This window comes from Cyprinodon tularosa, unplaced genomic scaffold (assembly GCF_016077235.1).
Source record: "Cyprinodon tularosa strain WSP-4 unplaced genomic scaffold, ASM1607723v1 ctg894, whole genome shotgun sequence".
Lineage (NCBI taxonomy): Eukaryota > Metazoa > Chordata > Actinopteri > Cyprinodontiformes > Cyprinodontidae > Cyprinodon > Cyprinodon tularosa.
Genome location: NW_024039667.1, coordinates 170593 through 231522, shown reverse-complemented (window position 1 = coordinate 231522; position 60930 = coordinate 170593). Strand labels below are relative to the sequence as shown.

General features: G+C 42.6%; 2 protein-coding genes across 2 annotated transcripts; both read left to right on the top strand.

The window, feature by feature from the left end:
- Nucleotides 1-1228: 1228 nt before the first annotated feature.
- LOC119775787 (PR domain zinc finger protein 15-like) lies at nt 1229-20049 on the top strand (the record flags this gene model as incomplete). The annotated part of the gene is made up of 16 exons (XM_038273864.1): nt 1229-1438; nt 1530-1624; nt 1710-1797; nt 1894-2061; nt 3994-4088; nt 5397-5528; nt 5631-5762; nt 5897-6060; nt 7248-7327; nt 12026-12145; nt 12218-12349; nt 12468-12551; nt 14776-14951; nt 15026-15106; nt 17319-17540; nt 17951-20049. Coding segments are annotated over 16 exons (2492 nt in total), but the record flags the coding sequence as incomplete, so codon positions are not given.
- A 6338-nt stretch (nt 20050-26387) lies between these two features.
- ripk4 (receptor-interacting serine-threonine kinase 4) lies at nt 26388-41668 on the top strand. Its single transcript, XM_038273865.1, has 8 exons — nt 26388-26698; nt 32820-33111; nt 33576-33724; nt 35700-35749; nt 36419-36577; nt 36720-36838; nt 39653-39893; nt 39986-41668. The coding sequence occupies exons 1-8, from the start codon at nt 26511-26513 to the stop codon at nt 41236-41238; spliced, it is 2451 nt and encodes an 816-aa protein (XP_038129793.1). The 5' UTR covers nt 26388-26510; the 3' UTR covers nt 41239-41668.
- The last annotated feature ends 19262 nt before the right edge of the window (nt 41669-60930 follow it).

The following is a 60930-nucleotide window of genomic DNA, read 5'->3' as shown; positions in this document are numbered from 1 at the left end:
CGTTAGCTGCACTGTTTATATTGAGGAAAAAAGGCTTGAAATGAACTGAATTAGTAGTTTGCAGCTACTATTAAGCATTCTTTTTTGGTCCAGCATTGTGTTTTTTTTTTTTTTATTCTCAGTTGATGACAGAATGTTATAAAGTCAGAATTCAGGAGTAGAACAGTTATTATCCTGAAGATGCTTTGCTAACGTTACTAGCTACAACCAGGAAGGGAAAAAAGCTGTGCCCTAATGTACACTTCCAGGTATAATGGAGGATTTGCACAGAAACAGATCTAGACACGGGAAAGAGAGAATCCAGAGGAGCATAAAAAGCAAGAGAGGGCAGAAAAGGAGCATGAACTCACGCCTGCAATTGTTTATATATTGGATCTGCATGCAGAAAATGGTTACAATGCAAATGGAGACCAGTTCATATGAATATGTTTAAAATAAAACTGCTGGTATCCTGATTTATTACGTAATTGACCTTTTGGCAGAATTCTGACTTTATACAAATATTTCAGGATAAAACTTGTTTACACCTGTGGTTTAGATCCTTTTTAAATAGCGTTTTCTTTTCTAAGTGTTAATAAGGAGATGTCCTGCAGAGCACCGTTTGTACCCCATGGCTCGGTTACACTGGAAAAAATCGGAATCTAGAAAAGTCACTTTTTCTTAACATAAGTGAATTTGTTCTTGGATTGAGGACGTAAGAGAGACATTTTACCAACAGAGCAAGACAATTTACATTTAAAACAATTAAACACAATTACATTGTCTTACTTCAAGCGCATGTTATCAAATTATCTTATTTTAAGAGTAAAAATACTCATGTTATTGGCAAACTATCTCATTTACCTATTCAAATTACGGGTAAATACACTTAATTTAAGACATTTTTACTTTTTTCTAGAGAGAACGTTTTTTCCAGTGTAACCCCGAGGATGCTGCTCACACCACCGCTGCAAAAAGTTATCTTAAAATAGTATAAAACTTCTTGAAATAAGTGTAATTACCCTTTATTTGATCAATCTGCTCATGGAAGGAGGATTTTTGCCTCTAAAATTAGATCATTATATATAATAATAATTACTTTTTTATTTATTTAGCAGTTTTAGAGCAAACATCTTATTCCTCTAGCAGATTGTTTTTACTGACCGACTCAAGTTCAGTATAAATTCATAGAGGCTATAAGTTCATAGTCCATCTAACTCTCTTCACTCTGTGTTCCTGATGTGTGCAGATGTGAAGCCCGCGGTGATAAGCCTGCAGCCGGTGGCCTCAGAGGCAGCAACGGCAGCGTCGGAGAGCGGCGGCCTTCCCAGCTCCTCCAACAGTGTAGCCGTCCAAAAGAGGCACAAAGCCAGAGAGCATAAGAGGGTTTACCGCTGCTCCCTCTGCAGTAAGGTCTTCCAGAACAGCAGCAACTTGAACCGACACGTCCGATCCCACGGTGAGAGCCGGTTTGCTCGTTTAGCGCAGCCGCCTCCTCTCTCCCAAATGCAGTGACTGGATGCACGAGTAACTCTGGTGACTCTTCTCAGGTGATAAGCTGTTCAAATGCGAGGAATGCGATAAGTTATTCAGCCGTAAGGAGAGTCTGAAGCAGCACATTTCCTACAAGCACAGCAAGAATGTGGTGAGTGGCGCCTGGAACTTTTCCCTCCAGCCTCCCCTTCTTCCTGTTGGTTGATGTCTTTGCGTTTCCCCTCTGCTTCCAACAGCCCGACCAGGAGTACAAATATAAATGTAACACGTGTGAGAAATCCTTTCGCATGGAAAACGCCTTAAAGTTCCACAACTGCCGGACAGGTGATGCTTTTTGTTTGTTTCCTCTTTTTTTTCAGATGTTCAGAATTAAATTCTTGTCTCATTTAAATCTTGTAATTTTCTGTGTGTCGCCTGCAGATGACAAGACGTTCCAGTGCGACATCTGCTCTCGGTTCTTCTCCACCAACAGCAACCTCTCCAAGCATAAGAAGAAGCACGGCGAGAAGCTCTACTCCTGCGAGATCTGCAACAAAATGTTCTACCGCAAAGACGTGATGCAGGAGCACCACAGGAGGCACAGCGTGGGTGAGTCGCTGCTGTGATAGTCAGAGGAAGCCGGCAGGCTCAGAGTTACTCTGGAGGAGCTACAGAGTTATGAGAGAGGTGAACAGAAATTCCTCAACCTGCTGGAAGAGCTTCCCTGATCAAAGCCACTATCCAGCCTACAGGGACCAAGCCTCACATTAGTGACCCGGTGGTGGCAGCATCATGCTGTGGGGGAGATTCTCCTTTTTAGGGGGGTAAGATAAGCTGGTAAAGGCTTCAAAGAACTTTATTTTTAGAGAAGGTAGGGTTTTCCTGTGGAGAACGACCCGGCCTGTCCTGTGACGTCCCCTGCTGTGACTGAATGATTAGTTAATGTGGATGGATGGGTTATCCATGATGAGAGGTCACATTTAGGAGGCCTCCAGGTGGAAATGAGAGAATTTGACCTTATTAGAGTTATAGGCTTAGGTTACCTAGTCTAAGGTAAATAAAAATAATGTGCGCATAGGAAACTAAAACAGCTTTCCTTTAATTAGATGAAACCCAAATTGTAGTTAAATATATAAAGTGTTATTTAAAGAGTTTGTCCCGAGTGACCCGGAGAGAGAGCTTCAAGGTCCATACACAGAGCCATCTTCAACAGGTTCATCTTCTAATGATCCTAAGGGCTCCGCCAGAGCTGCAGTGGGATTGATCAGAGATGTTTATTGTATTATAGGGTGGAGCTATGGTTGAGTTTATTATTCCTTTATTATTATTACTATTAATTAATTTAGAGACGGCTCCAGACAAGCAGAGCGTGTGGTGACATCACGAGTAGGGTTGGGAATTTGTAAGATTTTTACGATTCTGATTCTCTTATAGATTCTGCGAAAAAATAAACTTGGTAAGTGCACGGTGACATCCGTCTACCTTCCCCTCGGACATTCTATTTCTGCCTGCCCCTGTGAAAACAGAAGGCAGTGAACAGGAGCTGCCAGCCTCTGAGCCAGCCAGGCTACCCGTCTCGTCACAGTCGTCTAAGTTTAATGGAGAAGGCATCCGTTTGATGAAAACGCATTATTGTACAATTTCAGGAAATAAACTCAGTACCCCCTGATTTAAATAAACAAGGTCTCTCGCTCCCTGAACTGCGGAGCAACTTCGTAGCATGTTTAATAGCCCCAAAGAGACTTACCACCAGAGTTGCCTTCCATGCTGGTCGTAACTTTAGCTTCTGCCTGGAAGGCATCAGAAACACGGCATTCGTTAAAATGTATGCCATGTTATGTGCTCAGGTGTTTCTGCATGTTGGATGTATTTCCTCTCGTGGATGTAATTGCCACTTTGCAATGATTGCAAAGCACCTTGTTGCCATCTTTCTGTTCCTTAAAATGAAGCTAAACTTTCGATCGGTTTACCTGATGGACAGCCATTTTTTTTGTTTTGCTTTTCTAGACTTACGCCTGGTCATGTTGTACTTGCTTACTAAATGCCGTGTGTGTAACTTCTGTAAAAAATGTGATGTAAGTCGTGCTGCCCGGCGCTAGGCTCTGGTGCTGCCTGGAAACGTTAAGAGAATTGTTAAGCGAGCTGCCAAATGGTGCCGTGGAATTCCCATCCCTAGTCAGGAGTACGCTTCTGTTCCAATTGACCCATATTTATGCTGCGTGCTCCCGTTCTCCCAGAGTCCACACTTTCCTGTGTTCTTTTCAAGAACATACCTAGCGAGGACACAAGTCAGTACTCGCGTTCTTGTGAATTGAGAAATGACCCAGGTGTCTAGAACCAGGGCACAGACAATACCTAACTACAGGAGGACTTGAAGCTGCTGCACTTTCACCCTCTGGGTTTTAGGCCTCATTTTTATGCCCCGTCGGCAATCACTGCCCTCTTCTAAGGCCCTCCATCCCAGATAATCAGAATCCAGCGACCCGGTTTCATTCCCCATCATCTCTAAATTGCTGACTAACCTGTTGTACTTATGAACAGGCCCCAAACAGATGAAGAAGGAGGAGCTAGAGGCTAACGGAGAAGAAGGGACCAAGTACAGGAAGGAGCCGTCTCCTTGTCCCATCTGTGGGAAGGTGAGTTTGGTGTTAATGGTGCTGCTGGAAGCCGCTCCAGTACTCAAGTGGACGTGCATGAAAATGCTACCTTCACACTGCAGGTTTTAATGCTTGTTTTCCCATCACCTTTAAAATGTGTCCTGTATCCGACCAATAAAGCCTTGTTACACACAGCAACATGGAGAAGTAGGTGTCATGTCATGTGTTTCAGGGAGATCTGACTGAATCTGTCTGATCATCACCTGCTCACTAACCTCTATTGCAGTTTAAAGTCCTCAGTTTAAAGGGTTGTTTACTAAAGCTAAAATGCTGTTTCCCTCATCCCAATGGTTCCTACTGTATAAGCGTTTTAACTAGGCCTGAATAACGTTTGTATTGTTTATTTACAAATGTTCGTTTCTTGATTTCTCTCCACTGAGCATCGCTCTTGAAAAAGGTGAAATTTTCCATTGTTTTAGGTGGTAATTAAGACAATTTGGTAATAGAATTGGACGATTTAGGCTTAAAATAAGAAGAAACCCCCTTGATTATCTAAATTTTATGTTTTAATATCTTATTATCTTACATTTTGGGCAAAAAACTCATTCTATTGTCAGATCATTTTATCTTCTTGCCTAAATCAATCGAAAATACAAAAATTTTTGGAGAATTTTCCACATTTTTGTGTTAGTTGTTGCAGTGTTACTATCCCAGCTTCTGTCTTTTTTTGCTGTCTGTTGTCGTTTCCCGCATGGCGGTATTCTGTCAGATGAGCACACTTCATCAGACCAGAATACCTGTAGTCAATACGCATGCACACGAGGTCAGATTTCCATTTTTCCTTTTAAATTGTACGAAAAATAGACTTTAAACTACCTTGATGGGTGTGTATCCATTTAGTCATGTACAAAAAAAACTATTTAAGATGAGATAAAAAAACAACTCAAAAACTAAGTAATAAATAGTTTTCTTTAACGCGACAAAAGGGATGCACACCTGTTGAGGTAGTTTTAAGTTTATTTTTCGTAAAAAAAAAAACTAAAGATAAACAGGTATTGACTATGGGTATGTTGTTCTGAGCGGGTATGCTCATCTGACAGAACAGCGGCACAAAAATATGACGAATTTCATGCAAAATGATGTCAAAGTCGCGTCTAATCTTCATCCTCCTGCTTGAGTCTTATTCCAAAAGATGAGATTCGAGTCAGATTCAGGAGCTAATGAAGGAGGTGAAAAGGTTTTAATTAGACCGGATCACTGGACTCCAATAGAGTCTGATTTTGGGCCTGCAGTGTGAACGGGAAGCGTTCTCAGGTGCTTTATCTGACGCTGCTGGTCTGTGTCCAGGTTTTCTCCTGCAGGAGTAACATGAACAAGCACCTGCTGACTCATGGGGATAAAAAGTACACCTGTGAGATCTGCGGACGCAAGTTCTTCCGTGTGGACGTCCTCCGGGACCACATCCACGTTCACTTCAAGGTGAAACTCCCTTATTAAGGTCATATCTGCGGTCAGGGAACAGAAAGGAACCCTTCCAGAATCTGCTGCGCCGCCATGTTCACAGCTCTGCTCCGCTTTCAGGACATCGCCTTAATGGACGAGCAGGAAAGAGAGGAATTCATCAAGAAGATCGGCATCTCGCCGGAAGACAGCGACGAAACGGACGAGGAGGACGATCCCGAGCATCACAAGTACAACTGCAAGAAATGTCAAGTAAGCTCTGCTTTGATAAAAAGCAAACAAATGAGCAGTTCTGGGAGGAAGAAGCTAGCTGAATGAAAAGCAGACGAGGAAGGCAGTTTAAAGCGTTCAGTGCTTGACTGGAGTCATCTGCTTTTTATGCCCAGCTGTCGTTTGCCAGAGGCAAAGATTACCTGAAACACATCATGGAGCAACACAAGGAGAAAGGCCACAGCTGTGGGATCTGCAACCGCCACTTTGCCCTTAAGGCAACGTACAACGCTCACCTGGTCATCCACCGAGAGCAGCTGCCTGACCCCGCCGTGCAGAAGTAAGGCGGCGCTGGCCGTTAAACACAGATAGCAAAAAGTCAAATCCAAGTTTGTTTGTCTTTTTTAAATAAGTCGATTTCTCCTTGATTTGAGCGGTTAAGCAAGACAATCTGCCAATGGAATAAGATTAATGTTTAAATAAGGAAAAAGCAAATCCATCATCTTATTTCAAAGGCTTAATATCTAAGTTATCTTAAGGTTGCTGGGAAGTCATATTTAAATGTCAAATCATTCTGGCCTAAACATGCATATAAATGTACTCTTTATCAGACCATGTTGTCCCAAAATTTGGAAAATTTCTATTTAAAAAATAAAATCTGTCTTAAAATCTTTTTTTTTTTCCGTTATTATCTACAGGCCAGTTAGTTATAAGTCAGCTTGTACAACTAAATTTGTCCAATCATATATCAAAGATCATCTGTCAATCACATTTTTTGGGTCATACCATCTTGATTCATATGTCGCAGCTAATATACGCAACGGTTGGAATAAGAATAATTTCCCCTCCCATTGAGTTCCGTCCCAGTGTTCACAGGGATGGACGTCTGTGTCTTCAGCAGGCGTAGAGCTAACAGAACTGGCAGTATTGCGAGGCGAGGGCTCAAACATGTACGGCTGGAAGCCTTCTACACCAAACCAAGCTTCTGCCGCCCTGGCGTCCTCTTCCACAACATCTTCCTCCCCGCTTTCCTCCTCTAAATAAAAAATGTATGACGGAGGAGACTCATCCACGACCTCTGACATTAAACTCTCCTCCTCTTGCATGTTTCCTCTGTCCATAGCGTTCCTTGACAGTGTCGTTTCTAAGTCACCAATTTAGTGCTTCTTGGTCCCAATGGAATTTCCCATTGGGAACCTACTAGCATTAAGTTGCTAACTGGTTAGAAAGAAGCTTCAAAGAAACCGGCCACAATCAAACTTGCTTGTGAATCTTCCACCACAACAATCCCGCCCCCTTAATAAACGACCAATCACATTCACTTTATTCACTCGGTTAAAGTCATGCACCAATCGGGAGAATTCGGAAATGCAACGTTGGAACAGCCGTTTTTCTACGACTTTAAGGCAAAAAAACTTTTTTTGTAGTTTGTCTTATCTACCTCTTTATAATAAGGGAAAATAAATTTGTTTTAAGGAAGCTTTATTTTCTGCCCAGTGTTTCAGTGTAAAGTCTCCTGCTCTCCAGGTACATCCATCCCTGTGAGATGTGTGGTCGGATCTTTAACAGCATCGGCAACCTGGAAAGACACAAGATTATCCACACAGGTGAGAGACGAGTTCTTCCTCGCTTTTAACATAAATGGCCAAACTTCCTCTGAGGTTATCTGGAACTCCTCTACTTGTAATCTGACATCCATTTGGAAGGTCATGAATGCAGCACCAGCCACAGCATTAAAATGTAACAGTGTTTAGAAATCAAAAGTTTGTGTCAGTAAACAGGCAGCTAATGGGTTTTTATTTGTTTGTTTGTCTTATAACAGCAGCGCTCGATGTTAACCATTGTCCGATCGCCCGGGGCAAGTAGTTTTTATTGTCGGGAGAGTACAAATTTCTTTGCATTTGCCCGCAGGGCAAGAAAAAATTATTTATCACTCAAAATGACTTTAAAATCCCCGACATTCGCTGAAAACGACCCACAAGCGTTGTCGGCGCCATCTTTGTTGTTTTGTACACATTCTCGCATGATTTGAAAAAAACGCGTTATTTTCCGCTAGATGGCGTGATTCAGCTCTTGGGGAGAGAGTTCTGCAGAGCAGCAGCTGGATGATTAATTTAATCTATACTATAATACACGCTAGATTAAAAATGATCAGTCAGGGATTAGGAAAATAATAATAATAACTGTATGCGATCAGTGTAAATATTTCTATCATATGGCAGTCTTCTGTACAGTGGTCATACATTAAAAAATGTTCATTAAACTTTTTTCTCTTAGACATTGGAGTGGTGCATTTAAATGTTAGAGAGCTAAACATGTTAAATTGGTGAGTAGTAGTAGTGTAAGTTTTTAAGCTGTCAAGTTTTCTTTAGATTTTTAACATTACAATTTATATTTTTCCAAGCACACAACAGTTTAAAGCAAAGTTTAGTTTGAAAAGAATGTGCAGGAAAGATTGAAAAGCATGTTAACACGGTAATGTAGGCTTGAGTTCATTATCTGACGCATGCAGATACACACCAGGAACCTGTAAACTTACTGAATTACAAAAAAACATTTAAAAAACAAACATGTTTCATTGATTTATATATGTACAAAAATGAATATTAGAAACTCGTACTCGTACTCGTCGTCTCCCGCTTTATCCGGAACCGGGTCGCGGGGGCAGCAGGCTAAGCAGAGACTCCCAGACTTCCCTCTCCGCAGACACCTCCTCCAGCTCTGTTGGGGGAAGCCCTAGGCGCTCCCAGGCCAGCCGAGAGACATAGTCTCTCCAGCGTGTCCTGGGTCGTCCCCTGGGCCTCCTCCCGGTGGGACATGCCTGGAACACCTCCCGAGGGAGGCGTCCAGGGGGCATCCGAAGAAGATGTCCGAGCCACCTCAACTGACTCCTCTCGATGTGGAGGAGAACCGGCTCTACACTGAGCCTCTCCCGAATGACCGAGCTCCTCACCCTATCTCTAAGGGAGAGCCCAGCCACCCTGCGGAGAAAGCTCATTTCAGCCGCTTGTATCCGGGATCTCGTTCTTTCGGTCATGATCCAAATTTCATGACCATAGGTGAGGGTAGGAACGTAGACCGACCGGTAAATTGAGAGCTTTGCCTTTTCGCTCAGCTCTCTCTTCACCAGGACAGACCGGTGCAGCGTCCGCATTATTGCAGCAGCCGCACCGATCCGTCTATTGATCTCCCGCTCCATTCTTCCCTCACCGTGAACAGGACCCCAAGATACTTGAACTCCTCCACTTGAGGCAAGGACTCCCCTCCAACCCGAAGGGGACAAGCCACCTTTTTCCGGTCGAGAACCATGGCCTCGGATTTGGAGGAGCTGATTCTCATCCCGGCCGCTTCACACTCGGCTGCGAACCGCCCCAGCGCACGCTGTAGGTCTTGGCAGGAGGGAGCCAGCAGAACTACGTCATCCGCAAAAAGCAGGGACGAGATCCGCTGTTCCCCAAATCAGACCCCCTCCGGTCCTTGGCTGCACCTAGAAATCCTGTCCATAAAAGTTATGAACAGGACCGGTGACAGAGGGCAGCCCTGTCGGAGTCCAACATGCACCGGGAACAGGTCCGACTTAATGCCGGCAATGCGAACCAGACTCCTGCTCCGCTTGTACAGAGAACGGATGGCCCCTAATAAAGGGCCCCTGACTCCATACTCCTGGAGCACCCCCCACAGGGCAGCACGAGGGACACGGTCGAATGCCTTCTCCAAGTCCACAAAACACATGTGGACTGGTTGGGCAAACTCCCATGAACCCTCAAGCACCCTGCAGAGGGTGTAGAGCTGGTCCACCGTTCCACGGCCAGGACGAAAACCACACTGCTCCTCCTGCAGCCGAGGTTCGACAATCAGCCGGACTCTCCTCTCCAGCACCCTGGCATAGGCCTTTCCGGGGAGGCTGAGAAGTGTGATTCCCCGATAGTTGGAACACACCCTCCGGTCCCCCTTCTTGTGGAGGGGAACCACCACCCCAGTCTGCCAATCCAGGGGAACTGTCCCCGACCTCCACGCGATGTTGAAGAGACGTGTCAACCATGACAGCCCGACAACATCCAGAGCTCTGAGATACTCAGGTCGGATCTCGTCCACCCCCGAAGCCTTGCCACCGTGGAGTTTTTTGACTACCTCGGTGACTTCAGCCTGGGTGATGGACGAACCCAGCCCCAAGCACCTCGTCTCTTCTTCCCCCACGGAAGGCATGTCTGTCGGGTTGAGGAGATCCTCAAAGTATTCCACCGCCCGACAATATCCTCCTTCAAGGTCAGCAGCTCCCCACACCCACTAAAAACAGTGTTAGTGAAGCACTGCTTTCCCCTCCGGAGGCGCCGGACGGTTTGCCAGAATCGCTTTGAGGCCAACCGATAGTCTTTTTCCATGGCCTCTCCAAACTCCTCCCAGGCCCGAGATTTTGCCTCTGCAACCGCCCGGGCCGCGACAAGCTTGGCCTCACGGTACCTGCTTGCTGCTTCAGAAGTCCCACAAGCCAGCCAGGCTTGATAGGACTCCTTCTTCAGCTTGACGGCATCCCTTACTATCGGTGTCCACCACCGGGTTCGGGGATTGCCACCACGACAGGCACCGCAAACCTTACGGCCACAGCTACGGGCAGCCGAATCGACAATAGAGGCAGAGAACACAGCCCATTCGGACTCCATGTCTCCAACCTCCCTCGGAACCTGAGAGAAGCTCTCCCGGAGGTGGGAGTTGAACACGTCTCTGACCGAGGGCTCCACCAGACGTTCCCAGCAGACCCTCACTACACGTTTGGGCCTGCCGAGTCTTTCAGGCTTCCTCCTCTTCCAGCGTATCCAACTCACCACCAGGTGGTGGTCGGTGGACAGCTCCGCCCCTCTCTTCACCCGAGTGTCCAAGACATGCGGCCGAAGATCAGAAGATACGACTACAAAGTCGATCATCGACCTTCGGCCTAGGGTCGAAGCTAGAAATAGTTGGGCTCTCCTCTACGCACAGCCAGGGCTCTGGAACCCAGCTCCTTGAGAGAGGCTGGACTCTCTTCTACTCTGGAGTTACCCTCGAGGAGAGGCGGAGGGCGGGGGTGGGGCTGCTTGTCTCCCCCCAGCTCAGCCGTCTCGTGTTGGAGTTCACCCCGGTAGACGAGAGGGTCGCCTCCCTTCGCCTTCGGGTTGGAGGGAGGACTCTGACAGTTGTTTCGGCCTATGGGCCGAACGGCAGTACGGAGTACCAGGCCTTCTTAGCATCCCTGGGGAGGGTGCTAGAAAGCGCCCCTCCCGGGGATTCCATCATTCTGCTGGGAGACTTCAACGCCCACGTGGGAAACGACAGTGACACCTGGAGGGGCGTGATCGGGAGGAACGGGCCCCCAGCTCTGAACCCGAGTGGTGTCTCATTATTGGACTTCTGTGCAAGTCACGGATTGTCCATAATGAACACCATGTTCAGGCATAAGGATGTCCATCGGTGCACTTGGCACCAGGACACCCTAGGCCGAAGGTCGATGATCGACTTTGTAGTCGTATCTTCTGATCTTCGGCCGCATGTCTTGGAAATTAGAAACTATATTTATCAAACATTATACTGGGCAAGTAAAAATTGTTTCTGGGCAAATGAAATGTGAAAGTCACTTCCCTAAATGGCAAGTGGTAAAAATCCTTAACGTCAACCCCTGAACAGGGTTTCCGAACATTGAAATTACATAACATTTTTAAACTCATAATTTTAAATATAATTGTAATTAATTAATGGGATATTCTTGCATATTAGACAATTTAATTGGATGTTTAATATCTGCATCATGTATTAAAGGTACTGAGGACGATCTATTATTTCTGGGTGGATCATCTAAATAAGTGGTCCTCCTAATTGTCAATCATTCTGTTGATATATTTACGTAAGGCTATCCGACATGCTTTTTTTGTTAGCTATCTTTTTCTGCACATGCGCACTTTCACCTGTATATCTGTGGTGAGCTGCGGTTTCAGACAGTCATTGAAGCTCACCTTTCTCACTGCGGTTCTTGGAAAATGGCTGAGGGTCGTTATAGAAAAGGTGTCTATGAATAGTATGAGAAGAAAAAAAAAGGCCTCAGAAGAGGCAGATATATCCCAGAATGCTTTGTGCCGAGAGCTTTTCCTTTTAAAATGATGGCGACAGATTAACCATATGGATCGCACCCTGTGCAAATGATGATTTTGAATTGAAAAAGCTTCCTGGATGGGAAGCGAAACGTCTTCAAACTTGGAAACAAAGTCCAGTGGATTGTTTTTAATTTTCTTTTTTTGGAATGTCTAACATGATGTTTCTGCTTTGTATGGATCCAGGGGTAAAGAGCCACGGCTGCGACAAATGTGGCAAATCATTCGCCAGGAAGGACATGCTGAAGGAACACCTCAGGGTTCACGACGACAACCGGGACTACCTGTGTGCCGAGTGTGGCAAAGGTTTGCTCCTTCCTGCTGCTCCACGCTAAGCTAACGATCCCTTCAGACTGTTTTAATCATGTCTGTTGATAGGAATGAAAACCAAACACGCTCTGAGGCACCACATGAAGCTGCACAAAGGCATCAAAGAGTACGAGTGTAAAGAATGTAACCGCAAGTTTGCCCAAAAGGTCAACATGCTGAAACACTACAAGAGACACACAGGTGGGCGGGGCTGTTTAAAGCTTTATTTACCATCAAATCTGGATAAAAAAAAAACTAATGAAGATAGGAAGGATGAGGATTCATCCCTGCGTTCATCTTTAAACTGCTTTGTTTGCAGGTGTTAAGGACTTCATGTGTGAATTATGTGGAAAGACGTTCAGTGAGAGGACGACCTTAGAGACACACAAGCTTATCCACACAGGTGAGGCAGGAACAGGTTTTATTCTCAGGATTTAAAGCTAAACTGGGGTTTTATTTCAAATTTTAGGCAACTAAAAACAACAAAGAAAGCAGATATTATTTGCATGACATTAACTAAATGTTTGCCTTGATGTTCTAACCATGTGGCAAATCAGCAATCTGCTTACAGAAGTCCCCAACCATACCGATTCACATTTTGACTGATACAAATATAATATTCAGTAGATCGCAACACCTTTAATGTTTTAATGCCCTTTTATTAAAAAACAAAACATGTTTTAACAGCATATGAGATGATGCTCTATATAAAAACAGTTTAGTTTGAAATAGGCTGATTTTCATCGGCTTAAATCAATCGACTGATCACTAATGAACTAAAGGTTCATCATCATCATGGCTCAGCATCTTGTGGACCATCCCCCTGATGTGGTCACATGACCCTCATTCATCTCAGGGAGGGGCGAAACCAGATTGCCACATGCTTGGTCCAACTAAACCGGTTCTGGTCCGATCCTCAGTAGAAAAACCGATGATCTAAAGTTTTTTTTTTTCTTATGAATTCCCTGCAGCCTGCCAGGCTCTTAAGGATTTCCCACTGCCGTTCTTAGATGCTGGAATTACATCTAAGCATTTTTTAGTTAAAAACATCCAATTACCAGAATATAAGATCAATAAAAATAATTAAATAATTGAACTTTGTTGATCTCACATTGGAGAAATCTACCTCTACAGGTCCTTCTCAAAATATGAGCATATTGTGATAAAGGAATTTTGGGTTTTCATGAGCTGTATCCCAAAATCCTCCGTATTAAGACAATAAAAGACATGAAATATTTCAACTAGTGTGCAATGAATCTAAAATATATGAATATTCAAGTTTTATAATTACATTATGGAAAATAATGAACTTTATCACATTATTTTGAGAAGGACCTGTACATTTAACCCATCCCTTGGAGAGCAATGGGCTGCCATTGTGGGGCGCCCAGGGAGCAGTGTGAGACCCAGAGAGGCAGTCTTTGGGAGTGGGGCTCAAACTCAGAACCTCAGGATTCCAAGCTCTATGCCCTCACCATTAGGTCACCACTCCCTCAATGATATTAAATCAGCAAGTTTTGATATTTGAAGTTTATGTTGCTATTTCTAAACTGTTTAACCACCGTCCAATGATTAAATATTTTAGTGCTGCAATCAGAGCAATTTAAATTGTATTTTTTATTAATCAGATCAGAATATGTCTATAGATGTTTATATTTTCAAACCCAAACCTGTTGGAGGCTTTTCCTCGTCCGTTTTCCTTGCTAGTTAAACTATCCTAGATTTGGTCTGCAGACAATCCAGACCAAACATAGCGGCGTTGATGCTAAAATGCAAACCTCGTAGGTGTGTCAGGCAGGAACTAACCGTAGCTGGATTCTGCTTTAGCTGGATTTCCCAGAGGTTCCTAAAAAGAATCTAAAAGACTTCGAGAAGCCAGATAAAGTTAGATGAACCAGTAATTGATGCTGCACTGGAAAAAAATCGAAATCTAGATTAGTAATTTTTTCTTTTCTTAAAATAAGTCAATTTTTCTTGAATTGAGGAGGTAAGTGAGACACTTTGCCAATTGAACCAGGCAATTTAAATTTAAAATAAGAAAATAGTCTTATTTCAAGTGAGTATTATCTATCTTATTTTAAGAGTAAAAATCTTCATTCCATTGGCAAAAAATCTTATTTACCTGCTCACATTAATGGTAGATACACCTAATTTAAGACATTTTGACTTATTTCTAGATCGTTTTTACATTGTGGATAAAGCTCCGAAAAAACCTCTTTTTAGCTTGATGCTACCTTTAGCTCTTTTTAAAAATCATAATCCTGATAAGAAATAATATAAAATGTTGATTTTATTAAATTACGCTGAATATTTTTCACTAGATAAAAAAAAAAAGGTTCTGAAATGATCTTTGATGCTGGTAACTATTTAATATCCAACAGAAAATAAAGGAGGCACATGATTATTTGCTTGTATCCATAGAGACGCCATCCTTTATCGGATTCCTTTATAAAATGTGCCGATTTGTTTATAGAACTGTGGTGGGAGTTAAAGAACATGGGAACAAAGGTTCCCAATCAATCCAACTGATTTTCATCGATTGCTTATTGATCGGTGCCTCTTCAAACCAGCTTAAAATGTCCGCTCCTTTAGTTTGTTTCATGTCTTGTTTTTTTCCCTCGCTTCAGTGGGAAAGACGTGGAAATGTGAACACTGCGATAAGAAATACCTGACAGAATACATGCTGCAGAAGCACATTCACCTGACCCACGAGAAGGTGGAGGCCCAGTCCTGTCAGTTGTGTGGGACCAAGGTGTCGACCCGCGCTTCCATGAACCGCCACCTGCGTCGCAAACACCCAGAGGTAAGCCTGGACCGCCGCGGCTCTCTAGCCTCTAACCACTCGCTGACGTTGTCCTTCTGCCCTTCGCCTTGCAGCTGGCTCCTGTGAGATTCGACGAGTTTGATGATCTTCAGGAAAACTCAGGCGTCAGTAATTCATCCATCAGTATCGAACAGGTTTGTACACCTTTTAGTTCGCAGTCAGAACCCTGCCAAAAGAGTCCTCAAGTAATAGATGCTGTTAGGAGCGGTTTGATTTAAAACACACACATAAACTGATCCCCACCTTCATTTTTAATGATTAAAGTCGTAGGGAAATGGCCGTTCCAAACGTTGCTGTTCCGAATTCTCCCGAGTGGTGCCCGTCTTTACACGAGTGAATAAAGTGAATGTGATTGGTCGTTTATCAAGTGGGTGGGATTGTTGTGGCGGAAGGTCAGCAAGCAAGTTTGATTGTGACCAGTTTGTCGGAAGCATCTTCGACAAACTTCGTCGGAAGCGTTCCTTGACAGTGTCATTTCTAAGTCACCAATTTAGTGCTACTTGGTCCCAATGGAATTTCCCATTGGGAACCTACTAGCACTAGGTTGCTAACTGGTTAGCAAGATGCTTCAGAGAGAATGGCCACAACCAAACTTCCTTCCGCCGCAACAATCCCGCCCCCTTGATAAACAACCAATCACATTCACTTTATTCACTTGTGTACAGTTGTGCACCACTCGGGAGAATTCAGAAATGCAAAGAAACGGACGCTTTCCTTCGACTTTAAGGCTGATTTATTAATCAGAAACCAGGTTGTCTTCGCGTGTGTCGCAGTGAATGCAAATATGCCCCCGCCCCTTCCGCAGAGACTCTGGTGCACCTCTTGCAAATTGTAGGTGACCGCAGTCAGGAGGCCTCTGATTGGTCAAATCTACATCCGTTCTACACTATGTGTATTTCCTGTTTGGTACCTTTCCAACTTGTTTTGTTTGTATGACCACCATTGTGGAAAACGACTTGTGAAGATGGACCAGCTAGAAGATCAAGGTGCGTGAGAACGCTGGGACCTTTTTCCACCTGGATCCCCGCTCTTTTTCACGGTCATGTCCCTCCGTTGTCGGACAAACTTGCCTCCACTTCCTCACGGCCCCGGCCGTATCTAGATCCACAGCTGGTCTCTGATTGTCCCTCTTGCGTTGTGGCGTGGAATAACATAGCGCAGACCGCGGTTCAATATTGGGCATAAATAAAAAATATCTGCGACAAGCTCACTGCGACACACTGCTGCGGGAGGATAACCAGCCCTTTACAGTTTACTGATCTCAGTTCTTCCCACCACCAGTTACAACTGAAAAAGCCTCTTGGCAAAATGTCTTCTAGAAAACTCCACGTCCAGTTGCCTAAACTTAACTTTTCAAGCCCAAAATGTCAACAAGTAAACTGTCTGTAATTGGCGGCTTTTCGAGCCTTTTGAGTTTCTACTTTTCTCCTCCCGTTTAGGGCCACTTTGGTTTCCCATATTTAGTGACTTTTCTGACCCCTCTGACAACTTGTTATTCTTAAAAAAGAGGCGTTCCTCTAAACACACTATAAATGTCATAAATCTAGTGTTGTACAAGGTTGTTGCAGTGAAGTAGAATGAATTGTGGGCGCGGTCAGACGGGTGATCAATAAAACATGTTTCTTTCCTGTGATAAACTGAGAACAGACTTTTAAACGGTCTTTAATTCATGATGTGCTTCTGCGCAGGAACATTAAGTAATTATTAAATCATGAAATAATCATTTTCACCTCTTAAAATAAAACCTATATTTAACTGAGGCCCATATAATTGTGTGTGTGTGTGTGTGTGTGTGCCTGTCTAGCCCTCATAGTGAGGACCATTTTTCCAATTTCACCATCAAATTGAGGACCAGTTGTTGTCATTTTGCTGGTCCTCACATGCTATTTTGCTAATGGTTAGATTTAGGGCTAAGGTGTCAATTGGTTAGGGTTAGGGGTGTGTATTGGTAATGGTTAGGTTTAGGGTTAGTTTTAGGGTTTAGGGCATAGAAAGGGTTGAAAATGACTGTAAATTAATGGAAGTCATTGGTAGTGAACAGATGGTCCTCACTACGGCAGAACGAGTAGGCGTGTGTGTACCTTGCATGCATGCATGTATGTATTAAATAAATTCTTTATTTATTTCCACATTTAATAAATGAATGACAGATTTAAATAATTATTGTATAAATCATTTATTTATGGTATTGTTGCACTCATCACCCTCTGTAGTTTATTTGTGTGTTTTAAATAAAATGTGGCCTTTTGGTAGAGTTCTGATGGTGTGTAATATCCTAACTGTTTTGATGGATGTGTGCGGCTTAAAGGCCCAGACTTAAAGCGTAACCTGTCCCTGTGATGCTAGCCCACCCTGTCCTTAGAGAAGGACAGCGTGCCCCCAGAGAAGCCGGTCCGACCCCCCCGGCACTCCAAGAAGAGGCAGAGAGTCGCGGTGGAGCCGGAGCTCTCGGAGTCCGACGACTACGCCGACTTCACAGAGCAGAGGCACACGGATATGTCTGAGTTTAACACCGTCATCGTTGGTGATGAAACGGAAACCAGCTCTGCTGTGCAGAGCATCCAGCAGGTAGGCCAGCTAATCCCTTCATTTCAACTGAAGGAGGAGCTCACTGCTCATTACTGCTGGTTGTTTCCATCCCGGAGAATAAAAACCTGGAGGATTGCTCCTCATTGGGATGTCGCCCCAAAATTATTAGTAAAATCCAGAATGTTTAACTGATTAAAAAAGGAATTCCAAACTGGTAACACTAGAGGTCAAATATTTGATTTCTATTAGAAATGCCTTGATTTTCCCGTGTGCCACCAGGGGGCGCATTATTTAAAAAATGGCTGGTCTAATTCCTGTCTCCAGTTTGGGATGGGGGGGTCCATTATGCAACTAAACAGATGTTTTTTTCCAGCGGAGCTGATGAATTAGACGCCAGCTCACCTGGACACTGGCGACGCTGCTCTAATGAATCTGACCTTTTGTTTCAGGTGGTGGTCCTGGCAGACCCCAACGCCCCATCAGTCCCCTCCGCCAGCAGCTCGGTCGGACTGACCAACATCACCGTCACCCCGATCACCAGCCAAGCCCAGTTCACCAGCCTGCAGCCGGTGGCCGTGGGCCACCTGACCGCCACCGACCGGCCGCTCACCTTGGACAACTCCATCCTCACCGTCACCTTTGACACGGTCAGCGGCTCCGCCATGCTCCACAACCGACCCACCGAACTCATCCCAGAGACGGTGGGCCCCAGCGGCGCCCCGGCGCCGCAGTCTGTGGCACATTTCATCAACCTCACCACTCTGGTTAACCCCATCAGCCACCAGCTGGAGGCGCCCGCTCTGGCCTGGAGGCAGGTACCGGTGCCTGAAGGCAGCCAGGTGACCCACATGGCTGGGGAGACTGAGGGGGGCCATAACCAGGGTCCAGATCCGGGCCAGAGCAGCCAGGCTGCCTCCCAGCAGCAGCAGAGCGGCTCGGCTCAGCAGATGTTCGGCTACTGAGCCCATCCTGGAGGTGCAGGTCGCCTCACACCCAAACTCTGCCGCACAGAAGATGGAAATCCTTCTTTTCTGTAACACACCGCTGTCCGTCAGATGCCTCTCCTGTCCGGTGGAAGTTCAAGCTTTTGGTTTCCTTTTATTCTGACAGAACCATGCAGCTGCTAATCAAGCATGCGGGAAACGGTACGACGGGCCAGAATCCCTGACAGTGGAAACCAAAGCTAACCCCTCAGACATCCAGCCTTATAAAGCATGCCTGTGGTTCACGTAAATGTATGAAAAGTGTTTCAAAAGAAAGAACTTTATGTTAAAGTTTACTGATGAAATCTTATTTTTCTGATCCATGTTAACTGTGGTCTTTGTTTATCTAAAAGAAAGTTGTTTTTCTGTTTTTCATTTCTGTTTCTCTGGAGCTGTCAAATTCACGAACTCTGCACCAAAGCTTTTCACTTTGCACCGATTTCACAGGAAATTTACATTTTATTTTAAATAAATAGGTGAAAACTAGGATTATATGGGACAGGTGTCCTCCCATTTGGCATAGAGAGGACATTATGTTCAACTTGATGACTGAAAACCAGAATCCTCATCACTCAATTCAGTTCATTTACATATCGCCGATGCACAGATCATCTTAGGGCACTTTACAGAGACCGTTCAATCACTTCGAACAATAAAAAGTTTTCTGTCTAAAGAAAACCAGCTGATTGTATCGACTCATTGACTGACAACAGTGTTTTCGTCAACGATGATGAAATTATTTCGTTGACGCCCCATTTTTTTCATGACGATAACGAAAACTGACAAGCTAAACGTCAATCTTTGATGAAAAAAACATGTTGAGTCATAGGTGTGAGATTTCGTTGTTGGGACATAACTATATAGAAATGTTAGGGGGTATTCTGTCACATTTAAAAAGCATCCTTGTGCTGTAATCTGCTTAGCAGTATCAGCAGAGCTGCGGCGTCCTGTTTGGTCACGCCGCCCGCCTGGCGTTCAGCGGTGCACATTCTGCGTGACCACAGATGGATCATGGCAGCAGCGGCTGGGATGAAATTAATCTGGAATGGTGCGGTGCTGTGCACTGAACTCTGACAAACCGTTTGTGCTTGTGCAAAAAATGCATCTTTGCACACGCTAGCTCAGAGTCCACTCTGATGGTTCGTTCTGAGCAGTATGGCTCTTCCTGCCCTCGCTACCTGATAAACTATATGTGGCTGATCATCCTCTGCTAAGCATAAAAAAACCCAGCTCACAAGATGTGATGCTAAACATTTCTACCAAAAGGAATTCCTAAATTATATACAAAGCAAATATTTCATTGCTTTCTGTTTATTTTTGGATAAAGACCCAAATGAAAAGGTACATCGTTAAATATTGTTTTTATTTCTATCTATTTTGATATTTCAACATTTTAGTTCACATATTGTTGACATGTAGGTCTGGATTGCCATGGCGTTACACGGCAATTATGTAGGTTCTCTTTTTTTATATCCAAACCCTGTGAATTTAAATCTACTTTGACCCCTTAGCAGCTGTAACCGAGGGGTACATTTTTCAAAATAAAACCAAATTGCCAAAGTAGATAGAAGAATGTTTTTTTACTTTGCTGTTTTGGAGCAATGAAGATTTTATTGATCTGTGTGTAATGCATAATTTATTGTAGATCAGGAAGTATTTGCTTTACGATGGAAAACTTATATGTCTAAAACCATTATTTCATTGTACATTTTGTTAGCTTGTCTGTCTGATATATTAACCAATATGATGTGTTGAACTAGATCTGTAGTTATGGTAGAATCAGAGTTATAAACAGCTATGTTAGTATCTAGGCAAGAGCTGTGAGTCTGCTAAAGAATCTGGTTGTTAATCGAAAATTGTAAAGTTAACTTTTTTATGAAGTGCAACATAAAACTGACTAAAACCGACTAAAACTATAACGTATAGTAATGTCTAAAATATGACTAAAACTGACTAAAAGAGTGTTGGTCTTCTGGACTTAGGAGCTGAAGACGAAGTTAGGATCCTAACTTCAGGATCTAAGATGGCGGTCAAAAACAACACTGCCTCACACCAAGCATGCTTGCAGAAACAGTGGAGGGAAAAAACTCCCTTTTAACGGTAAGAATCCTCCAGGAGAATCATGCTCTGCATGATTATTAATCTGCTGAGAATGACTGGGGTCGAAGGAGACAGACAGACAGACAGACAGACATGAAATCGAAGAGAGAAGCACTGATGTATAAATATCTTTTATGTTACAAAAAGTAATGGTAAAGAATAATTAAGCAGATGAGATCTGAGCCAGTTTTCATGAAAAAGAGCACATCTAGTTAGTCACAGTGAAAGCTGAGCCCATAGCTATGTCCAGGAGAGAATCTCTCATATAGAAGTGTTAATAGCAGCATATTAGTTCATATATTTCTCTCCCGGATGGAGTCACAACCAAACAAGAATAGACTAGATGAAGTTACTATGAAGAGAAAAAGCAGAGAGAGTGTAAAGGTGTGGGTTTAACTACAAAATACTACAGAATGCAAGAAGAGAGATAGAATGATGAAATAGGAGTCCCTATGTCCTCCAGCAGTCTACGCCTATAGCAGCATAGCTATAGAGATAGCTCAGGATAACCTGAGCCACCCTAACTATAAGCTTTATCAAAAAGGAAAGTTTTAAGCCTAGCCTTAAAAGTAGACAGGGTGTCTGCCTCACGGACTAAAACTGGTAGTTGGTTCCACAGGAGAGGAGCCTGGTAACTAAAAGATCTGCCTCCCATTCTATTTGTAGAGATTCTTGGAACCACTAGTAAACCTGCAGATTGAGAGCGAAGTGCTCTGTTAGAAACTACTGCTGGAAAGTAGATGTTTGTTTTATTTTCAGAAATTGCAGCTCATTTATTTGAGGTAGATTGAGTTTTGTATTAATTAATTTTTTTTTCTTTTAATTGGGGGGACACTCGCACAGATTGCATGAAAATCTGCCTGCAGTTGAAAAAAAAGAAATAGGTTCATCTTTTAGTAATCCAAAATTTTTACCTTTTTTATTTTACTGTAAATGGGACGACATTTATTAATTAACCTTTACTTTAACACCGACCTTTTGCACCAACATACACTATTAGATTATTTATTAAAAATTGGCTAAATGCAAAAAGCATTTTTAACAAAGGACTCACCCAAATTCTGTCCTTATTGTTTTAATATTTTTCCAATGTACCCCAGAACAATTGGCAAGCTCTATAAATCTTCCATATCCTACAGAAATATTCCATGCTCATATTTTGAAGAGCAGATGATAGATAGATAGATAGATAGATAGATAGATAGATAGATAGATAGATAGATAGATAGATAGATAGATAGATAGATAGATAGATAGATCTATTATATGGATTAAAAGTCATTTTAATAAAACTATGTTCTAAATGAATAAGAATGAATAACTGTTAAGTAATTCTATGTTCTTTATGGTGGTAGTCAGTCTTTTGCATGGTTATTTTTGGGAATAAAGGCTGAAAAGTTTGATCGATCGATAATAAACGCACACAATGTATTCTAAATGTCCGCTAGATGGCGGCAAACCCCAGCCTGAAATGCACACAAGGTTCAAACTAACTTTGAAAGGTGCATCTACACATTTGAATAAAGTTTAAAATCACAGAAGACATGAATTCAGTCCAGCTCAGACATTAAGAGGATCTCCCAGTGCCTTATTGGACATGGTTTAAAAGAATAAAAACTATGAGCTATTCATAAACAAGGCCTATTTAATATATTTATTTTTTTTGTATCCTAAAGTGACTGTATAAGTTTATCACAATAGAATAGAAGAATAGAATTGCATTTTATTTTCATTGAATTAAACTGTCACAAGTAAAGAGCAACGGAATTCACTCCCTCCATTTTAACCCATCCCCATGGGGAGTAGTGGGCTGCCATTGTGGGGCGCCTGGGGAGCAGTGTGGGGTTAAAGGTCTTGCTCAGGGACCCAGAGTGGCAGTCTGTGGGAGTGGGGCTCAGACCCAGAACCTAAGGAACCTAAGCACAGGTCCACAACAGGTGCCACCTGTTATATTAGTACTTGCAAATATCAATTTTATGCAGAATGATTATTGATACAAGTAGGTAAGTAATGACAATGGAAAAGATGTTCGCTGCAGAACTCAAACCTGAAAGAAACGTATCCACTATACCTTTTATCTAGAAAGCACAGATGTTTAAATATATGTGTCTATTTGACCACCCCTCAGTGTACATTGGTTATTGCCTGGCCACCCTTATAAAAATATTCTGGCTCTGCCTCTACAGACAGTATAACTGCTGGTGTCCCTTCCATATTCCAGACCATCCACGCATTATTTAAGTGAAAAAGTCGAGTCATCATCATGGTAAAGAAAGGTGTGGTGACTGAAACACGTAAAAGAAACCGGTTTATGTAAAAGTTAAACAAAAGTTCTTTTCTAACGTTAAATCAAGGGCTGAGAAGCTGTCTGCCACAATCACATTTCCATTCCCTGCAACCATCAGCCCTGAAAGGTCCTGGTTGCACTTTGAACTGCTGCCAGTAAAGGCCTGCAGAGCTTTAGGCTCCAGGGAAGAAAATGGAGGACAAAAAAAATTACACAATCACATTCATGCAGGATGAAGCCGTGCAATCAGCCCCAACAGCTATTGATGACATTTTTATTCCTCTGATCTGGTCCTTCCAGTTTGCTCATTATGTATGGAGGTGACATCATGTCACTGGGGGCAGGAGGTTTAAAACAAGCTGCAAATATTCAAGCATGTAGAGACTTTTCAAGTGGTTTGGTGGCCCCTGTGAGCAGGGACAGGTGTTAATGGGGCTCTTTCTCAGATAAAGAAACATATTCTACACTTTGTGTTAAATCCTGCTAAGATGCATGGCAGGAAAAAAATCCACCAGGATTTAGCTGTGTAGAGAAACCTATAAAACCATTTTAAAATCTTATCCCATTAAAACCACAGACTTTACTGTCTTTAAAAGATCTTCTTTTAACCTCTCCAAATTCTGCTGGAATAACACCAGCTTGTCTTAAGGGGTTTGTCTTCCCCAGCTTTGCTCATCTAGAGTAGGGGTTCCCAAAGAGGGGGTCGGGAGCCCTGGTGGGGTCACAAGACACAAAGCATGGGGGTTACAAGATGGTTTTACAATCTCTGATGTGACCATGAGGTATATGGAGGAAGTAAAGTGCTGGTTATCCTCCAGCAGCAGTGTGTCGCAGTGAGCTTGTTGCCTATATGTTTAATTAATGCCCAATATTGAACCGTGGTCTGCGCTATGCTATTCCACGCCACAACGCAAGATGGACAATCAGGAACTAGCTGTGGGTCTAGATACGAGGCGGTGAGGAAGTGGGGGCAAGTTTGTGCGACAATGGAGGGACATGAGGGCGAAAAAGAGCGGGGATCCAGGTGGAAAAAGGGTCCCAGCATGCACCTCGCTCTTCTAGCTGGTCCATCTTCAGGAGTCGTTTTCCACAATGGCGGTCATACAAACAAAACAAGCCAGTAAGATCCCAAACAGGAAATATGTATAGTGTAGAGAGATATAGATTTGACCAATCAGAGGCCTCCTGACTGTGGTCACCTACAATTTTGGAGAGGAGCAGCAGAGGGTCTGCGGAAGGGGGCGGGGCATATCTACGTTAACTGCGACACACACTCGGACGACCTGGTTTCTGAGTATAAATCAGCTTTTAGACAAAAATATGACCAATATAAATACATTAACCATGAATAACATCTATTTATATGTCTAATAATCATATAAATATTAAGTGTAACACTGAATTATCAAACTAAGGGTGAGACCTGTTTTTCGGTTCAATTCGCACATTTTCTAAGCCATAACAAGGCTGTTGTTTGGTTACTCTATTAGTCTAGAACTCAAAAGCTACTCTGGACATTTTGAATTAAAAACATCTTCAAACTTAGTAAACAAAGTTCAGTGGATTGTTGTTGTTTTTTTACTTTTTAAACATTTTTTAAATGACTATGACCTGATTGGTAACATTGTAACATTGTAAGCTGAACAATTAAATGTCCTATTAAATGATTAAAAATGCATTTAAGACAATTAATTAGATATTTAAAAGACATTTTATTAAAACTATTAATTTACTTGAATAAGAATGAATAAATGTTAAGTAATTCTATGTTCTTTATGGTGGTAGTCAGTCTTTTGCATGTTTATTTTTGGGGATAAAGCCTGAAAAGTTTGTACCTTCTTATTTGTGACAAAGTTAAGCTCATTCAGACTAGAAGGAGAGCATTTTTATTAATTTATTTTTCAAAATCTTACCTCAATTCCTAATTAGATCTGGTTTTGACTTGGCTATGTAACGCTTATGGGTATCATTTAATCTATCTGAGTTAAATATAAATGTTCTAACAGACTTAAAATTTGGGTTCTGTTAAAATCATAAATCAATTTCTAATAATTATATAAAATTGAGTCACCAATTTAAAAAATAAATGCATTTTCACTGTCTTTACAGCCTCCATTAACCACTAATATCCTATCAATTTGCAGATGAATGTTAATATAATACGAGTATTTTACATAACAATACTGTCGTGTAATTCATGGAACAGCTAAAATAAGGTTTTTAATGCCAGCAATCCAATTTGAGATTTAGATCAAATTAAATCTGAATCCTCAGAATCAGATCGATTAATGCAGCCCTAATTCATCTAAGAGCTTCTCTGTGGCTACAAATGAAAAAGGTAGGCTAATATTTTAGAAAATAAACGATATGAAGTTGCTTAAAATCACAAAGTTTATTCCTTTGTACATTTCAGGGTTTTTATTTTTTTTGTCAGTCAGAAGCTTTGTGATCGATCGATTGATTGATTGATTGATTGATTGATTGATTGATTGATTGATTGATTGATTGATTGATTGATCGATCAGTGGGTAGCACTGCTGCCTTACAGCAAGAAGGTTCCGGGTTTTATTCCTGGCTCGGCTCTTTCTGCATGGAGTTTGCATGTTCTCCCTGAGCATGAGTGGGTTCTCTCCGGGTACTCCAGCTTCCTCCCACAGTCCAAAAGCATGACTGTTAGGTTAATTGGCCTCACTAAATTCTCCTTAGGTGTGAGTGTGTGTGTGAGTGGTTGTGTGTCTCTGTGTTGCCCTGCGATGGACTGATGGACTGGCGACCTGTCCAGGGTGGACCCCGCCTCTCGCCCGTAGACAGCTGGAGATAGGCACCAGCCCCCCTCACGATCCCACTTGGGATAAGCGTGTCAGAAAACGGATGGATGAAAGACTGATTGATTCACTTTATTGATCTCACAGTGAGGAAATTTACACGTTACAAAATAATGCAAAAGTTTTTGGCATTTACATAATCATATTTAGTTACTTTAACACAATTGTTTCATGTTAGCAGGGTAGGACATAAAACAATTGTTTTAAAATAACTAAATATGTTTAAGTAAATGCCAAAAGAGGTTGCATTATATTTTTCAGTGAATAGTCAAAGGATGTGCCAAAGGAAGAAAAAGGTGCATGGGGGGTAAAAACAGTAGATACAGTGCGTCCACATATGACACCTCTTTTGTTTTGCATAATGAGGGGATTACATCATTTGTTCGTGGTTTTAAGTTACAAGTTTAGACAGCAAAATGACTCTGCCTCACACTGACTATATAGCTGAGGGGGTTCCAGGTGCATGCTGGGAATAAAATGGTTCCTACCACGACCCGGTTCTTTGTTTTTTAGGCCCTGGATGATCAAAGGTCCTTCTCTGATATCTGAGAGAACCAAAAACCTCCAGGCTTCCCTGAAAACAATCAACAGCTGGACTCAGCTGTCATTGCTCCAACTTCTCCATGTTTCAACCCCAGGATGTGACGTCGGGGCCATTAGCCCCGCCTCATCCATACACCTGTGGATGGGGGGGGGAGCTTACCGAGGCAGTAGAAGGAGGAAAAACACGGAAGAGCTCACAGGGTGTTCAGGTCTGCGTCTTTCCCCTCAGAGAAGAAGGATTACAGGAATATTGTCCCCCATCTGTCTCCACATGGACATGGATGTCCAGGAGTCCCCTCATGGGGACATGGGACTGTTAAAGACCTTTGACTCCTCTGAGTTCGGCTGCTGGGAGAAGATCGGCTCAGGTGGATTTGGACAGGTTTACAAAGTGCGGCATGTGAAGTGGAAAACATGGCTGGCCATCAAATGTCCTCCCTGCCTTCACCTGGATGAAAAGTAAGTATTAAAAACCACATTTAGGGTTTGGATCAAAGGAGGGGAACCGCTCCTGCTCCTCATCTCTAGACCTGATCCAGTCTGATCTCTGCTTTACGCGCAGAGGAGCAGGAGGAGAAGCTCCTGCTCAGTGAAAGCGGCTCCTCCAGCTGGAAGGTTTCCAGATGTTCCAGATGTTATCAGGCTCTGGGGCCCCGGGGAGCCGCCCATTTAAATACACGCGTGGGAGGAACGCGGGGGTCTTCTTTCCACTGACGCTCATGTAGGTTGCGCAAACATCTCCAGCATTTAGCGCGTCTCTGTCAAAATGTCATCATTGTTGCAAGGAAAGAAAACTTCTGTTCATTGGAAATTTGAGTGAAATTTTTTTAATCTAAAGGCTTTAAGTTTAGATTATAAAAAAAACAAAAGCTTTTTCTCTCTAGATTTCATTTTTTAAATACTTGTTTTTCCAGATTTATGTTTAATTAATTGAGCTTTATGGATTTCATTCTTTCAAAATTTTTAGTTTTTTTTTGTAAATATTTTTATCAATTTTTAAAGATAAATATTACCCAACAGAGACGAGAAATGTAGAGCCTGTGCTTATCCCCACTGCCTGCACTCTGGGTCCCTGAGCAAGACCCTTAACCTCACACTGCTCAATAGCACAATGGCAGCCCATTGCTCACCAAAGGGTTAAAATGTAGAGAGCTCATTTCTCCATTGTGAAATGGGGATTTACATTACATTTTACATGTTTCCTCAGTTGTCAGATTAATCTCTAGAACAGAGATTATTCACTGTATACACTGACACAGTGAATTCCCTTATCCTACCCACTTTAATAGGATTCTAGGCACATATGGCGACTGTTAAATTGGGTTTTCCAGATCCCATTCTGTTCACTGGGCAGACTTTCCTCTGGACGCTAGAAACAATAATTTGATTGGTCAAGAGTGAGGGATTGTGTAGGGCTTGACGTGAAAAGCATCTAATCTGTGAAATACATGAAAATGATGCATTTCGTCTGGGAAAAAAAAGAAATATGAAGAAAGTAACTGAAAATAACAAATTTTATAAATTTTAAAACAATGCGTTGACAAAAAAATTGAAACACAGTTGAAAAAATGAAATCAGAGAAAACAGTCGAATTACTCTCAAAACTTCTTCCAAAGTTTTATTTCTGGTTTGCCTTTTCTTATTTTTTTTTTTTTCATTTACAAAATATGTTCTTTGCTGCAACAATAATTGAACAAAAGTCCCTCCATATTGTTGCTGATCTTTCTCTGCACATGATAAAAAGGCAGTTGAGGCCTTTTAAATCTGAGTTTTTTTCCATCTGGAAGTGTTTGTCCACGCTGCTGTGAGCCAGGCTCCTGCTGGTTGTTGTGGAAAAGTTTTCCCATCACATGTCAGTGGAAGCTTCTGTCCTTTTAGTTACTTTGCACCAACAGATCCTGCAGCATGTTGTTTTTTTTCCTTTTTTAATATAGAAATATAATTTCTCAATTTTCTTTTTCTGGATAAGAATGGATAAGCATTTTCATTGTTTAAATATCTCATTCGTACGTATCTTTTGTTTGTTTCCTTCCTTCCTTTCGGATATATTTGCATGTTCCTCATCTAAATACTTACTTTAGGAATATGTTCCATAAATGTCCAGATCAGTTGCTTTTTTATGTTAATAGGAATTTTATGTTATTCAAAACATTATTGTTTACCTTGTGGTCCAGTTGGTAAACAATGTCTTAAAAATGGGGGAAAAGTAAATATTGTTCAGTTTATTATTATCATCAATTAAAAAAAATCAAAGTTTTCTTCTTTTTTTATTTGCACAAACGACAGACATTTTTTAACCTGCCAACTGATAACCTAAAATGACATCACATAGGTCAAATACATCAATATTCCAGTTGAGCCCATTAGACTGACAGTCGTCACTAAAACATCTCAAAGCTTGGCTTGTCGGCTCCCTTCAGGGTTTATGTATCATCTGCTCCCCCCCGCAGCCCCAGATGTTATCTCCTTCAACATCTGCCAAGTATAAACAGTTGTTGGTCGTGAGCGTTCAGGGAGCCTACATCCAGCAGCAGGTCCTGAAAGCCGCCTTTGTCTGGCTGCTCACTGTGTGGCACAGACGACATGAGAAGCCGTGGAACCGGTCTGTCCAGGAGACTCTGTGATTAAAAACAGAGGCTTTGTTTGGTCCGGAGGAGCTGCTGGGATTAGAGCATGAAGCAAACAAGTTCCTGCCCTGTTTTCTTTCTAAAGCTTGATTTTATTTTATTTGTTCTTGTTGCACTTACAGCCCAGTAAAGTGCTTCATCATCATCAACCAGAGATCTCATATGAGCCTCTGATTTCATTCCCTTCATGTCAGATAAGCGGCGTTCCTCTGATCGCAGCCATGACTGGGATTTACCCTCCCTTGATCGTCCTCATTAGGAGGCTAACGGCCTGCGCCTCAGAGATGTGAGCTGAGGTCACGCCTGACCTGCTCGGCTGTGTTTGAGGAATGGCAGCCGTCAGCGCGTTGAGAAAGCTGCTCTTTAAACCCCTCAGGACTGTTTGGATGCTGGAATGTTCTTAAGGTTTTAAAAAGGCGTCTGGTTAAGAAAGCGAAGCATAGAGGTTAGTAAGAATGAAGCCAGGCGTGCAGGAATTCAGGCTGGACTGAGAGGAATTCTAGATGTTGCAAATAAGCGAGTGAAGCATTACCTCAGAGTTAGCAGGTTAATTTTTAATAAGCAGGAACGTTGATTAAAAATAGTTGAACTTGGAATGAGGAAGTGTTGACGGTTTAAAAATAAGGTGGCTGCATACATTTCAGCTGCGGTTTGGTTGCATTTTCTCCATGAAGTCGACAGAGGAAACTTCCTGCCAACTTGGAGAACAATATGTTCTCCTTTTTGTTATGTACGGGATCCTGCAGGCAGGGATCGGCACACATGCATTAAAATGTATTACTAAATAAAATACCAAACACCCACTTTAAAAATAAATAAAATACTGTATTTTTGTATTTTCAAAGTACTACAAAATATTTCATTCTAAGTGCCTTTTTCTTCTATCCCTTTACTTGTACACTATCTGGAAAAACATCAAAGTAACCAAACAAGAAAAGTAACTTAATTTACTGATAATTGTACAGAGTAAAATATTACTGAAATTGTATTGGTAATGCCTCACATTACTGAATTACCTAACACTGATATTATGTAGGCTACATACAGTCATCAGTAATTATTTAGGTGCATTTCTAAGAAAAAGTAAATTAAAACAGCCAACAGTAGTATGAGCCAAAAGTAGCCTACTATAAGTGGCGGAGAAGGTCACCTGTGGTGCTGCAGCAGCACACTTATTCACAATGACATACAAAAGTCCAATGTAGGCTATAGGCTAATTAGATGAAACAAAAGGAAACTGTGTAACATAACAATAACGTGATTTTTTTTTAAAAGTTCATTGGTGAAATCAACGATGGTGAAACTAACACACAGAGTTAGTTAGCAACTAACATGGGTGGATGTGCAGGTGGCGCAGTGTTTAGCGCACACAACCCATTTACGGAGGCCTTAAGGGCAGATTAGACTTCTGCAACCGCACGCATCAAATGTCACTTGGTTCTGGTCGTGAACCAGTTCTGCTGGTATGCTTCTGCACCGTCGGTCTGGAATTTCTATGGACGCACAGCAGTTTCCCTCCAAAGCACAAGGGGGAGCCGTTTCGAGAACTTGCCAGAACTTAACCTATTTATCTCTCTGTCTCTTCCACCTTTGTAAACACTCCTTTGGATCCCGCTTAAGGACCTGGCTGATCTCCCTCCAGTTGTTGGCAGAGACCTTGGCATCTTTATATCATTTGTCTGCGGCATCGTATAAGCGGTTGTATTTCCAAACCCCCTCGATTAACCTTTCGTCATAGTTGTCCACTGTAGTTGTTCCTCGGTTTTTAAGTATGGCGCGCTCCGGCACACAGACAGCCGGAAAGGCATACCAAAGACCAATCACAGCTGCTTTTTGTCTGCGCGGGTTTCCGGCCGTCCAAAGTGTAGTCAGGGTTTTTTTGAGGTGCACGATGACGGAAGCAGAAGCTCTGCACGGGGGGCATGGGAGGGCACAGAGACAGATTTGATGGTTGCAGAGGCCATGTGTCAGGAGGATAAATTGGCCTTTAGTCCTCGACGTGGCCAACCTGTGTTGGAATCCGAACCTGTGGTCCTTTGCCGCATGTCTCTCTTCCTCTCTCCTACCCCCTTTCCTGTCAGCCTACTTTTGAAAAAAAAGAGCCACTAGTGCCGTAAAAACTCCAAAAAAAGAAGAAAGTTAAATAGCCTAGCATTACGAACACTGAATGTTACACTGAAGAGGAACATGTGAGTAATTCATGGTTAAAAATAAATGAGTTACTAAAATAAACACGTAAATTTGGTTGCTCACCTTGCTTTGACACAACTTCCTTGACTGGTCCAGACAAAGCACCAAGTAGAAAATACCTGACTCAATCTAATATGCACTACCGTGTGTTTTGTGTTGATCGTGCAATATGCGATAGCAAGGGTAAAAGAGTACCAAAATGCCCTAGTGGCCGAGAGTGGTATCACAGGGGCTTGACAGCGAAGGAGCCACAGACACTATTACATGCTTAATAGATAGCTAGATGTCATCCCAGACTGTGTCTCACAGAAAGTATTTTACAGTATTTTGAAAACACAAAAATACACAACACTGAAGTATTTTGAAACAAAATACGAATTTTGTATTTGAAATACGTATTTTAAATACTTGTATTAGAAATACTGGCCATCCCTGCACACAGGGTTCCGTGTTAGGCCCCCCTTTATTTAGCCTTTTTCTTTCTCCCTGACTTCATTTTGAATACCAATGTTGATTTGAAATGAGAATCGAGGCTCCACATATTTGGTCACTATAAAGCAGGTCATGGATTAGCAGACCGTGGTCCGGATCCAGACCCACCTGCTGGCTAATTTGGACCCAACCTGATTGAAAATATTTAGAAATTACGGCATGTTGTCCGTTAGCAGTGTCTAAATTCACTTGCATCGCTTCTCCTGTTAATATGGTAAAGCCCTCCAGAGCGTCGTGCACCAGGCTACTCGTGATCCAAATTATCCAATGAGCTGCTGTCAGTCTGGGTTGCTGCTGCTGCTACTTTTAGAGACAGCAGGCAAACCTGTGGCAAGCCGGGCGATGGGAAAGAAGGAGAAGATGATGAGAAAAAGAGAGCAGAGAAAGTGTGGACTGCTGGAAGAACTGTGGTGAACTGGTGAAAGAAAAGTGAAATGGTGCTCAAAGATGACCCTGCACATTTAGAGGATGTTTGGCTCAACCTGCTGCTGTGAAGCAGGATTCTCCACCATGAACAGAATCAAAAATAAATCTGGATCCAGGCTGAAAATGAGCTCCTTGATATGTGCTTTAGAATGGCTTTGTCTCCATTAAACCCAGGTTTAAAGCCTTGCAGGGCAGCATAAAGCCCACTGCCAACATTAAGACAGAAAAAAGAAAGAAAAATGGTCGGTTCAGGTGTTTTATTAAAAGAAGTGCCTAAGGAAATTGTCTTCGTACCAAACTGAGGATTGTTGTTCTCTACTTCAAAAGCAATTTAGATTTTAAAATGGAAAAATGTTCTATTTTTTTTATATTTTTTATATATAAATTCCATGTATAACATGGATGCATAAACGGCTCTTTTTATTTCAGTGTTAAATTCTGTTGAAAGTAACAGATTATAATTTTAAAAAGTCTCCGGACCTTTACTGGTTGATGATTTTCTTCATTCAGACCCCACTTATTTTTAATTTGTTACCCCTGCTATAAAGCATGCTTCGCTTGGGGTTTTGTCTTCTGTTATTTTAGCATTTCTACACACTTGAAATTCCTTTAAAACAATGCCTTCTCTTGTCTAATTCTATCTTTCTAATCTTCTGCACAATTTAATCAACTAATTTGGCCTCATTTTGTTAGATTGTTAGGTCCTACTTGTTTTTGGTTTTTTGCATCCTAATAATTTTGTTGGGTTTTTTTTGTTTTGTTTTTTGTTTTTTTACTGTTTTTGATGTGAAATTTGACTCAATTAAACTCTGTGATCTAAAAAACCACGGCTTTCTTTAACTTAGGGACCGCTCTGAGCTCCTGGAGGAGGCTAAGAAGATGGAGGTGGCCAAGTTTCGATACATCCTGCCGGTGTACGGGATCTGTGAGGACCCTCAGGGCCTGGTCATGGAGTACATGGAGACGGGCTCCCTGGAGAACCTGCTGGCCAATGAGCCGCTGCCCTGGGAGCTTCGCTTTCGCATCATCCACGAGACGGCTGTGGGCATGAACTTCCTCCATTGCATGAACCCGCCGCTCCTGCACCTGGATCTGAAGCCGGCTAACATCCTGCTGGACGCTCACTATCACGTCAAGGTGAGGAACACCATCGGGTTTAAAAATTGGACCCCGTTGATCTGTTTGAAGTTGGGGGGGGGGGGGGGGGGGGGGGGGGGGGCGGACAGGTGTCTTTTTCCAAGCAGTTCAGCCTTACAGGGTGTAAACTGGTGGGAACCATCATTTCTAGAGTTTAAAGCCTGGATGTAAACAGCTCAGCCGGGCCTGTCCCGACAGGATTAATTTGGCTTCCATTAACATCCCTCTCAGGCTGAGTGTGTGTGTGATGGGTTGAGCTCTTTCTGCACAAATATAAAGGGCCTCTCCTCTGCAGCAGGTTGGGACATGGCTACGTTGCCCTCATCATACCACGGAGAACACATACTAAAAACCTTAGCTGCCTGTCACACTCACTGGGAAAGTTAGTCATCGCTGCAGTGGCATTTCATGAGAAATCTAACGTCAGCCTTTTAATGAAAGCTGGATCCCATCTCCTGTTCCAGATATCCGATTTTGGCCTGGCTCGATGGAACGGCCTGTCGCAGACGGATGACATCAGCAGAGAGGGCTTCTGCGGCACCATCGCCTACCTGCCGCCTGAGAGGATTATAGAGAAGGACAGGGTGTCGGACACCAAGCACGACGTTTACAGGTGGGTTCACATGCTGCGCTGTTCTCATTGGAGGAGGGCGTTCCTGTTGGGATTTCTAATTCAACACCGTGCCTGATGTGATGCGGTGGATTCATTTGGTTTAAAACTAAACAATGATTCTAATTTATCAAGATTTAATTCTTTAATGAAGGTAATACAACAAAAAGAAAGCACACTATAAAAATCTATATCTAGGTAAGTCATTTTCTCTTCTTCTTAAATCTTAAATTCTTAAGTTCTTAAATTACTTATTTCTAGATCGTTTTTCCAGTGCAATTCTTAACTTTGTAGATGTGTTTCAACATTAAGAGAAATATGATTTGAAAAAAAATCATTAAAGTATAACGAGCGTAAATAAAGTGCAGAGTTTAAACTGCATTAAATGAACTGCTGTTCGGCTTTTTTCTCAGCCTTCGGTGGAAGCTGTGCAGCACGGCGGCAATTCTGCTTCCATATTGGCAGAAGAATAAAGCTTTTAAAGCAAATTATCAACACTTTATTTCACTGGAACCAAAATTTGTTGCATCCTTTGTTGTTCTACAATGGTTTTCCTTCCACTCAATTTTCCATCAACATTCTTACACTGGAAAATGATCTAGAAATAAGTAAAAATTTCTTAACCCCTTGAACCCTACGGACCCACCGGCGGGTCCAGCTGCTACATGACCTCGTAATTTTACCAAACCCCCAGTATTGATGTAAAAAACATATTTGGCACAGTTTGGTGACATTTATGGATAAATGTGCCAAAATGGCCTCTCCGCCTAAGAAATTTCTCACTAATACCATTCTAAAATAAATATGATTCATCTGATTGAGTCCATATTTTGTATATTTTTACACAACATTTAGATTTGAAAGTCTGTACTACTCTTTTGTGCTATAAATAATATTTTGGTAGTGTTTTGCAATGTTTATTTCAAAGAAAAGTTTGGCGAGGTTCAAAAAATGCAAAATATTTTGTATTTTGTCCCTAATATTTCAGGCAGGGTCAAAGCTACAATGGTGCTGACACCAGAAAACCATTCTATGACATCTTACCTTTACAGACGTACCAAAAGTTTCTTCTTAAATCTAATAGCTTTGAGGCTATAAGTTATTTACTTTTGTGTGTTTTTGTCAGGCAGAAATTTATTTATACCCCCTTAGGGTGTAAGAGGTTAAATTAAGTGTATTTACCCTCAATTTGAGTAGGTAAATGAGATTTGCCAATGGAATGGAATATTTTTACTCTTAGAATAAGATAATTAGATAATATGCACTTCAAATAAGACAATGCAATTGTGTTTTCTTATTGTAAGTGTAAATTGTCTTTTTCCATTGGCAAGATGTCTCTTTAACTCCTCAATCCAAGAACAAATGCACTTATTATCACTCGCCAACCACCTTCTTCAGCTGCTCAGAGGATCAGTGCTCTTTGTGTCAACTCATGGTTCATTACCCTCCTCTGCAGAGCTCAGTTCTTTTTTTTTATACATTTAGAGTATGATTACTATGTAGACTAAGATTTAACTTTATTTATCCCTTGGAAGTACTCCTTCTGGTTTCAGTAGCTTATATAGAGTGCAAAGAGTTAAAGTAAGATGCCATTAAAGTTAAAAATACAGCTGATATTATAAAAAGAGTATATAGTACAAAAAAGCATGTCCTGGAATGTGAATCCCTTAGATATCAATATGATCTGCAGAGTAGAGAGCTAAGATTAACACGATTCAGTCAAACAAAGATCTATATCTTTGAAGATGCATGATTTTATTGAGCAGCTGCTGTACTTTGTAACATAAAATATGATGCATAATAATCCCTGTTTTAACCTTCGGACAATCATTGAAGCTGCCGCCATGTGCCCTCTGATTTCTGCGGCAGAGCTTCAGATTTAAACTGCCTTACTGGCAGCGTGGTGGAGGGGGGGATTTTTTGGTTAATGTTTCTCAGAAAATGACACGTCTCGCTGTTGTTTTTGTCTCTCTTCCAGCTTCTCCATTGTGATCTGGGGCATTCTCACGCAGAAGAAACCCTACCAAGGTACGGCTCTGCAGCACAACACAAGTTTTGGTTTTATTTTAGTGGAAATCGTGCATCAAAAGAATGAAAGCTGCGGGTCGTTTTGATTAGCGTAGGTTCAACCTGAAGCAGATTTCTGGATCTCAGCTTTCCGTCTATTTTTAACTTTCCCATAAACATACAGGCAGCATTATTGAAGGTGTGTACCGCGCTGCTGGGAGCTTGTTTACTGTCTGGATTCCTTGGCAGGCAGGTGGAGTGGGCAACAGTGGAATCTTTTTTTTCTTTCATTTTTCCCAGGCGTATCATGTAGCCTCTATTTTAGACTGGTCTCTTACTAAGGCAGGGTTGGCACTGCAGATGATGACCCAGACAAAATGAAAAAATTGAGCCCGGCTTATTACCTGCCTGGCCTTCTTCTTCCCTCTTCGCCCAGAGAGTATTATCCTTACAATAGGCTCCGTAAGCCTCCGCCTGCTTGCTCTGAATCACCGTCTTTAGTGGATGGATCAGGGCAAGGCTCTTTAGTCTCCTGTGGGAAACTGGCCAATCCTATGTGGGCTTTAAGAAAGATGCAGGAATCAGTTGTTGGTTGACTAATCTGGGTTATAATGCAATAGCATGTTTTGCTTGTCATGGCGAATCCATGTATACACCAGGAGATAACCGAGCGCTGATGTTTACCCTCAGGAGAAAACAACATCCTGCAGTTAATGGTGAAAGTGGTCAAAGGGGTTCGTCCAGATCTGGGTTCTGTGCCACGAAATCGACCTTCGACCTGCGCTGGTTTCCTTAACCTCATGCAACGCTGCTGGACCACAAACCCTAAAGACAGACCCAGCTTCCAGGGTGAGTCTGGATTCTTCTCTCTGCACCAAATACATTTAGTCTTATATCTGTCAGACTCTATTTCTGCTGCTTGATGGCATTTGTTGTTCCTTTTGGTTTCTTGTATGTTAGGAACGGTTGATTTAATGCTCTGTTCTTTCAGAAATTACATCTGAAGCTGAGGAGCTTTGCTCCAAACCTCAAGAGGAGCCCAGGACCCCAAGATTATCGACATCATCAGAACCAGAGCCTTTGTCCCCTAAGCCAGTGGCTAATGATCAGGTAGGTGATGGCAGAACTGTGCCTACAGACCCTGAATCAAATCATCGTCTTCAGGATGTTATCGTCACTAAGTGGTTTAGGTTTCGGGGAGTGGCGGCCTAGTGGTTAGGGCATAGAGCTAGGAATCCAGAGGTTCTGAGTTTGAGCCCAAGACCCTTAACCCCCACACTGCTCTTTAAGGTCTAGTTTGACTTCTCTTTCTAAGTATTTGTGTAAAAGCGTAACAGTTGTAGCTGAATTTTTTTTTTTTAGTATACCGTATTTTTCAGACTAGAGTGCACCGCACTAAAAGCAGAACCCAAAAAGTATTTTTAAAACTGGAAGCGTACAGCTATAAGCCGCACTGGGCTATATGCTACTGATATCTACCAAACAGTCACACACCAAACCTGTAGGGGGAGCTTTATATGTATATCGGCCCAAAAACGCGCATGCTGCTTCATATTTGATGCTTGTACAAGTTTAGTTCTGACGAGCGGCTAATGCATCTTTGCTGCTCCAGCTGCGCGGTCAAAAAGTGGGTCTGATGCGCGTTGGGCGGAGCTACCCTGTCCTGTCTTTGCCTGTAACAATGGCAGCTATATTTGCTGTGATCAGTGGGTAAAAAGTAGTTTGAATGATTTTAAGTGAGAAAGTCCACCTGAAAACTTAATCTGTGAAGTCAGTTCATCAAGATTACCCTCCTTTCTTCAGACCCCCGTACACACGGAGTGCTCTACCACTGGGAATCCCTTTCAGCAGCAGCCTCTGGCCCGGTCGCCTCTTTGAGGTTTGCCGCTACTGTTGGCGGCGGCTGGAAGTAGATGTTAGTGTTTTTTAGGTTTGTAATCCAAACTACAGGCACCAGAATAATAAAAGTGAACATATTTTGCTGGCGGGTTTTCACATATTAAGTTAATAAACTGTTTCAGAGGACTGATCATAGCGCTCTGCATGAGCAGAGCTGTGTCTCTCTCCCTGCCAGCTCCCAGATCAGCTTCTCTGTTTGGTTGATGTGGCGCGTTGAGCAGCAGAAGTTCAATTTTTCCAACTCCAGCAGCTGCTGCTATTCTGGTGCCTGGAGTTTGAACAATATACATGAAAAACGCCTTCCAGACGCTGCGAACAATAGTGGAAAACAGCAAAGAGGCACCCGGGCCAGAGGCTGCTGTTGAATGGGGTTCCTAGTGACTGAGTGGTCTGAGCGGCTCTGACAGTTAAATAATATTTGAAGGCAGGATGGTAATCTGGATGAACGGACTGCACAGATGAAATTCTCAGGTGGACTTTCTCACTGATCTTTCTCACTGATTTCTCACTGATGATACCCACTGATCACAGCAATTATAGCTGCCATTGTTACAGACAAAGAAAGGATAGAGTAGCTCCGCCAACGCACATTAGAACCACTTTTTTTACCATGCAGCTAGTGCAGCAAAGAGGATTTGGCCGCGCATTAGAGCTAATCTTGTACAAGCATAAAAAAATAAAGCAGCACATTCATGTTTGCTTCCTGCGTTGTGAACGTAGCATTAGAAGCTCTTGACGCTCCTGCTGCTCAAAACGCGCTGCAGGACCTTTCGCTGCACCTTGATGCGCGTCAACCATTGACTTTGCATGTAAACTAGCTGCTTCTGCTACCTGAATGTAGCATTAGCTTGTTAAACTCGCTGCAATAAGAGCTTCTGATGGAAGATACGGCTTCCTCAGCTCTTCATTTCATCTCTGCAGGAGTTGTTCTCTTCATTGGTTTCATGGCTTTAATGCGGCACATAAATGTCCAAATGTGTTAATTTGCTCTCTGTCGTTCCTGCTGCTAGCATGTGCTAAATGAAGATTAGTGCTTTCTTCTTTTAGATGCCTCAGGGCACTGTGTGGGGTATCTTGCATATTATTAATTAAATCCTGTCACTTGACATTTGTTAGATAATTCAATATTATAATGTTTTTAAGAATTCCTGCATGGTTGACATTTGGCTGTTTAAACCATTATTAGCTGAGGTTAAGAAAATATTTTAAGAACGGTTAGCTTTTTTAACAGCTTTTTTATGAAAAGGGGCAGACATTTGTCTTGTTTTGCATAGCAGTAGGGCATTAGTCAGAGTTATGTTTGCTGTCTGCAGATGGTTAAAAATGATTGATGGAAAGGCAGTGATGAAATCCGCCCAGCGACATGTAACCTCTCTGCACTCTGTGTCTGTTCGATTTTATTTGGGACTGTAAAGTTGAACTCTCGACTTTCAAAGCTTTAAATTGGCTCGCACATAAACATGTCTCAGACCAGTTCTGGGACCCTGTTGTAGACGATGGACTGATCGGCTCTAGTCACAAACTGAGTACTGAGTTGAACCGATGAACCCAAACTGCTGATGAACTCTGTTCATTTTTTATTTTTGCCGGCATTTTCTCTTATACAGTCGTCCAGTTGGTGTTATTCTTTGTTCTTCATTAATATGTAACCAAGACGTTTATCTTTCAAGTGCATGGGATGCTGTTATGATTTTATAAATCAGATGTTTGGTCCAGAACAAGAGTTGCGTCACAGGAGAGGAATGTTGACCAACCTGTGTGTCGCTCTGTCATTTCCGGCCTTTCTCGGCTGTTTGTTTAACCTGACTAGAGCAAACATTAGGCTTCTTGGAAATGAAAGCTGATGGACAGGGATTGCTGTGCAGACAGCCAGAGGCCGGTTGTAACTTCCTGTTAACTTGCATTTCATTCCAAACGATGGCAGATTTTCCACTGACCTGCCATTGAAAGTGGAATTCGATGTGACATGACTGAGTGTGGACGTAATGGAATGTACAGAATGTTATAGAACTGTTTTTTCTACAGGATAATGCCAACAAACCGGTGCGTCCAAAGTCGGCCATGTTGCCGGAAAAAGACTACAGCCTGTCAGAGCTGCTGAGCCAGGTGGATTCTGGGATCTCGAGGAGCTTCGATCAAGTGAAGGAGGATAGCATCCACAGCAAAGAGAACACCTGTAAGAGACTGTCAGGCATTTCCTCTGCGGATTCTGCCTTCTCCTCTCAAGACTCCATCACCCTGTCTTTTGAGAAGGAAGCCACTTTTGGTAAGAGCTAATAAGTTACCTACAGGTGAAGATGTAGCCAACATGAGTAATCTATCTTTTAAGGACCTTTTTTGTCCTTTTATACTTCGCAGATTCTGCTGAAGTCCAGAAGCGGAAGCTCTGTGAAGCCATCAGGACCAAAGACACTGCTAAGCTAATGAAGATCCTCCAGCCTCAGGATGTTGACCTCCCCCTTGAAGGGGGAGATAGCCTGCTTCATTTCGCCATTACTTTGGGGAACGAGGAGGCCGTCAAGTTCCTCCTTTTGAACGACGCTAATCCCAATCTACCGAACGCACGTGGCTCCACACCCCTCCACCTGGCCACAGAGAAGCACCAGAAGCCGCTAGCTGAACTGCTGCTTGGTCGGCGCAGGACTAATGTGAACACTAAAGACGAGGACCAGTACACGCCTTTGCACTGGGCGGCCCAGAATGGAGACGAGGCCATGACACGGCTGCTGCTGGACCGGGGAGCGACCATCAACGAAACCGACGGCCAGGGACGTACCCCGGCCCACGTGGCGTGCCAGCACGGCCAGGAGAACGTGATCAGGGTTCTGCTGAGCCGCAATGCCGATGTTCAGATCAAGGGCAAGAACAACTGGACGGCGCTTCACTTCGCCGCCTGGCAGGGACACCTGGGCATTGTCAAGCTGCTGGTCAAGCAGGCCAGCGCCAACGTGGACAGCCAGACGACAGACGGCCGAACGGCGCTGCACCTGGCATCCCAAAGGGGGCAGTATAGAGTTGCGCGGATCCTGATCGAGCTGGGAGCGGACGTCAACATCACTTCATCTGAGTTAAACACACCGCTGCACGTGGCGGCGGAAACGGGCCACACAAGCACCTCCCGTCTGCTGATAAAGCACCAGGCGGATGCTAACCTCCAAAACGCTCAGGGACATACGCCTCTCCACCTAGCTACGCAGCGGGGCCACCTGGCCACTGTCAAGATGCTGATCGCAGAGGGGGCCGACCCTTATGTAACCAACCACGTGCAGCGCACCCCCTGCCACTTGGCGGCAGAGAATGGACACGGCGAAGTTCTGAAAGAGCTGCTCCATCACTGTCCGGATGGCAGCAGCCTGTCGGATCAGCAGGGACTCAGCCCGCTGCACCTGGCCGTGCAGGGCGGACACTCGAACGCCATTACCATGCTGCTGCCGCCGCAGGTATGCCAGGACTTGGTAGCTGAGAGCACAGTCCAGCCGTTAGCCGAGGAGCCTCCTACGCTGGAGGTTAAGCAGCTCCAGAGGAAGGTTGTCATTCTCAAACTGACTGAGCACAAAGACAAAGACTGCCCACAGCCCCCCAGCCCGCAGTGTGCTTCAGCACCATGCTAACAGCAACAAACACACTGCGGACACTGTATAGAACTGCCCCCCCTCCCCCATCGGCTGCCTCAGACTCTGTTAGGATTCCCAACAACTGGGCCAGTGGAAACATCTTTTGAAAAAAAAAGCTTGTTGTAATTTGTACACTGTAAATAGATTGTATAAAACTTTTTGTTTTACTTTTTTGGAGTCATTATGCTCTACTTTGCAGACACTATTTTAAGACTGGTAATGTGTTGGACTCAACCAGGGAATATGTCCTTTATTTAGTATTTGGAATCTCACAGCTCGGCCTGGACGTAACGCTTATCGGAATATAAACTGCTTACAGCACGTTAAATTAGCTTGTTTGTTTGGAAACACCTCTGTTGTTCTGGAGCTGGTACAGTCCAGTGCTGCTTTCTGTATTAAAATACTAATACATTTATCTTTTATTGAACTCTGCTTTATTTATTATTTTAATGGACTTAAATTTGGAAATTGATTGATAAGATTGTACGTCATAATTTGGCTATCTTTAATGATTATTGGGTCAAAGCCGAAATTTTTGAAAGTTTTTCATTTTGTGTTGTAATCGGGCTACTTATTTTCTAAAAGAGGATTTAAAATATATATATTTTTTGTTACAGCCTTAAGCGGTGGGGGCAAAAATGGCTGGTTAGACCTTGGAGAAAATGTTCATTACTTGATCTTAAACTTATTCTTCTCCTTTTTGATTTACAAATGTTTTGGGGGAAAAAATAAACACCCCATCATGTCGCTGCAAGCTCGGAGGAGAAAGTCTGTCTATTTGCCACTGCTCCACCTCCACGTGTGCGAGACCTTTAAGCCCCACTATTAACAGGAGTTGGCATGTCTGCAACTGCAGCCCCACCTGTAGTGTTATTATTATCGTTCTGCCTTTGCTCGGGAGCATGCTCAGGTTGGCACCGACCATGGGAACTGCCCCTGAGGGGGATCTCAGGCTGTAAGATGATGGATGAGTGAGAAGGGGCGCTGATGTACGACTTGCAACTTCAGCCTGTTGGCTAATTCCTCAGACCACTTTGAGGTTTTCATCACTTTAAAACCACCACACCAAACACCGCCACCCCCATCATCCCAAACGCCTCGAGGTTGAGCTTTTTGCAAACAGAGAAAGTTCATGGAGGGGGGCTGATGTGGGAGATTGGGTTGTTTTTACAGTTCGTGTTAATCTGACGCCTCTCTTGTGTACAATAGGCTCTTTTTCTGCCTGTTGCCTGGTGATGTGTCTCATCTCCAGCTAGGACGGGACAATGTGAACTTGTTGGCCAATCTCAGCTCTTATCTTGTTCCAGGGTCATTGTTATGCTGGTAAAACAAGTAAAGTGCCTATTGAAGGTAGTCTGACAGCTTCCTCTTTTTCACATGTCGCTTTAAACTACAGCTATTTGGAGGATTGACCAACAGAGAAGAAATGCATAGCTGGGAGACAGGAAGGAAAGTTAAGAATGGTTTACATGATCATGACTCAGTCAGCCTCCTCAATAAAACCCATTTCAGTTGCTTCAGAATGAATTAGTTCTTTCTTTTCTAGTTACTATATGTATATTTTTGGTTTATAACATTAAATATGTTGATTTTTCTGTTGGTTAAGTTACCAAAAATGTGTAAAAGTTTTTACAGAGGATCTGTGTGGGTGGATGTGATGCTGTTACATGTTCCTGGAAGATGCCATAGGCTTGGTTGCGAATACCTTTGTTTCCTTCATAGGGAGGATGAATCTGTCTCCGTCTTCCTTGTTTAACCCTTCTCTGTCCTAGATGAAGCAACTGGTGGAGCAATTAACACCACAGTCTATATGTCATGTTTTCACCTCCAAGATTTTGCCAATAACTCCAAGCATCCATGTTTAGCTCCATTTCTCTCCTAGGTTAAATTACTCAATGAGCTAATACTGCCAGTAGCTAGTTTATTTCTATAGAGCAAATTTACAGCACATCATATCAAAACACTTTATGGAGACAATTTAACCAGATTATCCAGTTAGATTGGTTAAAGGATTTGTCTAAAAGGAAAACCAGCTGATAGCATCCAGTTATTGACTTTGCAGGATTTCCTCCACCTTGATGTGCACCTGGCAAGTGGCAACAGTAGATATCAGCTTGCATTATATCATTAACTCTACAGCAATCCATTGCACCAAGCATGCATACAGTGACAGTAGAAAGGAAAACTCAGGCTCAGTTCAAGGAGAAACAGAGAAACGAAAGAACATAGAAGAACTGATGCATTTATCCATAAATACTTTCTACTTTGGAAAGGTAGGTGAATAATTGGCCTTGACAAGGAAAGAAATAGTTAAGCAGGTGAACTCTGAACCAGGTTTTATGTCAAATGGATAAAAGAGAGGACATACAGTTAGGGTTTGAACTGACAAATACTGATGAATTGCAGAATAGAGATGATGAATTGGGGTCCCTATGTCCTCCAGCAGTCTAAGCCTATAGCAGCATATCTATAGAGATAGCTCAGGATAACCTGAGCCACTTTAACAATAAGCTTTATCAAAAAGGAAAGTTTTAAGTCTAGCCTTAAAAGTAGACAGGGTGTCTGCCTCACGGACTAAAACTGGTAGCTGGTTCCACAGGAGAGGAGCCTGATAACTAAAAGATCTGCCTCCCATTCTATTTTTAGAAATTCTAGGAACCACTAGTAAACCTGCAGATTGAGAGTGAAGTGCTTTGTTAGGAACATAAGGTACAATCAGATCTTTAATAAATGTTTGGGCTGTTCCTGGTTTCGTTGGGTTTTCCTAGTTTAGTCAAGAGTTTAGATTGAAATATGTTTGACTAGTATTTGAATGCTTTTTGTTAATAAACTTTTTGAACGGAGGTTGTTGTGCATTTATTCTGTACGGGTGCAGTTGATGATGATGTAAGGTTGAATCACACTTTTTAGCTTTATGACATCAGACAGGGTGTGTGCTCACAGAACATATTACAGTTCAGAAGTTATTGGATGAACATAAAGTTACAGCAGCATTTAAATTGAAACTAAATCAGTGATCTGTAAAGAACATGATGTTGGGCTCACTGGATTGTGTGCTGAGCTGCGTTAGGGTTTTTTCTTACCTTTTCTTCCTTAGACTCCAGTCCTGACGAGCCTCCAGCTGGTTCCAATTGGACGCTATCAGGGAGCAGTATTTAGAGGAGTGGATTCCCTGGGACGGACGCCAGTCGGTTAAAGTTACACACAGTGGTAACCTACCTGCTAGCTCTCCTAAGACTGAACCGATAGTTTTGACTTAAGCTTACCTCCGTGTCCTCCTTCTCTCTCCTAGAAGCCTTGCTGTTTCCAAGCCGGTCCTCCTCTCAGTCCTCCTGGATCCTTCCCTCGACTGCTCCCCTGCCTGTCCACCCTCTGGAGCTCTCAAGTCGAAGCCCCCCATCTCTGTCTAAGACTCAATTCCAGTGGGCTCTTCCGACCTCCCCTCCAGCTGCACCGCTCTCCAAGAACTGTAAGAAATCAGCATCTTCTCTAAATAACTCAGATCCTCCTGCCAGCATCTAACTTATATCTCTCTCCGTGCAGTTCCTGAAGAAGCCGCTGTTATCCGAACCATCACGCCAGGCTGAACTCTATTCTGTAAAACTTTTCAATAAACAATCTAACTGCTCCACAACTCGCATTGTGTCTGCGCCAGAGTCAACTTTTGAATCATGTCAGAACCGACTGGCCAGCATGACTCTGCAGCACAACTACGAACCGCTTTATCCGAACAAGGAGTTCTCCTTGGCCGTCATGATTCGGCTATCTCAACAATAGCTCAACAACAAACCTCAATCATGCAGACTCTTAGCCAGCTGTCACTCCAAGTACAGGAACTTAGCTCCAAGTTGCCGTCTCCTCCTCCTCCTCCTAGACTTAACCTATCTGCTGGTTCTGCTGCCTCTTCCAGGTCTCCCATCTCCAGAGACGTTGTTTTGCCCACTCCTGAGCCATTCGCCGGCGACCTGAACAAAAGCAAGGGATTCTTGCTACAGTGCTCCCTAGTGTTCGGGCGGTCCCCGCAGTCATTTCCGGATGACGCCAGCAGGATCTCTTACGTCATTGGCTTGCTCAGAGACAAGGCTTTAAGGTGGGCTGAAGCAGTTATTGATGATTCAAACATTTATGAGTACACCTTTGGAGAATTTCTGGACTTATTTAAACAGACATTTTGCTTACATGTTGGAGAGGAAGATGCAGCAAAAAGATTGTGGACTCTAAAACAAGGAAACAAGTCAGCAGCAGAATTGGCAATTGAATTTCGTACTCTTGCAGCAGAATCCGGTTGGAACGAGACAGCCCTCAAGGGGGCGTTCCAACATTCTCTCAGTGAAAGGCTAAAAGATGAATTGGCCTGCCGAGAGGAACCAGAAACCCTGGACCAGTTAATTAATCTCACCATCCGGATTGACAATAGGCTCAGAGAAAGAAACCGTCAGCGAAATGTAGCAACTTCACACCATGCCTATGCTATGACGCCTGACCCTCAGCCTCGCCCCCTGTCTCCCGAACCCATGCAGATCGGTAGAGCTCGGCTCTCACCTGAGGAACGCCAACGGCGGTTGTCATCTGGCTGTTGTCTGTATTGTGGTCACCCTGGTCATTTGATTTCCACCTGTCCGGTTCGCCCAAAAGCCTTTGCCCGTCAGTAAATCTGGGGGTGCTGACGGGCAAAACCACGATTCAAGACAACCTCCGCCTAACTATTCATTCGTCCATCTGCTTTGATCGTAAAAACCTCCCTGTGCTCTCCCTGGTGGATTGTGGTTCTGAACAGAATCTTATAAGCCCGGATCTTGTTCACCAATACAAGATTCCAGTTCAAAGACTCCCTACTCCAATTTTTGTGTCTGCCTTAGATGGTAGCGCTCTTAAGACCATTACTCATCAGACTGTCCCCCTTCAGTTTGTGTCTCTAGGCAACCATAACGAACAAATATCATTTCTAGTTTTTCCCACCAAGAACTCCCCAGTGGTTTTGGGCTACCCCTGGTTAATTAAACACAACCCCCAAATTAACTGGTCTCTTTCCCGCATTGAGTCCTGGAGCCCTGAGTGCTCTAATTGCTGCCTCCGCTCAGCTCTCCCCCCTCAGAGCTCCATGTCCAATCCTCAGCAACCTCTAGCAGACCTCTCTAAGGTTCCACCTGATTATCACGATTTACAACGCGTCTTCAGTAAGGATTTAGCCCTCTCCTTGCCTCCTCATCGGCCCTATGATTGTCCCATCAATCTTCTTCCAGGCGCCCCACTTCCCTCTGGCCGATTATACAACTTATCTAGACCTGAACGTCTGGCCATGGAGAACTATATAAACAGTTCTCTCGAAGCAGGTATCATCCGCCCCTCCTCTTCTCCAGTTGGGGCCGGTTTCTTCTTTGTCGAGAAGAAGGACAAAACCCTCCGCCCATGTATAGATTATCGGGACCTAAATAAGATCACGGTCAAGAACAAATACTCTCTTCCGCTCATATCAGCTGCTTTTGAACCCGTCAGCCAGGCCACCGTTTTCTCCAAGCTCGACCTCCGAAACGCCTACCACCTGGTTCGTATTCGGGAGGGGGATGAGTGGAAAACTGCTTTCAAGACTCACATTGGTCATTTCGAATATCTGGTCATGCCTTTTGGCCTTTCTAATGCCCCAGCAGTTTTTCAGGCTCTCATAAACGATGTTCTGAGAGACTTTCTAAATGTCTTTGTTTTTGTTTACATTGACGATATCCTGATCTTTTCCAGAGATCTGGAGGAACATAAGGTCCACGTAAGAAAGGTGCTCCACCGTCTGCTAGAAAATCGCCTGTATGTCAAAGCTGAAAAGTGCGAATTTCATGTTTCTTCAATCACTTTCCTTGGTTTTGTTTTTGAGGGTGGACAGGTGAAGACGGACCCAGCCAAGATCAAGGCAGTGTTGGACTGGCCAACCCCAGAGACCAGGAAACAGCTCCAGCAGTTTCTTGGGTTTGCCAACTTCTACAGGAGGTTCATAAGAAACTTCAGTGTCATAGCTGCTCCTCTCTCTGCCTTAACATCCACCAAAAGACCTTTCATCTGGACCCCTGAAGCTCAGAAGGCCTTCTCCGAGCTGAAGACCCTATTCTCAAAGGCTCCCATCCTCATCCATCCTGATCCCACGGCTCAATTCATCATGGAGGTGGATGCGTCAGATACCGGTGTTGGGGCTGTACTCTCCCAGCGGTCCCCAGCAGACAGTAAGCTCCACCCATGTGCCTTCTTTTCAAAGAGGTTCTCTCCTTCTGAGAGAAATTATAACATTGGGGACAGAGAGCTCCTAGCCATCAAGCTCTCACTGGAAGAGTGGAGGCACTGGCTCGAGGGCTCAGAACTCCCAGTGGTGGTTTGGACTGACCATAAAAATCTGTCCTACCTCCAAAATGCCAAGAGACTGAACTCCCGGCAATCCAGCTGGACCTTGTTCTTCTCTAGATTTAATCTAAACATCACTTATCGTCCTGGCTCCCGTAACATTAAGCCGGATGCCTTGTCCAGACAGTTTGCCTCTGATGACATCTCCAAAACCCCTGAGCCGATCCTTCCGCCATCCTGTGTGGTTGGGGGGCTTTCCTGGAACTTGGAGAAGGCCATTGAAGCAGCCTCGAAGGCCGATCCCGATCCAGGGGGGGGACCTCCCAACCGCCTTTATGTTCCGGCTAAGACCCGTTCACAGGCCATTCAATGGGCACATTCTTCACGGTTCTCCTGCCACCCAGGGACAAGCCGTACTATTGGTTTGCTCCGCCGCTATTTCTGGTGGCCTTCTCTCAACAAAGATGTGTTGGAGTTTGTCTCAGCCTGCTCCACATGTGCTCGTGGAAAGAACCTTCACCGCCCTCCAGCTGGTCTCCTGCAACCTCTCTCTGTCCCTAGCCGGCCTTGGTCGCATATTGCCCTAGATTTTGTCACTGGCCTTCCTGTCTCTAAAAATAAGACGGCTATACTGACAATCATCGACAGGTTTTCCAAAGCCTGCCACTTAATCCCTCTTAGCAAGCTTCCATCTGCTGCTGCCACTGCTCGCCTCTTGTTTTCCCATGTTTTCAAACTTCACGGCATCCCCTTGGAAATTCTTTCAGACCGTGGTCCTCAATTTGTTTCTCGGGTCTGGAGAGACTTTTGCTCTATCTTGGGAGCCAAACCCCGCCTCACTTCAGGGTTTCATCCCCAGACCAATGGGCAATGTGAGAGACTGAACCAGGAACTGGAAAACGCACTTCGTTGCGTCTGTGCCAACCACCCCTCCTCCTGGTGTACACATTTACCGTGGGTTGAGTATGCCCATAATTCTCACATCTCTGCTGCCTCTGGGTTGTCCCCTTTTGAAGCCTCTCTTGGCTATCAGCCATCCCTCATCCCCTCTTCTTTTCCAGACGCCGTCATCCCCTCTGTGAAGGACCACATGGAGGCTTGCCGCCGGATCTGGGACCAGACCAGGGCAGCCCTGAACCGAACTGCTGCCCTCAACAAGAAGATCGCTGACCGCAAGCGTGTCCCTGCTCCAGTCTATTCCCCTGGACAACAGGTCTGGCTCTCATCAAAGAACTTCCCTCTTAAGGGGTGCTCCCGTAAACTGTCTCCTAGGTTTTTGGGCCCTTTCCCTGTCCAAGCTGTCATCAGTCCTACCACTTTCCGCCTGAGGCTCCCTTCTCACCTTCGGGTCCATCCCGTTTTTCATGTTTCCCAAGTCAAGCCTGTGTCTTTCAGCCCGTTGTGCCCTCCGTCCAGACCCCCTCCACCCGCCCGGATCGTTGACGGCCACCCCGCCTTCACTGTGCGCCGCATTGTGGATGTCCGCCCCCGGGGTCGGGGTTGCCAGTATCTGGTTGATTGGGAGGGTTATGGTCCGGAGCAGCGGTCCTGGGTTCCGCGCTCCTTCATTCTGGATCCCACGCTCATCTCTGACTTTGAGCGCCGTTCGGCGTCTTCTTCTACTCGTCCGCCAGGTGGCGTCCCTTGAGGGGGGGGTACTGTTGGGCTCACTGGATTGTGTGCTGAGCTGCGTTAGGGTTTTTTCTTACCTTTTCTTCCTTAGACTCCAGTCCTGACGAGCCTCCAGCTGGTTCCAATTGGACGCTATCAGGGAGCAGTATTTAGAGGAGTGGATTCCCTGGGACGGACGCCAGTCGGTTAAAGTTACACACAGTGGTAACCTACCTGCTAGCTCTCCTAAGACTGAACCGATAGTTTTGACTTAAGCTTACCTCCGTGTCCTCCTTCTCTCTCCTAGAAGCCTTGCTGTTTCCAAGCCGGTCCTCCTCTCAGTCCTCCTGGATCCTTCCCTCGACTGCTCACCTGCTTGTCCACCCTCTGGAGCTCTCGAGTCGAAGCCCCCCATCTCTGTCTAAGACTCAATTCCAGTGGGCTCTTCCGACCTCCCCTCCAGCTGCACCGCTCTCCAAGAACTGTAAGAAATCAGCATCTTCTCTAAATAACTCAGATCCTCCTGCCAGCATCTAACTTATATCTCTCTCCGTGCAGTTCCTGAAGAAGCCGCTGTTATCCGAACCATCACGCCAGGCTGAACTCTATTCTGTAAAACTTTTCAATAAACAATCTAACTGCTCCACAACTCGCATTGTGTCTGCGCCAGAGTCAACTTTTGAATCATGTCACATGATTGTCTCAAACCTCATCATTCCCACAACTTTCTTTGCTTTCTTGCTTGCTTGATCACACTCCTGGTTAGAAGAAACTGAAAATGAAATATTCTGTATTCCTTTATGGAAAAAAGTCAACTTAAAGGTGGTGATCTGTTTGTAGTTTTAGTACGGTCAAACGCACAGTTCCTTTGTTGCACCCGTCCTTTACACCTCAGAGAATGATAAATAAAGACTTCCTTCCTTGTTTGTCCCATTAGCGTGGCGTGGCCTCAGGGCTCACGCTGCATCGTAGTGTTATTGGACACTGGTTGTCATGGAAGGAACATGTTGTCCAAACGGTGTGCCACAAAGACATTCCATTCATGTCTCATTGTTGATGGACAACAAAGAACACTTTCTGTAGCAATTTCCTCAGGACAAACTCAAAGTTAGGCTAAACTTCTATGTAAAATGGGTTGTTTGTATGTTGAGAGTCAAGAAATGAAGAAACCAGAAGAGGTCTTGTTTAAAGGTTGCCATAAGATATATTAAACTGATAGAACCACAAAATAACTTGTTTTCAAACATGTTAAATTCCCTGCAAGGAGGAAAATTCACACTGTTCCTGAACGCACCACCTCCACCATGACACATGGTGGTGGCAGCATCATGTTGTGGGAATGCTCTTCTTCTTCATCAGGGGCAGGGTTGTGGTTAGAGTTGATATAAGATGTTAAAATCACAGCAGTTCTGGTAAGAAAGGCTGCAGTATGACATGAAGTCAACCCTTCAATGGGACAATGACCTTAATCAAAATGCCAAGAGCTGCCATGGAGGCAGGGGCGGATCCATAGGGAGGGAAAGGGGGGACAACTGCCCCAGCTGCCCCCTACTTTTATTTCATAAAAACAATTCTCATTACCAATATCTTGTTTGACTAAAAGTTCCCCAGAGCCATTAAAATGAATATCCTTTTACCAAATATAGATAATCTATACTATAATATATATTTTATATCACATACAATATAAAAATAATAGACTATATACCAGGAGAGCAACGTTTCTAAATAGAACAGCTTTTTTGACCTGTGAGAATGTGATAAATAATTTCTGGCTTCGTAGTGCCTTGACATGCAGACTTATCTTTCCAAATGATGCTGATTCAAAGGTGGAGACATTTTTTTTACTTTAAGTGATAAGAAGTCAGAAAAGAGTTCAGAGAAAGGAAAATAGGGAGACCAGGAGGGGTACCTGTGTTACATAATGATAGTTAGCATTAGTTATAATTGAGCTGTTAATTATAATTAATAAACGTTAATCACTTTAATGTAACTACAACTCGATTCATCAAAGCAACTTTTTTATATTTTTTAGGCAGGGATAAGGTGGGGGCTGCTCAGTGGGTAGCACTGCCGCCATACAGAAGAAGGTTCCTGGTACGATTCCCGCCCTGGGGTCTTTCTGTATGGAATTTACATTGTTCTCAGGGAGAACAGAAAGATGCGTGGGTTCTCTCCGGGTACTCCAGCTTCCTCCTACAGTCCAAAAACATGACTGTTGGGTTAATTGGCTTCTCTGAATTCTCCTTAGGTGTGAATTCGCGTGAATAGTTGTTTGTCCTGTTTGTCTCTGTGTTGCCCTGCGATGCACTGCTGACCTGTCAAGGCTGGACCTGTACCTGGCTTGGACCTGTCCAATAGTGACAGAAAAGGGATGGATATGGTGGGAGCTTCTTGAATGAGTCTGCAGCGTAGTTTTACTTCTTTTTATGACAAATTTCTTACATTTTTTTTTTATTCATTTTACAATAATTCCCCTTTGTCAGACATCAAATCAAAATAAAGTGGACTGAGGTTTGTTGTTGTAGTAGAACAGAGGGAATGTTTCAGCTCACCTTTCCAAGGCCTTTCCTGGGTTGTACCTGACTTTCCAAACAGGACTGTCTGTATGAGGCAGTGTCTTAAGAATTGTGTGGCTCTTTTTTTTTTTTTTTTGTATGAATTGTTTGTATGCCTCTTTGTTTAACAGTAACATGAACTTTTCCACTGCTGTGAGTCACGGCTCTTTCAGACAGAGCAGAGCCCTTATGAATCACAGTTCCTTCAATGCATGAACCAAGGCCCGTATTGGCTCACATTGGCGACATTAAGGAACGCTTCCTGCACTCATAATCATTTCTGATTTGACTCTTTTGGAGCTGAGTTTTCCTCCCTTTAGTTTTTTTTTTTTTTTCTCTTATTTTAATCTTCCAGAACTCGCTCAACTGGATCAGGAAACACGTCTCTGAGCGACGAGGCAAGCTGCAACCTGTGGATAAAGCCTCGGGGCTGTGAACTCACTCTGAGGCGATGAGTTATGAGATTTATGACCAAATCTAAACCACTCCAAGTTAAAGTTCAATGTTGTGTTTACTTCAGTTTGAGTCCAGGCAAAACAGAGTGTTTCACACTCGCTAATGTTCACAGTTTACCTCCTGATTGATGACAATAAATAAACAAGAAATATTTCTTGGAAAGTCTGATAATAACTAAGAAGGTTAAAGTCCGAGGCGTCTGTAAAGCAGGAAAAGGCCCCTATCATTACACAGTAACCAGCATTCTGCCACTCTGTCAACATGCTATTTGTTCATGGAGCAGCACAGGAACAAGTCAGGATTTGTTGTCTTCCTGACATCAGCTTTGGCATATTTGTCACAAGCTTTAAGGCAGACAGACTGGTTTGTGATCACAAAGTCTGATTTGGAGACCTGTTCTTAAAATATTAGTCTTCCATTCACGTGTGTCTGCAAATAACTCATAAATGCACCGGTGTGTGACTGTGCAGTAAATTTGGTTTTATTACTGTTGCAAGCAAAAAAAAACAAAAAAAAAAAAAAAAAAAAAATTTTTAAAATGAGAGTAGCTGCTGTTTTCTAAGATTTTTTTTATTTTTTCCATGTTTAATTCTGTATTTTGTTTTGTTTTTTTGTCTTGCAGATTTTATATATTTTTTTTAAAATGCTATATTTCAAAAAGGGAACAAAATATATATTTGATTTTTTTCTTTCTTTTTCAGATTGAGAGTTCTGATTTCTTATTCTTTTAAAATAGTGTTTTACAGATCAGACTCTTATAAAATAAAAATAATGGAAATCTTGTTGTGACATCCATTGTTGTGACTCTCGATAAAAAGCCTGCCTCCAGAAGTGAAAAAGTAAAATCTGAATTAATTTCAAAGAATAACATATGGGAAATCAGCAAAGTTATTCTCAAAAAAACATTTTGATGAAAATTATTTTTTTTAAACAATTGGTCTCGAGACCATTTTTTGATGGTCTCGGTCCCGTCTCAGACTTGACCGCATTTGATCTCGGTCTTGTCTCGGTCTCGGGTGCTGAGGACTCTACATTTTATTTCAAGACCGCTCAAGACCACAACTGTGGAAATAACACTAATCATCAGAATATTATCAGTTTCTTTAAGATCCTTCTTTTTATTGGATGCTTGGATTCAAATCAATAACCTGTCTCATTGGTAAATGCAGTGAAGGAGATCAATCTATTTTTTCAACAAATTATCTGTCTCATAATATATTTTCACAACTTGGTGACGGATATAGATTTATTTAAGAAAAGTTATATAATATAGCTTTAATCTGTATATGAGAGAGAAACAAGAGAAATGATTGGCTTTTTTCAGTTTTACACATTTTACAGAATTTTGCACATTGTTTTGAAATAGCACATTTAAAAACAACATAAATGTATGTACTGTTCATGAATGGCAGAGAAAATACAATTTTGATCAACTTTGATTAATTGTTTGAAATTCTGTGATTACTGCACAGAAGTACTAAATAAAGATGTTAATGTTTAGTCCAGTTCTGTGTGTTAAATATCTAGGTGTTTTTATGTTTTAATTTTTGTGATTTTGATGTTTCACATTTTATTGGCACATACTGGCTGGCGCTGGTCTTGGTCTTGACTTGGTCTCAGACCCTAAAAGTCTTGGTCTTGTCTCCGTCTCGATACACTCTGGTCTTGGTCTCGGGTTAGGTGGTCTTGAACACAACACTGGAGCAGGCAAACCTCGCTGCATAAACACATACAAAAAAATTAAATAAGTAATTCATTTAAATTAATTAAAATTTCAAAAAGTACGTACATAAAACAGTGACGATGATTACAATTACTAATAATAATGGAGAAGTAAAAGGGATAAATAAAAATATTACACTCAATAGCCTTACAAATAAATACAAACTCCTGTTGCTTAAGTATGTCCATTAAGGGTGTCCATACTTCTTCAAATCCTTGCAGTTTACCTCTGAGTACACAGGTTAACTTTCTAATGTGACACACAGATAAAAAGTATTTTTAAAGTACATTTTTTAGATAGCATTTTTACTTAATGCCCGTTTATAAACGCATTATTTGCTGACAACAACAATAATGGTAAAAAGATAACTCCATAACTGACTGACAGGGCCTTTGCTTTAGTGTTTTTATTGCTCTTATCTTTTTTTCTTTGTAATTTGCTTTGATTTGCAGCTCTTGCTCTATGCTTCAATGTTTCTCCAGTTGTTTAATTTCGGTCTGATCTGATAGAGGTGCACCTTCCTCCATTTTCTTGCAATCTTTCAGGATATTTTCCCATCTGACACGCTGCATTAAATCAGGGCACAGACTGACTTTATGAATTGAAAGAGCTTTCTGGATGGGAAGCAAAATATCTTCAGACTTAGAAACAAAGCCCAGTGAGTTTTTTTTTTTTTTTTTTACTTTTTTGAAATGGCACAGACTGTGCAAAGACTTATCTGCAAGGTTTGAACAGTTATATACTGGTTGGATTGGTCAAATGCCTAGGCGTGCAAAATGGTGCTTTTATTTTACACAGCTTGGGTGACGGAGGAAGGTTTGCCAGCCCTGGGACTGGTTTGCAGGGTAGGTTGAGGAGCATTGGAGGCGTTGGAGGTGAAGGTGAGTGCCCAGGAAGTGATGCTGTCAGGAAGATGATCTCAGAGAGGAATCAAAGCAGCCACAGAGGAACATGGCTGACCGTCAGCACCATCAGGTGAAATAATGGTGGTCCTCAAACTACAGGCTTCCAACTGCTTATTTACAAAATCCCCTGCAGGTGTGCAGGCTGCACCTTCCAACAAAGATCCTCTGGAACAGAAAACAAACACACAAACGCTCATGCCAGGATAGGACAGTTTCTTTGTCCCCCACACTGTTTTGTGGCGGATTAAATTTACAGCTTCCTTTAAACATAGCCTTTCTTCATACCTCACCCTCTACTAGCTGATTTGGAGTACTGTTGTGGTCGCCCTTATGCATAATTTCCCACCTGAGCTGTGGAACTCTGCAGCTCCTCCAGAGTCACCATAAGCCTCTTATGGGGTGAATTTTGTTCTAATATTGTTTTGAGCAATGAATAATAATATATTTTTTTTAAATTTTGTAAATGCAAATTAGAAAAAGAAATGCAATCCAGAAATAAAACTTTGAAAAAGTTCTTAATAAAAAAGATTTTCTGATCATTTATGCCAGAGGTCACAGATTATATTAATAATATAATATTTGAATCAGTATTTTGTCTATATACCAAACTGAAGGACGTTGTTCTCTACTTCAAAAAACACTTTAGATTTTAAAATGGAATTATTTTTTATTTTTTATTTAAAAATTCAAACTTTAACATGGAGGCATAAACATTTCATTTTATTTCAGTGTTAAATTCGGTTTAAAGTAACAGATTAAAATTAAAAATGTCTCCAGACCTTTACTGCTTGATGATTTTCTTTATTCAGACCTCGTTGATTTCTAATTGGTTACCCCCGGTCTATGCTGTATTTTTTTTCTTTTTCTTTTAAAATCTTTGTTTTTTCAGACTTAAAATGACTTTAAACCTAAAATAAAATCAAGCTTTTGACCAGCACAGTGTTGTTTCTTGCAATCCAATAAAAAAACTCCAGAGGAAAGCCCGTCCCCAATAATGAGAATGGGATCAGTAATTTTTAAAAGAATGCAGCTCATAAAAAATAATCTTAAAAAGAGAGATTCAAAAAATTAATTTAAAAAATGTGAATTTGTTAAACAAGTTGAAAAAAATTGAAAAATAAAAAAAATAAAAACATTAAATCATAAAAACAGAAAAGTTACTTAAACTTTTCTTTTGATAAAGAAGGTTTGTAAACTTAAATTTTTTATTTGCATTTTTTGTTAAATTACTCCTTACAAAATGTTTTCTTTCCTTGCAACAGCAGAGGAACCAAATTCACTCCACAACATCTTAGCTTCTTCTTTGATTAATGTTCTAAGTTTAGTAGCTGTTAGTAGGAACTGTTCTTTCCTCTGTTCATGTTTAGATGAAGAATATAGAAATCATCTTTGAAAAATTTAAGGTTTCTTATATACTTTGTGAAAAGCACCTGATTTCCATGACTTTGACCCTGACCCGTGTGTTCAGTCCTTTGTTCTTGACTGTGAAACTGCTGCAGACCGGCTCTGAAACTAATTCTACGTTTCTTTCAGCAGGAGATCTGCTCTGTGATCAGGAGGAGATGTGCTTCAATGCATTTCAACTGTATCAATAGGAGGCAGGAGAAGGAAGCAGAGTTTAGAATCCTCTGTGCATCTTTAAGGTTCAACAGAGCCAGGTTTTTATTCTCCCTGCACTACTTATCTCTGTCCAGGGGGGGGCGCCTGACTCCTGTCTAAACAGTCACATTCTAGTACTCTCCAGAACAGGAAGTGTGCCTTCCTGCTTTCAGTTCAGCTTAAAGGCTCAACTGTATAGCCACAAATGTCCTATAGTTCAAAATAAAACGATGACAAGTTTTCTAAATATCTACTAAATAAAATGTATTTAATTAAAAACAAGAACAGATTTAAAACAAGAAAAAATAGAAATAATTTTATTCTGACAAATGTTAGTATTTTTCAGGGAGCTGTTGATTAAAAGCAGCCTGTTGACAAGGAATCTAGAAAATATTAATGTTGTTCTATTTGTGCAATTATTCAGTGAGAAACCTAAAAAGCTCCCATATTGTGCAAAATCCACAAGATAAGCAATCTGTAACAGTTATATATGTCAGGGTTCTGCCCTCTGTTTAAGTTAATTTTTTTAGTTTCTTTGTATTTGTAGTTTTTTTCTAGCAGTGTTTTGTTCTTGAGTTACTCTCTGTTGCCCCCTTGTGTTTGTTACCTTTCCTCCTGGCTTCCTTCTAGAATCTAGATGCTTCCATCCACACCTGCTCCCTCTCAGCTTATCAGTCCAGCCTTTGTTCTGTCTCCTATTTAGAGGCTCTGTTCAAATTTAAGGCTGAGTCTTCCAAGGACGCGGTCTACCTGGACTGGATCCTTTGAAGTCCTTGAAATTAAGGAGACCGGAAGAGTTTTGGCTGTGAATTCAAACAGGTCTCTGTCGCTTAGCAACCATGCCAGTTGACACACAAACAGGAAAAGAATGAATACAGAACTTTTCAAAACTGTTTATTTTAAATTATTTTTTCTTTTTTTTATTATAAAGTGAACAAAGACTTTACTCATGAGAATACAGAGTGAAATAAAGGTTCCAGTCAACGGGCAGCATGAACACATAAAAGCAAATGATAGAAACCTTAGTCAGTTAAATAACCTGCTGCTGTCATTCTGCACATCTCTGATGTTGCTGCTATTTTCAAATATCCATTACTGTAAAAATGTCCATAGCTGCATATTGGTTATTTATTCTACAGGTGCACAGTTTATATTGTTAAAACACTTATTGTTTATATTTTAATTCTTCCCTATTACGTTGTTCTTATACATTTTTCTAAGGTCCACATTTGTGTGACCATTTTCAATAATCTTTCTGCTGCTGTAAATTTGCCCATTGTGGGACAATAAAGAGATTTTCTATTCTATTCTATAAAAGGGGTAGAAATATATAAGTAAATCTAAACAATGTATCTACAAAATATATCTGCAAAATCTCTAATATTCAACAACAAAAAATATTTAGCTAAGCAAATTGTGCAAAATAGCAATAAAAAAAATTTAAATCCTATCAGATTTATAGTCCCCACTCTGCAGATATTATTAGAACCTGTCCTTAAATTACAGCCAAACCCATTTACACAGTAACAGATAAAAACCTTTAGATAAATCAAACATTACCGCCACGTATCTGACTCAATAACCATTAAAACAACTATTTTCATTCATTTCAGACGGAACTATTCACATACTTATATTAAACTGAACTTCCAATATTCACCACTGTTTGGCACCAAGTAACATTTCCTCTGATCACGGAGCAGCCGGCTTGCTTGGTCTCGCAATGAATCCTGGGATATCCAAGGATGGCGAGGATACACCGGACCCATCCTTCAAATCGGGCAAAAAGAAGGACGCATTTTAACAAGGATTCTTGGATTCCGACCAGACCTTGGCGCCGTGCTATGACGCTATCGGCCTTCAAATCTGGCCTTTGAGGGACGCAGCCCATGAATTGAAACAGAGCCATACTCTCCCTGTGCAGTTCCTTAGTGCTGGTTCCTCATCTTTTCCTGATTCCTCATGTTTGTTTTCCCTGACGTCTTTTTTTCTGTATTTGATATTTTGGATTTCCCTGTGAGTCCCTTCATTAAATCAGCAAAACTCATCTCTGCCTACTAATCTCTGCATTTGGGTCCACCCAACCTGACAAAATATGTCCTGAAGCCTGTGTATGAGATTCACAAATGAAAAAAAATCCTTTCACCTCCATCTTGTGTCTGTCCACCTCTTAGCTAATGTGTCCTTAAAATGCTCGGTTTAAAAAGCTTTCCCCTGGTGATGTCATCAGGGGTAATTAGCTGTCCAGAGCAGTCAGTAGCAGCTCATCTGTCAAGCTACAGCCTTCATCTAATATATTATGCCATGCTCCTAACCGCTACGTTTACGACCTCTCACTGGTTGTCATGGTTGCAGGAGGCGCAGCCTTCAGGAGGACGGGGCATAAAAAGCCAAAACTAGTCTTCCAAAGGAAGGCTGAACAAGAAGATTTTTGGTAAAGACTGAATAATTTTCCTGCTCAAATGACATAAACGTTCTCTGGGGTCTCATGATTATACCGTTTATTTTCACATGTAGCATATTATGAGACTTTTAATTGTCATTTTTGATAATTATGTGTTAAACCAACCAAGGAGGACTGTTTTCGTCTACTTCTCCCATTTAAACAACAAATGATGAGCTGGAGGGGTGTGGTTGGGAGGAATGGCCGCCCTGATCTGAACTCGAGTGGTGTTCTGTTGTTGGACTTCTGTGCTCGTCATGGATTGTCCATAACGAACACCATGTTCAAGCATAAGGGTGTCCATATGTGCACATGGCACCAAAACACCCTAGGCCGCAGTTCGATGATCAACTTTGTCATCGTTTCATCGGACTTGCGGCCGTATGTCTTGGACACTCGGGTGAAGAGAGGTGCTGAGCTGCTCCTCCACGTTGAGAGGAGCCAGTTGAGGTGGCTTGGGCATCTGTTTAGAATGCCTCCTGGACGCCTCCCTGGTGAGGTGTTCCGGGCACGTCCCACCGCGGGGAGGCCCCGGGGAAGACCCAGGACACGCTGGAGAGACTATGTTTCTCGGCTGGCCTGGGAACGCCTTGGGGTTCCTCCTGAAGAGCTGGAAGAAGTGGCTGGGGAGAGGGAAGTCTGGGCCTCCCTTCTTAAGCTGCTGCCCCCGCGACCCGACCCCGGATAAGCGGAGGAAGATGGATGGATGGATAGATGATGAGCTCAGAGCTTCAGGGCGCTGCCACCAACAACAAAATAAAGACACTTCACCTATACATAAACATCTAATGGATCATCTTAGCAGCTGAAGCCTGGTGGATAAATGCAGAAAGTATCCAGTCTAAGTCAGCTTACCTCTTGTTGTCTTCTTCATTGCAGTTCCTGATGATTTAGAAATACCAAAACTCTCATCACAATGATCCTGGTTCTGCTGGAGGTTTCTTCCTGTTAAAAGGGAGTTTTTCCTCTCCACTGTGGCTACAAGCATGCTTGCTGTGAGGGATTGCATTTGAATCAGGAGTCAATGCAATCAGCTGTTTTCCTTAGATAGAAAACTGACCGTATGGTCTGGTTGAATTTTCTCTGTAAAGTGCCTTGAGATGACATGCTGTGAATTGGTGCTGTATAAATAGACTGAATTCAAATGAATCTACTCAGATTTCTCCGAGCCAGCAGTCCTCTCACTACTTTTTGTTCATTCATTCCTGTTTTTGCTCTTAGACTTACACCACTTTATTCTTGTTTTGTATACACAGAGTGCATACAAAACAAAATTTCGTCTTGTACAGCTTTCAGATAGTGAATGATCAGCAGCTTAGCAGTGAAATGAACATTTCCATTTCATAAAGTGCAGCTGTGATCAAATGTAAACAGTTTGGGAAAAATAAACAGGTGTGAATCACATTGATATGGATGTTCAGAGCAGTGCAAAGACAAATAGATATGGTGCAAAAATGCAATAGAAAAACATTTTTGAGTTGAGTTCTATTTGGTATGATGTTTTCAGTTTGATGCAGAGTATTAATTTGTGACTTCATTTAGTTTTTTTCAACAGTTAAGCAGTTGGATAGCGGTGGGGAAGAAGCTGTTACAGAATCTGCTGGACCAGCATCAAATGCTGCGAAGCCCCTTTCCAGAGGGCAGCAGGGAGAGCAGTCCATGGTGGGGGTGTGAGGGGTTATTGATGATGTTACGGGCTCGTGACACGCAGCGCTGGGATGAAATGTCTTTAATGGAGGGAAGAGGAGCCCCAATAAACCTCTCTGCTGTTCTCACTACTCTCCTCACCTTCTTCCAGTCTGATGTGCTGCAGCCTCCAACCACACAGTGAGACAGCTGGTCCAAACGCTCTGTGGAGTAAAAAAGTTTGAGGTATTTCTGTTCTTTGCTTCTCAGGCTCCATAAAAAGGTCATGAGAGATAAGAATGAGTTACACAGCTTCCTTCATGGCATGAAGGGGAGGACTGTTGTTTAGAGGGGATCCCTCTGGACAGTGAACGGTATATTACCGTAACCTAACAGTGAAGGGCCTTGATGAACTCAAGTTGTTTTTCCTCCTAATGTTCAAGA

Excerpts from the sequence above, each read along its gene's own strand:
- ripk4 (XM_038273865.1), top strand. The coding sequence starts at position 26,511 with ATGGACATGGATGTCCAGGAGTCCCCTCATGGGGACATGGGACTGTTA. Across the intron at positions 33,112-33,575 it reads ACGCTCACTATCACGTCAAG|ATATCCGATTTTGGCCTGGC; the intron begins GTGAGGAACACC and ends CTCCTGTTCCAG. Across the intron at positions 36,839-39,652 it reads AGCCAGTGGCTAATGATCAG|GATAATGCCAACAAACCGGT; the intron begins GTAGGTGATGGC and ends TTTTTTCTACAG.